Genomic DNA, 65,634 nt, shown 5'->3' with positions numbered 1-65,634 from the left:
ATGACATCACCGGCCGCGGGTGATCACGCTACATAGCTCGGCCTATCCGTGCCGCGGGGATTTTGGCGCGCTCAGTTGTAGTAACTTGCGACTGTCGTGATGGTACGTCATGTGATTTCTTTCTTAATATTTGAATCCCTTCATACTGATTATGTCGGGCAAAAAAAAGAAAGCGGTCGGAAGAACACGTACAATACGGATTCACATGTGTGACGGAACGCGATCGGAATCGACGTCCTAACGGCATGATTTGCAAAGACAAGATGAGCAATTCTAGTCCGGCACCGGCAAAACTAAGGGAAGGCTTCCTTCAGCTGCGTGGAGATGGGAGCTACAAGAACATAGCGCTTGCTGGATTCAAGGTGAAGGGAGCCAGATTCCATGAAAAGGCTACTCTGCCTGTTCTTTGTACCCATCAACGACACGATCCTCGATCCAATAAAGAAGGGTTCGGTGAATGCGCGTGTAAAACAGGTGGGGTTCAGTACCTCCAACAAGGTTAAGAACCACTGGTCTAAGACAAAGGAGCTGGTGGTGGATTTCAGGAAACAAAGGACCCACCTGAACCCGGTCACCATCAGGGGTAAGATAAGATAAGATCAACTTTATAAATCCTGAAGGAAATTGTAGTGCCAGATTTACAGAAAATATAACAGTAATAAATAATAAAAAGAAAAAGGCAGAATTAGAAATAAAAAAAAACTATAAAGTGTCTTAGCAGTGAAACTATAAAGTACCTTAGTAAACAAGTGATAAAACTATAAGTGTCTTAGTAACAAGTGAGGTAAGGAGTGCACAATAGTATGATAAAAGGAAAAATTGTAGTGTAGCTGTTATGAAATGAAATATTGCACAGAATATTATTGTACAGAAGTGGACATTGTGGACACCTATAAATACCTGGGTGTCCACTTGGACAATAAACTGGACTGGACATTGAACACCAATCAAGAAGGGTCAGAGCCGCCTGTTCTTCCTCAGGAGGCTCAGATCTTTCAACATCTGCAGGACCGTGCTGCGGATGTTCTACCACTCGGTGGTGTCCGGCGCCATCTTCTACGCTGGGAATCTTCAAAATTTTTGCAGTGAAGACCTTAAAACAGTTAAGATAATTTATATTTCATTGTATTTCTTATTACATTGCATTTGGCAGACGCTTTTATCCAAAGCGACTTACAATAGAGGACTGCAAATACACTTGCAAATACACGATGCACAGGAAATATACAGAACAGTAAGCTTGGGTTAACGAGTGTTTTTTTTTTTTTTATTAATGGACAGAGACACACAAATGTACACACACACACACACACACACACACACTGCATAGCCTAACTTGCTGCCAACCTGATCTGGGGCATCAGCGCAGTAAAAAGACCTGAAAGAGAAATGTTTTTACCTGTTTCTTGATTGCTGTTTCCTCCTTCCTACTATTATCTATTACTGTTATGTTTTTGCTTGAAACTCTGGCACAACAATTTCCTTCGGGATAAATAAAGTTGTTCTCATTCTCATACGCTTCGTCATATTTCCTCGTCCCGGCTTTCTGGTGACTTTCTTTTGTCTCGTTATCTTCGCCTTTTTTTTTTTGTCATCCCTGTTAAAAATGTTTTCATGTCGGCTCTTGAGGGTTTGTTTACTGCACTTCATATCGCCTGCTTGATGCAAAAAAAAAAAAAAAACAACAACCATGAAGAGCTGGCATCGCACAAGGGGGGACGCGCCCAAATATTTTGTGTACATCAAGACTGCCTTTTGTCACTGATTCTGTTCATTATTTTTGTGAAAAGATTTTCTAGACCAGGGGTCGGCGACCCGTAACACCCGAAGAGCCATTTGGACCCGGTTTCCTCGAAAAAGAAAACACTGGGAGACGCCTAAAATAAAGGTACCACTGTATAAATTGCTTTTTATTACCTTTACACTTTGTATAAACAAGTGTGTAGTGCGTTGCTTCTGAAATCCACAAAGTATTACGGAGAAAATTAAATTTTATTTATGTAACGAACTCATTTTGAGCTTTCAGAGCGTTTAGCGGAGCCTCGACCTGAATTTTAAAAATAAATCGGGAAAAAAAAAATCGCTGTGTCGATAAAAAATAAATATTTGCAAAACATCTTCATAAATATTTATTTTACCCGGTTTATGGGACTTCTGAATTTCTGCGCACAGCATCCGCAAATCGAGACTTTACCGGCTTCCGCGAGCGTAAATATAATTTTATTTAATATTTCAAGATCATCTTCCAACTTAGAACTAAAAGTAAAAAAAAAAAAAAAAAGGAATTTGAACAAATTAAATACACTTTAATCAAATATTTATCATTTTTTTTTTGGGTTGCTGGTGGCAAGGCTTCAGCTGGAGACGATGCCAAAGTTCCACCTGACATCGGAGTTCTTATGTCCCCGTATAGGGACAGTATAGGACCGCAGTTTTCCCGCCCCTGCTTCAGATGAATGTTTCCTATGTAACCTAATGTATAACAGCTGTTAGTCCACCCGCATATCATTTACTCGGTCGTAGCCAATGTGTCTTGTTGGCTCAAACTTAGATAACAAACCTCCATCGCACGAGAATACCGGCTAGCTACCCTGGACGGGGGCGTCAGGATGAAATTTGACGACATTCTTACAGAAATAAACGGATTTGGAAAATTTCAAATTCAGTTGGTTTTAATTCAGATTCTATCTCGTATCGTTCTGCCGTGTCACTTCTTGCTGAATAACTTCATGGCGGCCGTGCCCGAACACCGCTGTGACATCGGCGCCGCGGAGAACGGAAGCGCTTTCTGGAATTTAACGTCGGAGGAAAAACTGGCCGTTGGTATTCCGGCGGAAGGGGACGGGGCGCTGAGCTCTTGCCTGATGTTTTCGATGCCCCGTTATCAACGTCTCTCGGCCAAAAACGGAAGCGACGACGCGGTCGAGTGTCAGAACGGGTGGGTTTACGACAACGGCACATTTAAATCTACCCTGGCGACGGAGGTAAGTTTAATTCCAATTTCTCTTAAAATTTAATATAAAATAAAGAGCCGTACTCTTGTGATGCCAGAGAGGTGAGTAAGGTACAAGTGAGGAGCAAAGAGTGAGTTCCACTTTCACTACCTATTGTTAAAAACAAGTGTTTAAATGTACAAATTTGAATTTCGCTCTGGTTTCTTTTCAGTGGGATCTTGTGTGCAATAGGAAAGCGATGAATAAGGCGACAGCTACCATTTTCTTCATCGGTGTCATGGTTGGAGCCCCTTTGTTTGGGTTTCTCAGTGACAGGTACTGCTAGTCATCTATCATTATGTTTGCAGTAACTATTCATTTATATCACAGTAAGAAGTCTTGAGCATATTGACAAGCCAATCTCTTAATAAGCGGTTCTTAAATGTGTGTACTGGTAATTTATTTGTCCATTACTGTAATAAGATGGAATATACACGCAGATGATCTATCAATAAACCCCACACTAGACAAATAAAGATTAATTAATAACATCATTTTCAGAGCTTGCCTATTAAAGTTAGATTACATTACATTACATTCATTTCGCTTTTATCCAAAGCGACTTACAAGAAGTGCGATTCAGTCACCGAAGATCCGAAGTACCGGTAGTCGGAAGTCAGAAGTGACCACTCAACCAAATACATACATACATTTCATTTTTTGTTTTTGTTTTTTTTGGCGGGGGGGTCGGGGGCTAAGTACCATTAGTAGGGTAGTGCTTGGTGAAAAGGTATGTTTTCAGCTCACGCCAAAACATGGGGAAGCGACCTTGTCGTTCTGACCTTTTTCGGGAGTTCGTTCCACCGCTGTGGAGACCGAGAACAGCTGAGACCGGTTTGTTCGGCGACCGGGGGCTCTGAGCGATGGGATGGGCGGTTGCCCAGAAGTGGCAGATCGGAGGGGACGGGTGCGGGACATGTAGCTTGACCGTAACCCGGAGATAAGAAGGGGTTGCCCCGTTCACTGCCCGGTAGGCGAGCACCAGGGACTCGTACTTGAGGCGGGCGGCTACCGGGAGGTAGCCTGGTAGCCGCCCACTTGTGTGGGAGAATTCGGGACAGTTGCCGAACAAGCCCGAGAGGCCCGATGGTTACCGCTTGGGCAACGGCAAGAAGGGAGTTGCAGTAGTCCAAACAAGATAAAGGAAAGTCATCCATTTTACAAGACAGAATATGCAGTCACTTGACTCATTAAAATGTCAAATAAAGAAGTCCTAGAATAGTGCCAATAAAAAGGAGAGTGGGAAACCACAGTCTCATTCAAATCTTTGAGAAAATGAATGTAAGAGAAACATGAATACTCCAATTATATCTGATGTACCTTATTTTTGTTGCTCACCCAGGTTTGGCAGACGCCCGTTGCTGCTGGTGTCATACCTGGCCTCCATAAGCTTCGCCATCCTGAGCGCGTTCTCCACGTCTTACACCATGTTTACATTTATGCGTTTTTTTACCGGGATTTCTCTGGCGGGAATAAGTATCATCTCCGTCGTTTTAAGTCAGTGGAATCGAGACGGGAACGTTCACGATTGGCTCCAAGTTGCTTCGCCAGAATGAGAAAATTGCCAATTTCCAGATGTCGAATGGTTCGGACTAGAACACAGAACCTTCTCCGGCATCGTCATCAGCCTGGATTGGACGATCGGGAACTGGGCTCTGGTCGGAGTCGCATATTTCGTAAGAGAGTGGCGGTTGCTCATCCTGGCCGTGACCTCGCCTCTTATACCGGCTGTCATTGCTTGGAAGTAATAACATTTGATATTTTAGTCTACATTTTAGCCCAAATATTTCTTTTTAGACGTTGCTAAGATGCTGAGCTTTGGGTTGGTTTTTTTTTTGTTGTTTTTTTTTTCCCCAGGTCACTTCCAGAGTCCGCCAGATGGCTCTTGGCCAATGGGAAGGCAGACGCCGCCCATTACTACATCGGGAAATGTGCCGAGACAAACAACCGATCCGGGTGTATGAACGCCATTGTACGTTCAAGATACTCATTGGTTTGGTCCGCAAACAAATTCAGAAAATTTGATGATTTGATACGAATAAAATGTTTCGGTTTCTTTTTTTTTGCGTTGCAGGAAATGATGGAGTCTGTGGGGGAAAAAACGGAAAATAAAAAGTATGCTTTGGTGGATCTCTTCAGGACCCCAAGGATTAGGAAACTTTCTATATGCTTGGGGATGATATGGTGAGTTTATGAGGAAAATTGGGATGCCAACATAATATCAAAAAATTGGAAAAAAAAAAAAAAAACAACACCATTTTGAGGCATTATTTAAAAAACTCATACTTTTACGTACCATCCTGACAAAATCTGAATTTCAGTGCGTTTGAAGTTTTCAGTGTACAGTACTATAGTGCGGCTCTGACAAATTTTTTGTGATTTTTTTTTCCCAAAAGGTTGGAGAAGTCTCGTGTTTTAAGAAATATTCATCCGTTTTCTTTACAAAGACTGGAATTGCAAAGTTTGGAAAGGGAAAGGGAAACAGGAGTATTTTTTTAGGTATCAGTCATTGCATTTTGGGGACAAAAATTGAAACACAAATCTGAAAACTGTTTGGAGACAAAATCATCTGGATAGCATATTTTCAAAAGTAAAATAAATGTGCGATTTTTTTCACACCATTCTCAAGTTAACTATGAATTTTTTCATTACTTTCACAGCAATAATGATGACATCACTCATTATCAGTATGTTTTATATTGTTAGTATGAAAATGTTTTATATTTTTATGCCATAGCCGTTATTATTAGTTATTAAAACCTTACTCATTGTGCTCCCACGTGAATGCAATTTATCATGAATGGGAGTTTGATATCTAACCGCAAATACACAACATGTGCGTATCGCTCTTCCCACATTTTCTAGGTTTGGAGTCGCATTTACATATTATGGGATCAGTTTGAATATCACCGGCTTTGGGCTGGATCCGTACCTCACGCAGTTTATATTTGCATCCATCGAATTGCCAATGAAGATTGGCGTGTATTATTTCCTGGAAAACATTGGTAGAAAACCAGGTCTGACATCTACGCAGCTGTTGACAGGATTCTGTCTGTTTATTAATATATTTGTTCCTCAAGGTAATTTTTTTTTTTTTTTTTTGGGGGGTGGGGGTGGGGGGGGTGGATACTGGTGTTGACAGTTTTTCATCACGAGACGCATTTTAAGAATTTCTTTTAATCAAAAAATCCGATCGTTTCCTAGATAAATGGGTCATCCGCACCGTTGTGGCAGTCCTTGGAAAAGCCATGTCAGAAGCCGCATTCACCATTCAGTTCCTTTACACGACGGAACTGTACCCCACGGTTGTACGGTTCGTCTAAATAAGAGCCGAGAAGCGTCTCGTACCGACGATCTCCCGTCATGTTGCAAGTCCTTGTGCTACATGTTTTAATCGACCGTTATTTTTCTTCCCACAGACAAAACGGATTAGGCTACACCTCCCTAATTGCGCGGTTGGCTGTGTCCATCTCGCCTCTCATTACCCTTCTAGAAGACGTCTGGCTTCTCCTCCCTGCCCTAACTTACTGCTTGGTGGCGTTCGGGGCCGGTCTGGTGTCCTTACTCCTACCAGAAACGCTCCATGTCCATTTGCCGGAGTTCATCGAGGATATCGAGACACCGAAGCAAAGAGAAGACGGCCCCAAGTAGAAGCCGACCAGACCCAGACCACACCCGGGAGGTTGAGGTTATTTACAAATCTCCGCTGTGACGTCAGTTGGGGGGAGGTCTCTTGTTGCCAGTGGAGAAACGCTTCACCAAACGCTGCATGCCTTTTTTTTTTTTTTTTTTGCAAATTATTAAATATTTCCTTATTCAAAAATGTCATACTTGATAATAAAAAACAGATTTATTGACATGCCTTTATTATATTTACTTGTATTGAGAAAACAGCATAGTAATTTCCCTGGTTAAAAAAAAAAAGGTTCTGAAATTTACATGGAAAATTGGGAGAATTAAAAAAAAAAAGTGTTTTAATACGTCCAAGCAATGTGTTGCCTTTTCATCATTAAAAAAAAAAAATCCTCCATTGTGCTCTCTGTTATTCTCTCTGTCGAAAAAAAAAAAAAAAAAATCTGAGAAAAAAAGATTCCAGAAAATCACATTGTCTGATTTTTAAAGAATTTATTTGCAAATTATGGTGGAAAATAAGTATTTGGTCAAGAACAAAAGTTCATCTCATTACTTTGTCATTATAGGACAAAGGTCAAATGTTTTCTTAAAGTCGTCAAAAGGTTTTCACACACTGTTGGCGGTAAAAATCAGAAAATGTAATTATCTGTATTTTTTTTTCCCGTTCTGTCTCTCATAGTTCAAGAGTACCTATGACCAAAATTGGCCTCTATCACCTTTTTAAGTGGGAGAACTTGGACAATTCAGTGAATTTTAGGGATTTAGCGAATTTAACCTTGTTTATTTCAAACGTCTACTCTTTGACAGATTTGTACTTGATCCCTGAGGAGTGAGTTTGTTTTAAAATATACACAGTCCAATCAGAAGAAGATCTCTGATCTACCTGCTTGGGGTCTTGTGAGGAAACAGCATCTTTGAACTGTGTTGTTTCAATAATTCTTGTATTTCTCAAAAGTGAGACGCATTCTTAAAAAAAATTACATTTTAAGCACCCAGTACGTAAACACTCAAACAGTCGCGGTTGTAAATATGTTTAAAGAAGCAAAGTAACACAGATGGAGGATAGTATTGATTGGCCTGTGAAATAGTGACGTCCACTTCTGATTTTGGCAAAAAGGGGGCATGGAAAACAGAATTTTATCCAACCAAGTTTGTTGACTCTCCTAGCAACAACTCAGATTCCGACTGAACTAAAATATCTGTATTTTTAGCTATAGCAAAAAAAGATTTTCCTATGTGGAAACAAAGTTATAATGCTGATTAGTGTTTCCATCAAGGGTTGGGTACTGTAGATGGGGAGTTGTACCTCCGATCATGCATTGTGCACGTTGATTCATTTCGTATTCCCAACAAAGAGTCCTATCGGACCTATGGAGTCAACAAGGGGCACTGTCCTCCAGGTGTCTCTCGCCAGGTGCACCCAGATGCATTAACCTAATTTTTTCCTTTCCCAGGGTTCCTGGTGATCATCTTTTCCTGCCCTTTTCACAGTGAAGACAAAGACTCCAGATTTTTTTTTTTCTAATTGACCAATGCATCTTCTATGTAACTGAAAACACTGATTCTTGTGCCTAGTATAATACTTTTCAGACAAACTCGATTTGCCCTTTTTTCCATGTTGCACACTCGAGTGCTACACTTTACTGTTTACATTCAGCTCGCACTTTGCACATTCAACTCTGTATTTGACTGTTTGCGTCTCTTTCTGCATGTTTAATGTCATTGCATAGTAATCATTGACAATGTGCAATAGTTGGCAACTTATTGCCATTGTATGCAAGTTGACACCTAGTTGCCATTATACAATAGTCCCAAACTTGTTCCCATTGTATAATAGTTGCCAACTCATTGCCATTGTATAATAGTTGCCAACTCATTGCCATTGTATAATAGTTGCCAACTTGTTGCCATTGTATAATAGTTGCCAACTTGTTGCCAATGCACAACAGTCCCCGACTTGTTGTCATTGTACAATATTTGCCAACTCTTTGCCGTTATACAATACTCGCCAACTTGTTCCCATTGTACAATAATCCCCAACTCGTTGCCATTGTATAGTAGTTGCCAACTTTTGTTGCCACTGCACAATAGTCCCCAACTTTTTCCCATTGTACAATAATCCCCAACTCATTGCCATTATACAATACTAGCCAACTTGTGGCCATTGTACTATAGTTGCCAACTCATTGTCATTGTACAATACTCGGCAACTTGTTGCCATTGTACAATAATAGCCAACATGTTCCCATTATACAATATTCACCAACTTGTTGCCATTGTACTATAGTTGCCAACTTGTTGCCATTGTATAATAGTTGCCAACTTGTTGCCATTGGACAATAATAGCCAACCTGTTCCCATTATACAATAGTGACCAACTTGTCCCCATTGTACAATAGCCCCAAACTTGTTGCCATTGTACAATAATCGCCAACCCGTTGCCATTGTACAATAATCGCCAACTCGTTGCCATTGTGCAACAGCCACCAACTTGTTGCCATTGGGCAATAGTGGTCAAAGTGGTTTAACAGCCATGAACTGCCTGACTGTTTACTTGCCAGTTCTCTCTCCTTTTGAACCATGCTAATTTCCATCACATTTTTTTCTTTCACGGGTCCTTCATTGCTCATATTTATGAATTTTTCATGTCCTTTCTAATTGAGCAATGCCTCTTCCCCGTAACTGGCACCTTGTCAAACAAAGTGGCGCTAGCTGGAGACACGTTTCCTAACTCTACAATGCCTTCCTCTTATTGTCTAGTCTCCCCCGGCCTCTCCAGACATTGACCGGCCAAGACAAGTTAATAGGATTACACTTGGTTTTCTAACAACGTATAATTGTCTATTTGTGTTTTTATATAAAACATAGCGATATTGGGGCTGAATGGTAGTTGCTGGCAAATTTTGCCTTTTTTTCACATTTGTATCTGAGCGGCGCAAGTTGTCCCAAATTTTTAAGACTGCACGGGACTTACTAAGACGAGTGGAGCTGATACGAACTCATTGCTCTGTAACAGGGGTGGGCAAACTACGGCCCGCGGGCCACATCCGGCCCGTTGGTCTTTTAAATCCGGCCCGCCAAAGATCGGTGCAGAATTCACACTAAATGTAAATGATCGGACCAATGAATGTGGGAGCTCAAACAGGAGATTATTTCATTTTTGGAGCTACTTGAGAATTTTCCTGAGCTGAATGTCACAGATTAGCTTTTGTGATTTAGCCTTTTCTGTGGACATACAAGGAAGCTACAAGGGAAAAACCTGGTTTGTGCATGAAATGCAAGCGAACGTCAGAGCCTTCAAAACCAAGCTGGTTTTCTTTCAAAGCAAATGTCAGATGAGTCTGATATGTACTATTAACAAATGAATTTTATTTTATGTGTATCGTATCTCGTGCTCACCCGGCCCGTCTGTCAAATTTTAAAAGTCAACGCGGCCCCCGAGCCAAAAAGGTTTGCCCATCCCCGCTCTATAACCTTTGCTCTTGCAGTTCCCGCGGACAGCGGTCAGTGGCGGCTCGTGTACCCGAGACTTAATCTCCGGAAGTTCGTGCCGAGGGGAAACGGAGAACCGGAGAGAAACGATAAAGTGCAACCGGTTCATTGTCAAAGAATCAAAGTCCGTTGCGTTTTGAGACTTTAAAAAGCTCCCCTTGGGTTAAAATAATATCTTCACAGCCCGTGGTGTTTATGCTTATTGTGGCATCCATTCAAAATATTAATGATATTCGATAAAATACGCTTTCATACGAATCTAATTGTATTTTAGATGCGTTCACTTTTTCCCATCAGGAGCTTTGAACTGTATTAAAGCGACGCTTCATAAACCGGTTTCCATTACGGCACATCTCGTGTTTTAGACGTTCACACGTAGAACATTAACATGGATTTTCCGCAACGCCGTGGGATGAGGCGCTTTCGTAGCACTGTCTGCTTAGCGGCGAGGCTAATCAAATTCCAGACGTTAATCGAAGGCAATATCCGAAACGCTTACGTTAAATAATAGTCAATTCTAGCGCTTCCCGTATTACGTTGTTTTCGAGGCATAACGTTGGATTCTCTCATGCTCTTTCACTCTTTCGAGCAGTTTCGTCCCTTAGATTCTCCTTCGTTCCCACCCTTGTTTTCAGTTCACATATCCTAAAATTTCAAGTTTGATTCTGCGTTATTTAGACGACCCAAATTTTGAAAACGAATTTTTAAAAAAAAATCGATTTCTCGTCGAGAAAACGTCATTCATTTCGCGTATTTGTGAGGAGTTACGCTTAAATCGCAGGCTTAAACCGCATCTTATTGGTTAAGACACCAAACGAATCCATGTCTCCGTCGCCGTGCTCGTGATCTATTCAGCCCTATTCATGCTTTATCACAGTTGTATTTTCACAAAGGCACTCGTGCACTTTCCGTCACAGTCACAAAGACAAACTTATTTGGGTGGTTAAGTGAGGTAAAATATTCACTAAATCCGTCTCCAATCCAAGGGGCCGACGCCAGAGTCAGATGCAAAGGTTGCCTCGGCCGGTTTCGGAATAAGATTTTCTCTCTCCGCCGTCCGGTGTCGTCCTGCAAGCGGGTCTGGACTTTTTTTTTTTTTTTTTTTTTCTTTCCTAAAAGGATCTCGGCCACGATGAAGTTTGAGAACATCATCGCGGAATTGAACGGGCTCGGACGATTTCAGATAATGATCATCGTCATCGCCTTCCTCGGTCGCTTTACGTTGCCGTGCCACTTCATGCTGAATAACTTCGTAGCCGCCGTTCCCTCGCACCAGTGCTACATCAGCTCCCTGGACGACGGGGGAACTTTCGGGAATCTTTCCCTGGCGCAGAGGCACGTCGTCAGTATTCCGGTAGAAGAGAACGGGATGCCGAGCTCCTGTCGTATGTTTGCGGAGCCTCAGTATCGACTGCTGTTCAACTCTTCGTCCTCGCTCGCGCTTCCCACGGTTACCTGCAAGGACGGTTGGGTGTACGAAAACAGCACCTTCACATCCACGATAACTTCTGAGGTAAATGTATTTCTCCAAGTACCCATCCATTTAAGACGACTTAAAATCTCACGTAACATTTGGAGCTCTTATCATCTTGAACGTCATTTAATATTACATTACATTGCATTTGGCGACTTACAATAGAGGACATAGGGTCTGCAAATACACTTGCAAATACACAGGAAATGTACAAATGTACAAATGTTTTTTTTGACCGAGACGCACAAACGTACCCACACACACACACACTGCATAGCCTAATAAAAAAATAAAACTCTTGTCAGTAAAGTCGTATTCGTATCTGTTTCGAAGCAGTCGGATACAAACGCAACCGTCTCAATAGCGTACCGATGAAATCGTATTTTTTTGTACAGTGGGACCTGGTGTGCGATAAAAGAGGCAAAAATAAAGCAACCGCGACCATCTTCTTTCTCGGGGTGATGTTCGGAGCCGTGACCTTCGGAAGTCTGAGCTGCAGGTAAAAACCGCCGGGTCGCGGCCGACGAGAGCCGAAGACAGTCGCGAAGTGCGACTCAACGATCGCTTACCGATCTTCTGCAGGTTCGGACGAAGGATCATGCTCCTGGTGTCGTATCTGTCGGGTCTGCTGTTCGCCATCACCAGCGCTTTTTCCACCAGCTACGTGATGTTTGCGCTGCTGAGATTCTCCACCGGATTTTGCATCACCGGAATCGTCATCGTCTCGACGGTTCTCAGTAATTCGGAATTTTCATTTACGGGACAAGTCGTTTCTCCGGCGTCCGAGACGAACCCGTTGACCCTCGTGTCTTCGTGCGCAGGTGTGGAGTGGGTGGACATCGAGCACAGGAAGCTGGTGGGAGTGATCGACAGTTTATCCTGGACGTTTGGAAACACGGCATTGGCAGTTATAGCTTACTTTGTGAGAGATTGGCGGGGGCTGATCGTCTGTGTCAGCTCCCCTCTTATCTTGGCTATCTTCACCTGGAGGTAACTCTCGAACGTAGGCCTCGCAAAAAGAACCAACCTTTGTTAAACTGAGGCTTTTTTGGGGGGGGAAAAAAAAAAGTGCTGTTTACTCATTAATCATGCAAACCGCAAAACTTGTAACTTGGAATAAACAGACAGCGTCAGTCAAATTAATGCCAAAAAAGAAGCTAGATCAGGGACGAACTTGTTGACCCAAAGGCCACTATGGGTTCAAAAGTTTGACCAAGGTGGGACAAGTCTGCTTGAACTAATCAAGGGCCGCAATAAACCTCAGAAAAGTTGAAATTGGGGTGAAAAAATGTGTTTGTAAAGTGTATCTTTTTTATATCAGGCTATAAAACTTGCCTGTTTTATAGCCCGACTCTGTTACGTTTAGAACAAAAACAACTCTGACGTCTTGTTTAGCTCACCGGCTAATCCGAGCCATTGTGCCGCGTGATAAACTGATCTTTAGCCTTTGCTAATTCAAATGCTAGCAAAAAAAAAAAAAATAAAAAAATGCCTTGGTACTTGTTTGTCGATGAAAACACGTCTTTGCAGAGAATTAGCCATCAACCTCTTGCTACTATGCTAGCTGCTTGCTAGCGTAGTTGGCATGTTTGATTGCAAAGTGACAGTTGATATTGTTACCGTTTAAAAAAACGCAACCGTTTTTTCGGGATATCAGACTTATGGCCGTTAATCGGACTTCGGTGAAAAAATATTTTGTCGTGTCACACGTGCACCTTGTCGTCAGGTGGATGCCGGAATCAGCCCGATGGCTCATCGCCAATGGAAAGCTGGAGCAAGCTCAAGTTTATTTGCAAAAATGTGCCAAAATGAATAAAAGAGAAGAGTTAACGCACAAACTGACACCGGAGGTTTGCATATTTAAATGTTTCATTAGCGATTTTTTCCGCCAAGTGAAACGCTGATGGGCTAATGTCGCTATGAATTCTTGCAGGCGCTGTCCACCATCGTTGTGACCGACAGAAAACATCAAAACTATTCTTACCTGGATCTCATTCGTACGCCCAAAATGAGAAAACTGGCCCTGCGCACCGGCACCGTTTGGTGCGTATACCATACTTATATAATCCAAATAAAAATGAATATTTAAGGTGGACCCATCTGAGCATGTGTGCAAGAGCTTCTGTCGCACATCTCACTTTATTTCCATTCACTGATTCATTTATTATTATAATGTGCCCCGTATTTTTGCATTTTTTCCTACACCAAAGAGCGGCGTTCTAATTTTGTTGCATTTCTGAAATGCAGTGAAAATAAAGGCTATTCCAGTTAATTCTATTCCCTCCCTCTAGGTTTTGCGTGGCGACTGCGTTTTATGGCATCAGCTTCAACATCACTGGTTTCGGGCTCAATATCTATTTGACCCAGTTTGTTTACGCCATGATCGAGTTCCCGGCCAAACTATCAGTTTATTTCCTCCTGGATAAAATAGGCAGGAGATGCATCATGGTCGGAACTCTCATGATGGTTGCCATTTGCCTTGGAATTAATATCGCAATACCCAAAGGTGAGATTAAGATCAGATTTGAACCCACGTTGTTCAAACTACTTCAATGTTTTTGTTCAAAAATACACACTTCATCATGTTTCTTTCTCAGATATGTTCATTGTCAGAACAGTGGTAGCGGTTATTGGAAAAGGATTTTCCTCGGCATCCTTTGCGACCATTGTGCTCTACAGCTCCGAGCTTTACCCCACCGTGGTGAGGTAACTACGCGCACCTCCTGTCTCATCGCCATCCCATAATGTTTTGTGATTGAAAATCGCATTAATCCCGATAAGCCGTCAAATGGTCTGACTTTCGATATGTCATTTAAATCATTATAACAGGGGTCCCCAAACTTTTTCCTGGGAGGGCCAAATAACTTTTCCCGTCTCGGACGGGAAGCCAGTTTGTAACAAAAAGTGTGACGATCGCAGAGGTGTCTAAATGTAAACAATTATTATTTTCCAGAAAGCCACACGTATCCAAAAATGAACCCTTTCCGGGATCTTGACAGGAAAAAAAAAAAATCTGAAAAAAATAATAACATTATTCATGAATAATGTATTTGTCTCATCGCTTGATAGATGAGACAAACAGCCTTTTCTTTGAATTAAAAAAAAAAAAAAAATTGTCCACTGCAGGTTAAATACCCTGCATTCTGAATCTATTTATTCTCATACCTAATCTTTTCGCCATTATTCCATGTTATTTGACAGGGGTGTGTGTCCAGGATTTATTTTTTGATGGAGGGGTTTCAGATAAGCCACAGACTGCAGAAGGTTGGAACAGAAGGTTACGTCCCATGCATGTACAAGTCACGATTACGTGGCCAGCATGAAAAAAAAATAATAAAAGTGCATCTCTGGTATTGCTCAGGGGCCGGGAAAAATGTGGAGTAGTTTTCGGACCACTGGTTTACACTCTATTTGTCCACGATTTGGAAAATTAGTGAGTGGTACTTGTGGTAGAGATGCTCCACAGCAAAAGGTGCCAGAGGCAGCCAGAGGAGTTGGACTTGTATGCTCGAGTCTAGGGGTGGGCAAACTTTTTGGCTCAGGGGCCGCACATATATACATATCGGACCCGTCTGACATTTGCTTTGAAAATAAAACCAGGTCGGTTTTGAAGGCTGACGTTCGCTTTGATTTCATGCCCAAACCGATTTTTCCCCTGTAGCTTCAAGTCCGGCTCATTCCTGTGTGTCGGTATGTCCACAGGAAAGGCTAAATCACAAAGCTCAATCTGTGTCATTTGGCTCAGGAAAATTCTCAAGTAGCTCCAAAATTGAAATAATCTCCTGTTTGAGCTCCAACATTCATTGATCCGATCATTCAATGGATCCAATCTTTGGCGGGCCGGATTAAAAAGACCGACGGGCCGGATGTGGCCCGCGGGCCGTAGTTTGCCCACCCCTGTTCCAGTGAGAGGTGGTCAGGACCGGGTGACCGGGGTTAGTCCGGGATGGATGTAAAGCTCCGGCTTTCCTCCTCGTCGAGTCACAAGGCTCATATCTGCAACAGGCACAACAACTGGATTTGCAAAAGTAATTATTCGGACTTAAATTTTGAATCCATGTATTCGTGATTCACTGCGTTTTCATGCTTTGAACCATCCCGGATTGGAAATTGAAAAGTTGAATCCATAAAACCCTAAATGGGATTACCTTAGTTAGAACAATTTATTTCTGCATTCCTACTCCATCCATTGTAAAGAGCAGAGGAGTCTCAAGAGAAAATGTTTTTCAATATTTTCAGGCAGAACGGAATGGGCTACAATTCCTTCATGGCTCGACTAGGTGTGGCCGTGGCTCCGTTGATCCTTTTGCTGGACGATGTGTGGAAGGAGCTTCCCCAGGTCATCCTCTGCTCGGCGGCAGTGCTCGGGGGATTGGTTTCAAGAACTCTGATGGAGACACGCGACAGGTGCCTGCCAGAGACCATCGAGGACGTTGAAGAGCAAAAGTAACAAAATAGATCACGAGTTATCTGTTGGGATTGGTTTTACGTCAAGGTTTTATCATTGGAAATGGTCGAGACAGCTTCTTCTGACCGTCACCTGAACTCGCAACTGGATGTTTTGGTAGATTCTATGAAAGATGTGATCCAATAAACCTTTGAGATTGTTTGGTTGTCTTTTTTTTAAACAAATCAGTCCAGCAAAAAAAATAAGGCTTAACAGCCAATCTGGCCGAAATGAAAGCTACGTTGCTCGATCCGTAGCTACCAGGTTGCGTCGGTATGTTTTATTGAAGTGCCGAATGAAATAATTTCTTTAAAAAGAGCTCGCGACTTAACCGAGGCCTCTCAATGCACATCTATCCGGGAGGAGTTGACATGTAACAAAAGGTAATTGTCCAACTTTTCAAAGATCAGCTTTTTGTTATTTATTAAGTTGTAAAGGCAGCGTTGTGTCTGAGGTGGCCTCTGTTGAAAACATCTAGGTTATGTAAATCATAGAAATGAGGCTATCGGGATATTTTGCGGTCAGTCAGCTCAAATTACATAACGTAGTAGATACAGAGACGTTGGGAGAACAGCACTGAAGACAGTGTATAAAGTTCACGTTCAATTTAAAATCATTACTGGAATAAAAAAAAAAAAAGTATATCCATATTGAGATGTAATTCGTTACTTGACGGTGTCATACCGCTTATGCCAAAATCAAACCTCACTAGATTTTCAATTAAAAATGTTAAAGTGTATACACAGAATTTAAGTCAAAGCTCCTTTATTAAAGAAACAAAGCAAGCACATAAATCTTGACTCCACAATCCTCTAAAGGAAAGATTCATGACATGTTAGGATATTCCTTCCGAAAAATATTTATAGCCAGGTCTAATATTTTGCTGCTGATATTTAATCTGGCATCACACAGTTGAAGAGTCAACATTGATGGGGGGGGGGGAAGAGAGAGGGAAGAGGGCAGAAAAAAAAAAAAAAGTGAAAGGAAAACGAAATATAAAAAAAAAAAAAAAAAAAAAAAAAAAAATCAAAATGCTAAATTTTAAACATTAAGATACAATGATACAGAAAGATCTAAAACTATGGTATGCCGTTGTTTTCCAGGACACTTCTTGGCTACTGTTCAGTACTGGGAATACTCCTTACTCTCTAGTTTGGCAATGATTCGCTCCAGCTGTCTTTTTGCTTCACACTGTGGGAAGTTACTCATTTCATAGTACTGGGGAGCGATTTTCACCAGCCTGAAACACAAGGGACGGACAAGGGTTACAGCTCATCCCTCGTATGCTCGATTGTAACGTCCCCGCGCACTTACCACTCCGGTTTGATGTCTGTGCACGTGCGGATGTAGTTCTTGGTTGTGAGGACAAATTCATTGTAGAGCACCCATTCGGGTTTATGGTCCAGGACTGTGGAGGGATGAAGCTGGACCACTTGGTTGTCTTTGACTGTGAGGTAATGTCCCGTGCGTTCTAAATGAGCCACCTGAGCGGCGGGGAAAAAGACCAAAAAAAAAAAAAAGTTGGGGCTTCAACAAGCATCGAGCTGGGAAATATAACAGACGCATATCAGCGAGGCCGACATTTGTTTATAACCTGAAAGCGGGAGAGAGGCGTTGGTGCGTTTCCATTGTGAGACACCGAATAAAACAAATTTGAAAAAAAATAAAAAATTCAGAAATCACATTGTATGTTTTTTTGTTTTTACAATTTATTTGTACATTATTAGCTTATCAGCCAGATTTCTGACCCTCAAAGACCCGTTCCTCTGCTTTTAAAGAGTCCAACTACATTCTGCTCATCATTCTAATTGAGTAGTACTTATTTGAGGTTGCAGCAAACATGAGTAAAACACACAAGAGACCAAATTGTTGACCCTCACCAAGCTGGAAAGGGCTACAGAGCAATTGCCAAGCGGCTTATTGGAGCCATTCCCAGAAAATGGACGCGGCTAATGATGACCGTCAATATCCCTCGGACTGACTGGGTCCCGACAGAAGATCTCTCCTCGTGGGGTATCAGTGATGCTAAGAAAGGTGAAGAATCAGCCCGGATCTACACGGAAGGAGCTGATCTATGACCTGAAGGCAGCTGGGACCACCGTTTCCAAGGCTACTATCAGTGATACACTGAGACGTAATGGTTTAAAATCATGCATCGCGCTGAAGTCAGCTTAAGTCAGCCCATGTCAAGGCCTCTGAAGTTTGCCAGGGACCATCTGGATGATCCAGAGGACTCATGGGAGAAAGTTTTGGGGTCAGATGAGACCAAAATAGAACTTTTTAGTCTTAGCTCCATTTGCCGTGTTTGCAGGAAGAAGGATAAGTATCATCCCAATAATACCATACCTACAGCGAAGCATGGGGGTGGAAGCATCATGCTCTGGGGGGTGTTTTTCAGCAAAGGGGCCGGGACGACTGCACTGTTTTAACGTGAGGATGAACGGGACCATGTGTTTTGGCCGAAATATTGGGCCGAAACCTCCTTCCCTCAGTCAGAGCATTGAAGATAGGTTGTGGTCGGGTCTTCAAACATGACAATGACCCAAAGCGCACGTCCAGGAAAACCAAAGAGTGGCTCCGAAAGAAGCATATCAAGGTTCTGGAGTGGCCCAGCCAGTCTCCAGACCTAAATCCAATAGAAAATCTTTGAAGGGAGCTGAAACTCCGTGTTGCTAAGCGACAGCGCCGAAACCTGAGAGATCCACAGAAGATCAGTATGGAGGAGTGGCCTAAAAATACCTGCTGCAGTGTGAAGACCTACAAGAACCGTTTGACCTCTGTAATTGTTAACAAAGGCTTCTGTGCCAAGAATTAAAATAATTTGACTCAAGGGATAAAATTCTTGTTTGACCCTGGAATTTACAAATAAATTGTTAAAAAAAAAAAAAAAAAAAAAAAAAAATCATAAGGTGATTTTCTGGATTTTTGTTTTAGATCCCGTCACTCACAGTTGAAGAGTACCTATCATAAAAATTTCAGAAAATTACAATTGCAGTGTATCAAATACTTGTTCTCCCCACTGTATATATAGACATGTGTACACACACACACGCACGCACACGTAACATTTTGACAAAAATGTTTGCGTAAATGAAGGCCTAATTCAATATATGGCTTTTCAAAATCTTGGATGTAAAAAGACTGAATTTTAGGAAGGGGATGATATATACATAGAAAATGTAAATATGTAATTTAAACATAACGTAAACAGTCAACATTTTACATATCGGAGAACATGTTATCTACATGTGTAGATAACGCATGGACAGATTTAGACAGATGAAATAACAGTAATTTGTTTTCTCATATATAAATTTTTGTTAAAGGCTACATCACTGATCCAAACTTATTAAGTATTTGGAAGATCTTTTTAAAAAAAAAAAAAACAAAAGAAAGTTTTACAAGATGAAAATTAGAATTCCACTCTATGATATAAAAAAAAAAAAAAAAAAACAGTACTAAGGGGAAAACTTTGTATTAAAAAAAACACACACACACACACACACAATATGACATTATAGTAAGATGATACTCCATTATATGGATAAATTGTTCTGGCTCGCTGCAGAATCCCACGCGTGCATGTGTGTGTGTGTGTGTGTGTGTGTGTGTGTGTGTGTTCACCTGCATAAAGAAGCCAGTGCAGAGGGCTCTGCGGATGTTGATGTAGTAATCTCTGCTGGTAAACTCTGTGCTCCGGCGAGGGAGGTTGAACCTGTCCATAATCCTGGACAGCTGCTGCCGCACATTGTCGGCGGACATCAGCGAGCGGTAGTTGACAAAGTTGTCATAGCACCACTGGTTAGACTCGTGGTCTGGGAGTGGGGGGGGAGAAGGGAATTCTCGGTTAGGCGTCGGGGGGATCGGATGCGGACCGAATCCGGACTCGGATGGAGGGGGGCTGCTCACTTTGTTTGAAGGCGTGGTAAACGTTGAGCAGAGTCAAGTGGTCACCATCAATGTGGGCGAAACGCATCTTGGACTCGTCTGCTGCCTTCTTAGCCTCCGTGGGGCGGACAAAACACTGTGGGACTAAACAAGGTTGGTATGGGCCCCAACAAAGCCGCCCATAGGGATGAGTCAAACATTCACAGAAACATGGAGCAAAGCCTATGATGCTAGGGCACTCGACACAGCGTCGGACAGGGCAGGACCACAAGCGCTATCAAATCATTCCCAACTGGAATGGCTGCTAGATCGTAGAGAGGGGGGGGGGATGTCATTTAACCACATCTGTAAAACAAAAGTTTTCACACAACTACAAAGCGTTAGGGACATCAACAGTGTTTGACTTGATACTTTTCATGATATACTGACGAGGACATTTACTAGACAGATTATTCATCGACACAGGCTACTTGGAATTTCGTGCTTTTTTTTTTTTTTTTTTTCAAATAAAAATTCTTGAAAAATGTGATAGAGGTGAAAATATTGATGTGGTGCCTGCCCTATCCATTTTAACTGGGATCCAAAAATATCACAGCCTGTTAAAAAAGACCAACCTGTGCTCAAAATGTTTAAGCCTCAAAAATGCATTGATCAAAAAATAAAAATATCTAAGTGTGTGTTTAAACAGCTTTTAAATGAACAATTTGATGGAATTCTTTTTTGTATGTTATCTATAATTATGATAAGGGTAAGAAAGAAGATGTAATTCATATTCCTCAATTCTTTGACTAAGTTTTCAGTCATTTTTCTTATGCAGTAACTTAGAAAAATACATACTAAGGCCACCAAAATAAAATAAACTATACAATTAAAAAAAAGGTTCCCATGATTATACTTACTATCTATACAATGCATATTTGTTCTAAATATGAAATTAAAATAAGTGCAGATTTCAGCTTTTCAATGTCCAGATTTAAAATAAAAACACAGATGTCAATCATAGACAGATGAAATGAAGCAGCAGTGTTTACATGGCCGACGTGTGCACATGGTTTTATCTCTTATTCGCTAAAAGCTGAGAGTAACATTTGGATAATGTCTTTCAAATTCAAAAAGACTGACTCGTCACAAATGCACCATGCAAAGTATCGCAATACGGAAGAAAAAAATAAAAATAAAAAAAATCGAAATCAGCCTCCGGTCCTGACTAAGACTGACCGAAATGTGTGTGAGATACACTCATTCAGTGTTTTGCAAACACCACCAGCGCGTGGGTGCACATAGGGACCCACGGGGGTCTGAGCGGTACAGGAGGGAAGGGAGATGTTGGCCCAGTCCTGGGCATTACCTGACAGCATGGCAGTAATGGATAGGATCTCGTTTGAACAGTTGAACTCGCAGCTTGCGATAACCATCTTCGCCAGCTGGGGGTCAAGAGGGAATTCGGCCATCATGGAGCCCAGCTCCGTCAGGTCGCCGTCATCGTTGAGCGCAGCGAGGTAATTCAGCAGCTCCAGGGCCCTCATCAGTGTCTCGGGAGCTGGCGGTGGAGGGAAGGGGGGGGGGGGGTCAGCGGGTGGCGGCGGCGGGCCGGAGACTAGTTTTTACGGCTATCGGTGGCCTCACCTGGGGGGTCCATGAAGTCGAAGTGCACGAGGTCATCAATACCCAGCTTCTTTAACTGGAGCACAACGGATCCCAGGTTGGACCTCAGAATCTCAGGGTACGTGTTATCCTGGAAGGGCGCAGGGATTAAATACTCTGTTCTGAACAAAAACAAAATCAGAAGCCGCGCTCACTGACCTGCATCTCCGTTTTGTAGGCTTTTTCTGTGTAGAGGCGGAAGCATTTCCCTGGACGTGTTCGACCGGCTCGCCCCGCCCTCTGCTGGGCGGACGCCTTACTGATGGCTGTGACCAGCAAGGACTCCACTCTGATTCTGGGATTGTACACCTGGACACAAGTTGGAGAAACCACGCTTGAGGAACACAACTCGCCTAGATGCGTCCGCGTTTTCATAATTTTCATAAACGAAAAAAAAAAATATAGGAAAGCAGCAAAAAAAAAAAAAAAAAAAATTTTTTTTTTTTTAATTGAGCACCAATAGTGCCCTTTTGAACAAGTATCCCCAAAGGGTGCCATTTCTACTGACCCACAATTTTGTACACAGAACCCCCAAATACTGTTTTCCGGCATGCCACAACACAGCAAAGTACTGTTGTAAGGCTTTTCCATTCGACGGTCTCCTTTTTTTTTGGGGGGGTGCACATTGAGTGCCAACATCTGCCGCCGGAACGATCCAATCTGAATCCACCTCCAAACAATTTCATATTGCCTGAGGCGTGACATCACCATCTTGAAAGCACTACCGTATTTTCCACATTATAAGGCGCACCTAAAAACCTTTCATCTACTCAAAAACCGACTGTGCGCCTTATAATCAGGTGCGCCTTATATACGGACCAATTTTCCACAGCTACGGGAGGCAGTGGCCGACTCAATTTTCTCCCGTAGAAGTAGCGCGCGGTGTATGCTGGGATAAATGACTGCGTGAAGCGTGCATTTTCATTTCCATTTGTGTGTGTGTATAAAGACCCCAAAATGGCTCCTTTCAAGAGACACACTTACAACGCAGAATTTAAACTCAAGGCGATCAGTCGCGCAGTAGAACGTGCGAATAAAGCAGCAGCGAGAGAATTCAACATTAACGAATCAATGAGATGATCTGCGCCAAGTAAAGAAGACTGAACAGAGTTTCCAAGGGAACAAAGCAAGATGGCTACAGTTAGAGGAAAAAGTTGAACAGCGGGTTGTTGATCAGAGAGCAACAAGTAGAAGCGTCTCTACGGTCACTATTCGAATGAAGGCAACAGCGCTAGCTAGCGAACTTAACATCAATGAATTTACAGGCGGCCCTCCTTGGTGCTTTCGTTTTATAAAACGCTTTGAACTGTGACAAATGGAGTTGGAAATACATTGTTTTCAACCAAGGCGAAGCAAGAGCTACCTGTACGTACGGTACCGTATTGTGAATGCACTAACTTGTTTTGGGAGTGAACGGAGTTGTCAGAATATTGGTTTGACTGACTTATCTGACCGTTTTGTTGACATTCCCTTTAGCGCAGCTTCATCTAGTGGATGCATTACGCAACTCCAGCAACTAATGAAACTGCCATTCTATGCGCCTTACATATGAAAAAAGTTTTAGAATAGGCCATTCAATGAAGGTGTGCCTTATAATCCGGTGCGCCCTATAGTGCGGAAAATACGGTACATAAAAATTGGGAACTAATTACTCCCAATGTCTATACTATACATCCATTTTCTTTGTCTGGCTCTTGGTCAACAGTAGAATGTTAGTGACGTGATGTGTTTTTTTTTTTTTAACTTAACATGCCGTCTTGTTACAATGTAAATTCAGCTCAACCATCTATTGATCTTCCCCATCTGTTTTACTCGCTCTCTCTCTTCAATCTCTTGCTAAGAGGAAAAAGTAGTTCCTTTGAAACAATCGATAGACGGCTGACAAAATCAACTATTATTCTGTTTGAAATTCTCTAATCGCAAGTAACGTACAGCTCCAAGTAGACGCAAGTATCTCGGAGTCTTGAAGCTCTCAATTTAGCGGTCAATCTACAAGCTGAATGGATAGATGGACATGGATTGCTCACCTTTTGTTTGGCAAATCCAGGATCAATGACAAACACCACGCCGTCGATAGTCAGCGAGGTCTCGGCGATGTTTGTCGACACAACAACCTAAGCAGCAAACACAGCTTTCTATCAAATTCTTGTGATCGAGCAATGACCGAACAGTAACCTGTATTTTTTTTTCCTTTATTTGAACATACCTTTCTTCCAATAGCGCCGTTGGGTTTCCTCGGAGGCGGTGGCTCGAAGATCCTTTGCTGCTGCTGTGGTGGCAATGTGGAATACAGTGGAATGATTTTGATGTCTCCAACCTCGGGTCCGAGGTCGTCCACCTCCCGCTTGATCCTTTTGCACGCTTCGTCAATTTCCTAGAACAGAAAATCCGGGAAAAATTTCACCGCGTGTGGAAAAGGAAGACGCGGTATATCCGAGAAAATCGACGCGGGGCCGGTGATCCGAGCATGTCTCTCACCTCTTGGCCGGTGAGAAAGAGAAGGCAGTCGCCCTCGTCTTCTTCACACATGTGAATCTGGATGACCGTGCGGATCGCTGCCTCGAGGTAGTCCCGCTCTGGCTCCGGGGTGTAGAAGATCTCCACCGGGTGTGTACGCCCAGGGATGGTAAGCAGGGGGCAGTTGTCAAAGTACACCTGGAACTTCCCCGCGTCTAACGTCGCACTCATAACTATCACCTGCGGAGAGAGTGAACAGTTGTACCGCTGATTTACCTGTGAGCCTGCGCACAAGGAGGACACCCTAAATTGCTCAGACGTGTGAATGAAAAAGTGAGTACTCGTGTTGTGTCTCTCAATGTGGCACTGTGATTGACAGGTGCCCGGACTAATGACAGCAGGGATAGGCCCGCCCCCCGCCATCCTGAGAGCAGGATGAACAGTAATGATTATGAACTAATGTATCTCCTGATTTAAGTTTAGAAAAAAATCTGCACACCAAAAGTGCTCCAAAAATAAATATATTTTACAAGTAGTACAAAAAACGTATTCTCATATGACATAGATGCTTCCTCAGATGCTTAACAGATATGTGTTAACAAATATGTTATTGTGGCGTCATGTCTCTCTCTCACACACACACGCACACGCGCACGCACACGCACGCGCACGCACACGCACACGCACACGCACACACACACGCACACACACACACACACACACACACACACACACACACACACGTATACTTTTCTCCTTTCCCCTTCAGGGGTCGCCACTGTGAATCAACCTTCTCCATCTAAGCCTATTCTCTGTATATGCATTGGCGCGTGCACACACGCGTTAACATATTACATAAATATTACATAAAAAAATATTATGAAAGTGTTGGGATTTCCTGCTGATAGGAACGTGTTGATATTTTTTTCTCTCCAAAATTCGAAGTTTTCAGGTGTCATTTTACAATTTCATTTCAAGAAAATAATGTTTACACTGGCAAATAGTGTTGTCTCGTGGTCAAATGAGCAAATTGGCTGCTCAAGAGATATTCCCTCAAGATGCACACAGAGTTTTTCCACCCTATAACTTTAGCAGTCAAGCCACCCACCTTCAGGTCTGCTCTTTGACGCACCACCTCTTTCAATACCCCCATCAGGATGTCAGTGGCAAGTGTTCGCTCGTGGGCCTCATCCAGAATAATCACACCGTATCGCTCCAGCAACGGGTCATTCATGGCTTCTCTTAGTAACATACCATCTGTCATGTACCTGAAGATACAGCAGCCACGATCACGTTGTCAAGCCAGTCTGATTTGGACCGAAAGACGGAACTTGCCGAAGGCTGGTTACTTACTTCAGTATTGTCTTGGCGGAGCTACAGTCCTCAAATCGGATGGAGTAACCGACTTCCTGCCCAAGCATGACATCCATTTCGTCTGCCACTCTTTGAGCCACACTCATAGCCGCTACTCTCCTCGGCTGAGTACAGGCAACCGCCCGCTTAGGCCCGGGCAAACCCCTGACCATGTCGACACACCACTGAGGGATCTACAAGATTTCACAGTGAATTTAAGCGATGCTCTGCATCACATCAGCAGCTAATTGAAAACTGACACCTTTCATCTTATGATTCAATGCCGTTTGCTGCTTTTACCGACCTGTGTGGTCTTCCCGGAGCCGGTCTCTCCGACCAGGACGAAACTCTGTTGACGAGTGATGATGTCGTTGAAGCTTTCCTTGTACTCCCATACCGGCAGCTGTAACCTTTTTTTCAGGATCTCGTAGTAGCGCGGCGTGTGTGGCAGATTGGTGAATGGATTGATTTGCTGTTGCACAACCATCTGCTTCAGGGGCGGTAAGACCGGAGCGACCGGTGTGCTGTTGGATGATGCACTAGATGGCTTCGAGTCTCTGTCTCGGTCTCGGTCCCGTTCCCGATCCCGATCTCGGTCCCTGTCCCGCGAGCGATCCTCCCGATCTCTGTCCCGGTCCCTGTCTCTCCTGTCCACGACAAGAAAGCACGTGTTTATGGAATTTGGAGGGAAAGTGCAAAGAAACGAAAACCTTTCGCTTCATGGTTAGTGCATCATAATCTGAGTTGGGTCCACATTTTCAGAAGTTTTTTGTTCGAAGTGTTCTTGAAATCTTGGATTTCAGATAGTAGTAACCTAACTGCAAGTAACCGTGCAGTTGTGACTCCAACTAATGTCACTTAACACGAGGCCCTTATCCTTTAAGCAGAAAAATATACACCTTTTTTTGAATGCAAACATCAATAATAATTGTGTGTGTGAAATATCTGATTGGCTTTTTTTTGTTGATATCTTTATTCCTTCGTGTTACATAGGGCTTCTGATAACAACAATGAATGGGGCAATGAATTTAGTCCCCGTCCCCGACAAACGTGCTAGTTGACGGGCTTCGCCGGGTGCTGTTGAGTCAGTGAATCGATTATTTATGTTAAAAAGGACATAAAAAAACAAATGCGTGGGCTTTATTTTGCCGCGAATGTTAGCCAGCTAAATCCCCAAAGCTAAAGTTACGCCGAGCTTACGTTGGAGCAGTTAGCAACACGCTAAGTTACACACACGTGCCCCAGTTATGAATGTAGCTTCAACCGTCACGACTCGTAACACCAAACGTTAACTGGCGTTGCGAGTCTATAAATTAAATATCCAACGGTGTCTTTCTGAACAAATGCAGGCTTTTCTGTCCTGGTCGGGAGCTACAACATTTCAAGCTAAGGTTAGCTATAGTACACGGCTTGTCATTATGCATGTATGGTGGCTATTAGCCAACTAGCAATAGCTAATAGTTAGCCAGAACTTAGCTTACTGAATAAATGGGTAATGTTAGCAGCGCAGCTTCACCTACCCATCGGACCTCTTCTTACTGGAGTACTCGTCACCTAAATCCAAACGATGCCTTTTAGACATCTTTAGGAGAGAGCAAGGTGTATCTTCGAAACGGTGACCGCGAATACGGTTCTGCCGGGCTGAATGCAGCTAACTTGTTTCCTGATTGTGGCTTCTTCATGTTAAAGTTTATGGGTCCGTTTCAAATAGCAAATTGATGATTAGCGCCGCTAGCTGGTGTGGCGGAAGTAGGGCAGCAACTTGATGCAAAGATTTAATAAGTTCTCCTAAACAAACATTTCCATTATTCGTTTTTTTTTTCTTCACAAATCCATCATTTGTTGCTTTTCACCACAGTTTAAGGTTTGCCGACTGCATGACTGTAATTTGAGGATGTGGAAATTTCCCACATGCTAAATGTGCTAATCTTGTCCCGATGAATTGTCTCATATTAGAGCGTAGTCTGATATTTACAACATCTTCTGATGGCTGAATTGCTCCTCCTTTTTTGGATAGTTATAGTTGGATAAAAAATTATACATTCACTGACATGGTAGGGTTCTAAATGTAAGCCCTGTCTTTTTTTCCGATACTATTAGAGATAGGATCTGGACATTGAGTAGAAATCCTCCGTCTAAATAAGCAGTGTCGCGGTAATTCCTAGTATTACGAAAATTGACGTCACAGAACCAGTTGAGTGAACTGTGAATTTGTTTTTGTTTTTTACATTTTGTTCATTACCTATAATATTGCACTGTGAAGGGGGTAAAATGAAATCTAATGTCTTATGTGGTTGTGATGTCAGGAAAGTTTTACGAGGGGAAGTTATTTATTCAAGGTCATAATGAAAATGTAGTGAGATTAATTTCTGACCTGTGGAAAAGCAAACATACCATTGCTAAAACAATACAAAGAAAATATTTTGAGCCATATTTTGATCCTATCCTTTTTGTCCAAAACCAACAAATTGATACATTTACCATGTTAAATGTTAAGCAATGATATCATTGTTGTTGAAGACATAATGCGTGAAACAGTATTTTTAGCTCACTTCAAAAAGGCAATGGAAAGAATAGCAAACATGTGACTTTTTAACTCTCAAACATCTATCATCTTTTATGAATGATGCTCTTTTTAGATCCAGTGGGCTGCAAAGTTAACATTGAAGTCAGGTCCTCTTTACAGATGTCACCTGCCTCATGTTTGCATATTTAAATGTCCCAATTGAGACATCAGGACAATTGGAACTTTGAAAAAACATCCAGGTTTGGGCAAACACTTATATTTATATAACATTTGCTTAAATCATCCTGAAAATAAGTGTGGATTTCTGCTCCCCCCTTAGCTAGCAGCATCTATTTAAGTGAAATTTCAGAGACTAAAAGACTTATTTTCTCCATTACACAAGTGATAGTCAAAGAGAAAGAATAAACAGAATAAATATATGATGTGCAGAATTTGTTTAATGGAGACATTGGGTCAGTGCAAGTAACGCTGCTATGCAGAATGCCGTGCACAGTCTTTGGTTCATCTGGGCGACTGCTTTTTTTTCATTAGACAGTGGTTACAAAATCATTAAGTCAGCATTTGTGACCAGCAGTATGGCTTCATGCCTAGAAAGAGCACTACAGATGCAGTATTTGCTTTGAGAATGCTAAGAATGCAAAGGCCAGAGGGAGCTGTATTGTGTTTTTGTAGACCTAGCACAGGGTGACAGGGTGCCCAGAGAAGAGCTCTGGTATTGTTTAAGGAAATGTGGAGTGGCAGAGAAATAGGTTAGACTGGTGCAGGACATGTATGCTAACTGTGAGACAGTGGTGCGGTGTGCTGTGAGGTTAACAGAGAAGTTAAAGGTGGAGTTGGGACTCCATCAGGGATCGGCTCTGAGCCCGTTCTTGTTTGCAGTGGTGATGGCCAGGCTGACAGATGAGGTTAGACAAGAATCTCCATGGACCTTGATGTTTGCAGATGACATTGTGACCTGGAGTGAGAGCAGAAAACAAGTAGAGGAAAATCTAGAGAGGTGGGGGTATGCTCTGGAAAGGAGAGGAATGAAAGTTAGTCGCAGCAAGACAGTATATATGTGTGTGAATGAGAGGAACTCGGGGGGAGCGGTGAGGCTACAGGGAGTGGAGATCGAGAAGCTGGAGGATTTCAGGTTCTTGAGGTCAACAGTCCAGAGCAACGGTAAGTGTGGAAAAGAGGTGAAGAGACGGTTCTAGCAGGTTGGAATGGGTGGAGAACAGTGTCAGGGGTACTACGTGATAGAAGACTATCGGCCAGAATAAAAGAAAAGGTGTACAAGACTGTGGTGAGACCACAGGAAAAAGATTTTGACAAAAATTAACAATGACCTAGATGACTGAGAACCTCCACAAACTATTGTTGATCACCCAAACTGAGTTTATACTTTTCCAGCACCACCCTTTACTTGATGTAGGACATATCTGGCTCCGTGCAGTGGTATTTAAGAAGGCCCTGGTTCCATTCCAGCGGGCCTTTCTGTTTGAACATGCAGCAGGTTGTTTTGAGGCTCTAAGCTAACCAAGTGTCCAAATCATCCACTGGTGACACACTTGGTCACAATAATTTCTATTAGACAATGTGGTTTAGTTATTTATGTATTCCTAATCTTTCAACATGTATTCCATGTGAATTAGTATTTTGGGAGTGATCCTGGTGGTTCTGCTAGCGATCAGTGGACAAGGTGTCGCAATGATAATTTGTCTCCGCTAGAGGTCTCACTATTCAATGGCTCCATGTATGCAGTCTCAACACTCCACTGCCTGAGGATCTGCCCAGAGTATTTGACCATGTGCTCTTCTAACAGGATTATCCAAATGGAACGCTCAAAGTCCTCTTCCAGCTCCACAGTCTACCCAAAGAGTGCTTCAGAGCTCGGAGCGCTGCATATTCATCAGTATGTAAATTTGCGCAGAGGGTGTACTTCAGCTGGTTGCCACTTCAACCCACAGGGTGTAAACCACCCAAAATACCCTGAAAAATTTGATAACTTTACATCCCATGAAGGCAAAAAGTACTCAATTATAGAATCTAACGCCACGCTCTTCGGACCACTGTCTACCATCTGAAGAGCCACAGAAGTTCATGAAAATTCTGATTATTGTGGGACAGCCGGGGACTACTGGATCCTGCGCAATAGAAATGCCGGCTAGCAGATCAGCTGCTGCATCATTGGGATTTGTTACCCAGCGCTCTGGAATGAGTATCTGTAATCTCATTTGAGGTTTGGGAGACAATAAGCCAAAGGCTATGCCATATGCTGAAGTAATACTTCAATATTGTACCCATCATTGTGATACAATGTTCTTTCTTGATTATTAAATTTCCTCCAGTCACGTGTTTCAGCATAGCTAGTTTTGTTTAAGGTAAACTACCATGGTCTCTATCAGTTGTTTTTAGATTTTTCATTATGTTCAATCCAAATCCCGCTGAAAGCAATTCAAACATCTCGTTTCCCCCCCCCCCCCCCGTCTTTTTAAGCAAACATATCGCCAAGGACTTTGAACTCACATCAGCAGCTGCATTTACTGTATTCTGTATTTACAAGAATACCTTGGCCCTGTTGGGCATTCCAATTCTTCTTAGGCCAGCTCTCGCATTAGCCGTCTCCCCACAATAAAATGTTTTTTTTCATTATTGCACGGTATTATTGAGAAACCGGTGAGTGAGAGCGGACAGACAGACCCAATTTAGACCTAAGCCTTTCAGATTCAAGTGTTGACGGACTTGTGAGGAGATTTGTGACATAAGAATTTACAGCAGCAGCCAGGCTTGAAGAGGAAACCAGTCAATCCTTTTGAGAGAGATGAATATATATATGTATTTTTTTAACAAGAAGAAAATGTATATATATGTATATTTGATTTATTTCTAATTATTTTTGATCAACGTGGGCCAAACAACATGTGACAGAATGATAGTAGAGAGATACCATCAGGAAGAAGTTGGGAGGGCTACAACTCAACAGGAGATTATAGAGGCTATTTCAGCGATATCTGAGATCGCAAACTCACAAATGGACACAATGCCGGGCCCAGTGGACTATCAAGAAGCTGTCAGACAACACAGAACACTGGATCCATTGTAGGAAAGGCCCACAGACCTGGACCTGATCACCCTCGGTGGCTCCGCCTCGGGAGCAGGCATATGTGTGTGTGAGAAGCCAAAACCGCCAATGACATCAATGGACATTAGCTTTTTATTGCAGAAAATGTCAGAAACAGAGAATGACAATTGTATATATCTTGACGCATGCTTGTGTGGCGGGGATGCGGCGGTCTTCCGTTACCCTTCCGCCGTCGACGTTGCTACATTAGTGCAGTAATCCAGCGTCGGTTTGAACACATCAGAAACATCATCTGAGAGCGACTATTATTCTATTATTCTAGAGAGCTCTCCTCGGCTGGAACAGCTGAGACCCCCCCCTCACGCTCCGCCCAGGATTTCTAGCAAAGCCTCTGGACGCGCTTGCAAAACACTCAAAAACAGTGCACAGCCTCTTGCACAACTGACAGAAACTTTTTATTTTGTTTTCGCAATCTGACCTTTTCAACCAACTAACCATGCGTCATGACATGTAAGTAACCACTGCATCGGTTTCTTTGTGTAATAATGTGACATTAGAAATTAAACACCCGTGAGTTTGTTCACCGTGGACATTTTTAAGGTATTAGCCCAGATAAAAAGCATTACGAATAAAGTCAAATCAGTATTAACCACCAGCGCTTTTGGACTGCGGCTGTCAAAATCAGCATTAAAATGAAGTGGAGGTACGTAATTATATATTATTTCAAGTCTACGCTAATTCATGAATTTATTTATCTACATTTTTGACACTATTAGAAAGCATTTGGAGGTTGCACTTGAGCGATATCTCGAAATATTAACATCCTCTGCATTAGTGATTTATCACGGCTTTTATTCAAAGCCCGGTTTCAGTTGCGCTGCTGTGTTCTGGTGTTGGCAAAGAAAGCAGTAATAAAATACAAATTATGAATCTTCTGAGGTGGCATTGTTAAAGTACTGCGGTATACCAGCATCTTTTGTTTTAATATTTACTGCTGCGGTGCAATGAGGAAAGATGGTGGAGCTGTGGAAAAGTTCAACCTTTATTTCTAAAACACCAAAAAAAAAACTAACAATGGACTTCTGTGGAACACCCTGTATGGTCCAAGTCTTTTTGGAAGTATTTTGTTAGAAAGGAGATCTACTATTTTGTCTTTTAGCTGTGATTTGATAGCAAAATCATCAATTACTGTTATTAATATTTTTAAAATATCCACTTTCCCGGCGCATCCTTTATTTTTATACTGTTGGCAGCTTTAAGGTTATGACACAACAAAATACAACACCTCAGAATAAATTGCCAGGAGTTACAAGTCGTGATACAAAGTGAAAATGCGGTCAAAACAAGACGAATGCATGTGATGGTTCTGATACTTCTATTTTGTGAATTAGCTTTTCGGGAGCGACCCTGGTGGTTCTGCTGGCGGTCTGTCGACGAAGCGTCTCGGCTCACGACGACACCGCGGCTTCACCAGAGGTCTCGCTCTTCAACGGCACCATGTACGCGGCTTGTAAAATGAGACCCACCGCCTCACTGGCCGACGGTCTGCCCAAAGTGTACGGCCATGTGCTGTTCAAACAGGATTATCCCGACGGAAAACTCAAAGTTCATCTCCGGTTGCACGGTTTCCCCAAGGACGGCCCTTCCCAGCCCAGAGCGGTGCATATTCATCAGTACGGAGACGTGCACGGAGGGTGCGGAGCAACCGGTGGACACTTCAACCCGCACGACGTCAATCACCCGAACCACCCTGGAGATTTTGGCAACTTTACACCCAAAGAAGGAAAAATCAACGCGACGTTCGCCTCCGACGGCACTCTCTTCGGACCGACGTCCGTGATCGGACGGGCGGTCGTGGTCCACGAGAGCGCGGACGACCTCGGGCGAGGCGGGAACACTGGCAGCCTGCTGCACGGAAACGCAGGCCAGAGGCTCGGCTGCTGTGTAATCGGGATTTCCTCCCCCAAACATTGGAATACGTCCAATAAGTATATGAGGAGAAAATAATCCCACGCCGGTTTGGCTTCCCCCTTTAAATAGTTGACACAATCATTATATTCTTTGGCTGAAAGGGTGATATCGCACTGATTTAATCAAAGGTAAACTGCAACCACGAGCTGATAACATCGTGGTTTCCTGTTTAAATTGCCTGAAAATCGAAACCCTTTTTCGCCCTGAACGAAAAACCTTATAGATTTCGGGTCACAAATCAAAACACAAATGTAAAAAAAAAATGTGATACAAAGACAACAGGGGGGGGAGTTTTTACCTCCGCCGACCTGAAAAATCGAAGCAGGGACGTTCTTGCTGTGAAGTGGAAGCGCTAACCGTTGCATTCAAGGCTCATTTGTATGAAAATAGTGTTACAAGTATAATCAATGAGCGTCTTTTACAATGTACAATGAACTTGACCTATGACCTCCCCCTTGTGGAGTCTTTGTAGACATTTATGCAAAATTTAAAGAAAAATTGATTTTGTGATTAGAGGAACGCGTCGGACAGCCAAAGATGTATCAAAACTTACGGATAATTAGGACCGTCTATGAAAATTAATTCACTTGAATAAATAAGATTGTATACACATTCCAACAACGTGCACAAATCTCTGTGGGCTGTTAGCGAAAAGAGTGATGTCAAAACACACATGAAAATCAATCAACGGGGTCGGTAATACGTCCTACTGTTCGCTCGCTATTGACAATTGCTTTTAAACTGTTATTTTTGTTTTCAAAAACCCGAAAACCATATAAATAAAGCGTTTATCCCGAGCCGACGAATATTACAGTCATGCAACATTTTGTCCTTTTGCTATCCTGCGCGTGTCAGTGGCTGGTTTAACACGCCGCCGTCCCGGTGGACGTCTCTTTGCTGATGTGGTGAAATCAAAACCGGGAGGTTTTCTCTTAAAAATCCACAACGCGAGTGTATTTTTTTAGCTTGTTGGCATTTGGCTCATCGCGAAATAACCACTCGGAGCTGCCACGGCGGGTGATGAGTGTTTGAGGTACGAGGTGGTGGCCATTTGTCTTCGACCCCCCCGAGCTCCTCGATATCCCGACGCTCTGTGCATAAATTGGAGAGTCCCTGATATGTGTTAAAATATCGGCTGGCACAATATCTTCATGTTTTTGTCATAAACTGTGAGAGAAGCAAAAAAAAAAAAAAAAAAAAAGACCTTCCAGGCTACTTATTGGCTAGCAGGAGATACGGCACCCCTTAATTCAGCGACTAATGCTAATAGTTAGCATATAATTCATATATATCCTTGGCTTTTGTTGCATTTGGATCCATCTGAAAATAACCTTTTGCGCTAAACGCAGGAGCAAGAAGTCATTGTTATCTTACGGGATTTCAGACACTAGGTAAAAATATACGGATGTGAGGTTGAAGGTTGCGACGAATTGTAAATCGGTTGTCGATTTCCGTGTCAGGTAGTATGGAAGCAGAGAGTGCGGAAAATTCATTCTGTCGAATTTTCACAGAGGAGACCGTTCGTCTGGAGTCATCATTTATAAAACTATTGTTACAGCTACATGGCGCCACTCTGATATTTTTTTCATTATCAAAATAAATAGAATTGTTCTATATCAGTTCCCTTCAATTTGATCCCAGGGGACGTCATATTTCCCGTCCAACGCAAACATCTGTACCGGCTTCTGGTTCGATTGCACATTTTTCTCCTTCTTCCTCCTCGGCAGGAGCGGAGTCGATGTGGATATTCTCAATAACTAGACAATCTCTTTCATCGCCGTCCTCTCCCTCTCTCGTGAAGTTCTCTGAAAGTTGAACCGAGCAGCTGATATTCGACGGCGGGGCTCGTTCGAATCTCTCAGCCCGAGAGGGGTCGCTTATACCTGCCCCGTCTTCCGGCTGCGGACAGACGACGTCTAAATCCACGGTAATCGGCGATCGGCTGCCGTCGAGTTCATCGTCTGCCCGCGGCGATCCGGGTCGCCGGCCGGAGGTTGTCGAACTCTGCGGCTCGGCCGGTACGTTTTGGCGCCCTTCTCCCTCTGCAAGAAAAAAAAAAAAAATGGAGCATCAGCACAAGAAGGGATGCGTCAACATCAACAGACGCGTCATTCACCTCGTCGCATTTCGGGAGCCGCCGTCACAGCCTGCTGAGAGCTGCGAGAGCCGCGGGAGCTGCCGTCTTTTCCCCCTGTTGGGAATGAAAAGTCATTTCAAACACGTTCTCAAAGGAATCGATTGGAATGTAATTGAAAATTGATCAGTGATTCTGTAACAAAAAAATGTAGCTCTAGATTACTCAGGACTTTCCTGGCCGGAGGTTTTACCAAAATGGCTGCTAGCTTATACAGATTCCCACCAACTTCTATCTTTGAAAAAAAAAAAAAGCACAATATAAGATAAGATAAGATAAGATAAGATAAGAACAACTTTATTAATCCCGAAGGAAATTGTTGTGCCAGAGTTACAGAAAATATAACAGTAATAAATAATAAAAAGAAAAAGGCAGAATTAGGAATAAAAATAAACTATAAACTATAAAGTGTCTCAGTGAAACTATAAAGTGTCTTAGTAAACAAGTGATAAAACTATAAGTGTCTTAGTAACAAGTGAGGTAAGAGTGCACAATAGTATGATAAAAGGAAAAATTGTAGTGTAGCTGTTATGAAATGAAATATTGCACATTTCTGAATATTGCACAGTGAAATGAAATATTGCACAGTTTTTGTTTTTTTTCAGTTAAAGATAGGTTTTTATGGCGCATACACTCAGTGATGTGTGCAGGTTTTGAATCAGTGGTTTTAGAAGGAGGTGTTAAAAGAGGAACATACTTCCATATTTTCCCAGAGAAACATTATAAGTCAGGCCTCCAAGAAGCAAGAAGTGAAAGAGCAGGAGAAGAAAAAACAAGAAAAAAAATTATAGCGTTAAAACAAGAAATACTGATTGACAGAGTAGGTTTTTACTGTATGTCCACCTGGTAGGCTCCATAATCCCGACATCTCCAGCGTTTTTAACTTCCTCTCCAATTCGGCAACTCGATTTCCCAGAATCCTGGGGAAACAAAGTCCAGTGACCGACAAAAAAAAAAAAAAAAAAAAAGACAGACTTGCAAATTGTGGCCCTTGGAACAATATTTTGTAGCCCCCTGCCTGAATCTTTGTGTTAGTGTGTGTTTGTGTAACTTTGCAATGAATTTTTTGCTTCAAAATTTGAAAAAAAATTTTTGGGGGGAATGAAAAAGCATCTAGTGACATTGTTAAAACAATCTTTTTTTTCTCATTTCTATGCAAACCACAAAAATGATTGCAAAAAAAAAAAAAAAAAACGGGCAAAATTAAAAACGTTAATTTAATAACCTGAATAGCCACCATTAGCCTTGTAAATATTATTCCTCCAGCTACCAATCAATTTTTTAATATATTTTTGAGGCAAATTTTCCCACCACGACAAGATTTTCTCTTTCAACACGACAATATTTTTAGAAACTCATTTTTAGTATTAATTCGTCATGTATTTTTGAGTGGAACAGTTCATTACATATAAAGATTTTTATAATTGACCTGTTTATCTCCTTTACACTAAAACAAAGGAAAAAATTTGGACTTGGTGTGACTTCTAGGTAATGATTTTACCGGTCCGGTGACGTCAAATCAGGCCGTGACAAAATGAGTTTTACACCCCTGATCTAAGAGAAGAGAGATTCAAGTACTTATTGGTCTGGCGCTGGTGCTGAATCACCATGTTCTTCTCATGGATGGTTTCCAGCAGAGCTGTTGCAAGGGACTTGAGGTCGGAGATTGACTGGGGAGTCACCGGTAAGCTGCAACCGTTTTCTTCCGCTAACAACAGTTCCTTCACTGCACACACATCACGAGTCACTACAGACACGGAGGCTGCCGCGAATTTGCATCATTTCATTTTGTGTTTCTTACTGACCTTGTTTGGCCGACAGCACCCCGGTGAGCGCGCTGCTGGTGGGCTTCCCGTAAATTTTTGAGTTCTTCCTGCACTCCAGTGCACCCTGTGATTGGTCAAAACAAAAAAAGGTGATACTGGATACTTTCATACAAAACTCAGCAGGGTATATGTAAATATGGTTGCATCAGTGAAGAGATGAAAAGTGTCATTTACTTAGACTGGGATGTTGAAAAGTCATTAATACATGACATATGATTGGTCAAAAAAGGACCCCAAGAAATAAATATGATCATAGCAAAGAATAAATAAAAATGACAACTGTTCAGTTTTCTACAACCTTATTTATTCATTTTTGAATAAACGGTGAACTGAACATTGATAAATTCATTATTTGCTGAAAATCCTCATATTTCCAATAAACGCTTACTATAAGATTTGTTTCCTGCATTTTTTTTTCCAATTCTTGACAAAACGGTGATGCTGGATACAACAAAATCTACACATACTGTGACTGAAAGAAATAGATATGGTCACATTTATGAATAAATTACTGTGATTATAGTTAAAAAGTTAAATCCTTATCTATTTGTGTATCAATTCATTTATCATAAAAAACAGCAAATTGGAGCTCCTTCCAGATGTCAGTACCTTATGATTGCTTTCAACGATAAACGCATAATATAAAAAAAAGAATCAAAATACAGAGAAAAAGAAAAACAGACCGAATGTAGTTACCTTGTATTTTACTAGGTTTGTTTTCAGCAGGCTGACCTCTTCCTGAAACTGACTCAGCCTTTCATGCAAATACCTGAGCACAATAAAGAGAAACAAGAAATGTCATATCTTGGCTGTAACAACGGTTAAAAGATAACTTCAGTTAGTAACAGTTGGTCACTTTTGAGGGATAAAGTTAATAAGGCATATGAAAGCAACAGGAAGCTACACTGCGAGCAGAGGTTAGCATTTGTAAGCAGCAGTGCCAAGAGAGAATACCACAGTGCTAGGGATGCAGTATTAGCTTCTAGAACGCAGATTGAGCCGTGTTGTGACTCTGCAGATCGAGAAAAAGTATACAACAGGGTGCCAAGAGAGGAACTATGGCACTGTATGAGGAAGTCTGCAGTAGCAGAGAAGTATGTTAGACTGGTGCAAGACATGTATCAGAATTGTGAGACAGTAGTGAAGTGTGCCGTAGGCATGATAGAGGGGTTCAGGGTGGAGTTGGGACTAGATCAGGGATCAGCTTTGAGCCTTGTGCTTTTGTAGACCTGGAAAAAGCATACAACAGGGTGCCAAGAGAGGAACTCTGGTATTGTATGAGGAAATTTGGAGTGGCAGAGAAGTATGTAAGACTGGTGCAAGACATGTATGCTAGCTGTGAGACAGTGGTGCGGTGTGCTGTAGGGGTAACAGAAGTTCAAGGTGGAGGTGGGACTCCATCAGGGATCAGCTCTGAGCCCCTTCTTGTTTGCAGTAGTGAAGGACAGGCTCACAGATGAGGTTAGACAGAAATCTCCATGGACCATGATGTTTGTGGAGGTTCCAATCATCCAAGTCATGGTGAGCTCTTGTCAAAATCCCCGTTGCGGCAACTGGACTTGAATTTCCTCACTTGAAGATGTCTCACCCCTCATCCGAGAGGCTTCTTCAATTCTGAGAACTGAACATGGACTATGGACTTTGACGTATGCAGATGACATTGTGATCAGTAGTGGGAGCAGGGAGCTGTTGGAGGAAAATCTTGAGGTATGGAGGTATGCAGCATAGCCATGGCAAAAAAGAATACATGTGTGTGAATGATATCAGGATAAAGTTGAGGTGGGACAGCCAGGCAGGAGGCCTTGAGGAAGACCGAAAGAGGACATGAAGTCGGTCGATGTGAGAGAAGAGGATGCAAAAAATAGGTTTAGAGAGAGGAAGATGATTCGCTCTGACCACTTGCCGAAAAGAAAAAGTAGTAAAAGATGAAAGTAGATATGTTGCTGAAACAATATGTTGTTGTTGATGTCTGCTGTGTATTTATTTGTGGATTTTTTTTGTCTTGCTATCTTCAGCCTTTCTATTTATATTCATATTTATTTCCTTTTTTTTTTTGTGTGTTTTTTTGGGACATTATAACTGTTATGCTGCTGTGACAAAGGAATTTCCCCTAAGGGGATCAATCAAGTTTACCTTACCTTATCTTATCTTATCTTATCTTATCTTAGCTTAGCTTAGCTTAGCTTAGCTTAGCTTACCTTACCTTACCTTATGTACAGGGAAAGGGCTATTTAGCAAACGTATTAAAAATCTTGCACCAACCTGTTCTCCATGCAGAGCGCATCGATGTCCAAAACCCGGAGGTCATCGTTCCCCACGAGGTGGTTCATCTCCAGGTTGAGGCGATGAGCTTTCTGCTGAAAGACATCCCGCTCCGCTCGAACATCCTGGAGCTCGTCCGTCAGAGACTTCACGCTGTGTTCCAGCACTTCGTTCTGCAGCCACAGAGATGAAACCCTGTGAGCTTGATAAGTGTCAGAGAAGCTGCTTGCAAAGTGTCTTTTATTCTAATCAGGTTTGGCATGTTTTGTCAATCTAAAGTGGAATTTAAATGGGGTTCGATTATTTCTTCGCTGTTTTCACCTGTTCTCGGGCTCTCTCCAACTGTTTGACCAGATCCTCCCGTTCATGCGCTGGAAAATGTCGGGCCCCGACTTCCTCGTCGCCCAGCCTCTGTTTAGTGATGGTCATCCGTAGCAGCTGTTGTTAAAATAGACCACTGCATCATAAGTTCACTTTGAATTAAAAACATTTTAATACATACTAGAACGTGTGACATCATTTTGCAATAAAAAAAAATCTCTAGAGGATGTGTAATTTAATACTAGAAAGAATATTTGTGAGTTCAATACTGTACAAACACATACATTTCCAAAATTGAAAGCCTACTTTTGTGAGAAGAAATGTAAAATAGGCCAAACTAACAGATCCAATTGCAAACCCACTACATTTATCACAAACTTTTATTATCACTGTCCGCTCTGTGTGTGTAATAAACGGACTGAAGACTTTAAATACAAAATTAAAAAAAAAAACAAAAAAAACCCTCACTAACCCAAGCTTACTGTTCTGTATATTTCCTGTGCATCGTGTATTTGCAAGTGTATTCGCAGTCCCTATGTCCTCTATTGTAAGTCGCTTTGCAAATGCAATGTAATGTAATGTAATGTAAAATACAGATGAGATAAAATCATATCCAGCCGGTAGGAGTTATCTGTAAAAATCAGCAGATATATTGCAATTCTAATGATTAAATGATTCGATTAGAACAGCGGTACCTTGTTGTCACCCTGCGCCTCCAGCAGCCGCTGCTTCAGGTCTTTCACCTCCTCTGAGAGCTTGTTACTCTTCTCACCAGAATCTCTGAGCAGCTGGGCTAAATTCACCTGTTCAACAAGGGCCTTTTAATGCATTCATTCATTATAAAAACAGTTTATTCCGCACTAAGGGTCGCAATGTTGTTGGAACCTATCCCCGCTGTCATTGGGCTAGAGGTCATGCATCTGGGTGTCTTATATAGTGGATTTAAAAAAAAATGGGTGAGAAAAAAAGGTATTTTTTGCTTCAAAATTTGAAAACAAAAGGATTTTTTGATGAGGGGAAAAAACGTCTAGTGACATTGTTAAAACGATCTTTTCTTTTCTCATTCCTATAAAAAAACAACACAAAAATGACAGCAAAAAAAAACATAAAACAGGCAAAATTAAAAAGATTGATTAAATAACCAGAATAGCCACCATTAGCCTTGTAAACATTATACCTCCTCTTATACATGCTACCAATCAATTTTCTAATAAAATTCTCATGGCAAATTTTCCCACAATGACAAGATTTTCTCCTTTAACTCAATGATATTTTTAGGGTGTAATTTTATCAATTCGTTTTTAATATTCATTTTTAACATTAATGAGTTAATGAGTTTGACACCCCTGGGCTAGAGGATTATAATACAACCATTCAACCCTTCGATCACATGCCGTATATACCTTAAATTTCCGGACTACATGCCGGCTAATTTATGGATTTTTTTGGGGGGAGGGGCTAACAAGCATCATGCCACCCTAAACATTTAGCCTTATCACATCGGACCAATTAAATCAACGTGAAATTCTGAGGTTGTTCAATTCTGACATTAAAGAAGACGACTTTTATAGTTTTAGTACGCAGGAGGAAGACGAAGATAGCGATCAGCGGGGATAGGAAATGGATAGACTTTTCCTTGTGTTATTTTTCATTAATTTTTTCATCAGCCGTGTTATAGGCACTGTTCGGAAAAAGCCTTTCCAGTAACTATTTATGGATGTTACCGGCAGGTATTTAATTAAAAAAAGTTTCTGTGTAACCTCTTTCTGTGTAAATATCTCATATTCCGATGAGGAAATCTGCAGCCTCTAGACAAGTGCGATCTACAGGACTGTCTCAGAAAATTAGAATATTGTGATAAAGTTCTTTATCTTCTGTAATGCAATTTCAAAAACAAAAATGTCATACATTCTGGATTCATTACAAATCAACTGAAATATTGCAAGCCTTTTATTATTTTAATATTGCTGATTATAGCTTACATCTTAAGAAAACTCAAAAATCCTAGCCAGTTTGTAACAAAAAGGGTGACAATCGCAGATGTGTCTAAACGTAAACATACATTGTTTTCCAGAAAGCCACACGTAACCAAAAATGAACCCTTTCTGGGATCTTGACAGGAAAAAAAAAATTGGAAAATAAATAATAACATCATTAATGAATAATGTCTTTGTCTCGTCTCATGACAGATGAGACAAACAGTCTTTTCTTTGAATTTAACAAAAAAATAATCGTTCATACACTGTATGTTAAATACCCTGCATTCTGAATCTATTTTCTCTTACCTAATATTTTTGCCACTATTTTGTGTTATTTGACTGGTGTGTGTCAGATAAGGCACAGACTGCGGAAGGTTGGAATAGAAGGTTAGGTTACGTTCTATGCATGTACAAGTCACGATTACGTGGCCAGAATGGCAAAAAAAAAAAATTTATTGTCCAGGGGCAAAACGTGAAGGCAGGCCGTATCCGGCACCCGGGCCGTAGTTTGGGTACCACTGGTTTAAGAAGAAGCGTGGATTGAAACAAACAATACGGTCATTCACAATTGAGCAGTCCCTCATTTATGTAATGATTTAGGTTTGCGATGACGTGCTGCCGTTGCTTCTGTAAACGGACAACCGTGACTGAACATCACTTACCTGGTTTCGTTTCTCAGGAGGAAGAGACGGATCACCGTCCTGTAGAAGATGGGAAACAAGTGAATTACGACAGAAGACCTTTGGTTGACACGAATGTTAAATCTGCGTGCGTGTTCGTCTCACGATTAGTTCCCTGTACTTCTTTTTGAGGCCTTGGTGTCGCTCGCGGAGCTGGTTGGCCATCAGCTTGTACTGATCCCTTTCCTGCTGGCAGCTGTCGAGCTCCTTGGACAGAATCAGCAGGGCTTCCTTCTTGCTCTCCAGCTTCCGCTTGCAAATGACAAACTGCTCGCGGATACAGATATCACATGACGGAAATCACTTCAGAGGAAAAAAAAAAAAAAAAGCTGGACAAAAATGCAAAAACAACTCATTGTGAAAAGCCAATGTCGGCTTATCTGCTTTAGTTCTCTTCAATGTTGATGAATATGCTTTTTTTTTTGTTCAATAATTGTACACCAAGTGGACCCAAAAGTGGGATCATTGTGCAAAATAATTGAATCAATCAAATTTTCAGAGTAGTGAGGTGAGAATGTGCAGTGTGTTGAAATGTGATTTTATCTAAATTTTCATAAGTTAGCTTTAAGCTTTACACTAGCACAAGGATCACTTAGCTGTCATATCAGTGATGTTAAGATAAAGTGAATGACATTCATACTACTGTGATTTCAAAAACCGAATTGATACTCTGATTTTAATTGTATTTCAATATTTAAGAGAAGACTGACATTGTGAAAGATTTGTGTTTATCATTATATTGTCAACATGAAGAGGAAAAGATTATTTGGGTGCTCACCTCATTGATCATCCCCTGCCACTCACTCTCGCTCCTCTTGGTCGGATCCATCTCCCCAAAACCCGGACAGGCAGAGAATTTCCTACCGATTCGAGGCGAATCTCGGATTCTCCATCACATAAACCGCGTCGTCTTCGCCGGAGACTTTCAGGGACATTTGCCTGTGGATTAGCAGGACGAGGTAGGAGGAACACACAAACAGAGATGTTATCAATGTTGAAGAAAGATGGCTCTGAAAGGCAACCGCTAATCGTTCCGCAAACTAGCATTAGCCAAGGTCACATGGGTTACTATTAGCCAATGGGTTGAGGCTACCTGTCTCTGACGTCATATATATTGGACTCGATTAGAAGTCCAAAAAGGAATATCGGTTTATTTTCATGTAAAATATTTAGATGTCAACCACGACGATGTCGTCTGTCGTGACTGTTTATTTTGAAAAAAAAAAAATGTATTTTTTTTTTAAATGAAAATTGCGTTTCAGCAGATGGCAGCGTATTTTTACTAATACGAAATTCCTACACACCCACATCGCCTTTGACATTTAATTTTTTTTCTCTTTGACATTTGATGTTTTTTTTTCTTTGACATTTAATTTTGAACCGACCACTTAAATGTTACGCCTTTTTACTATCAGTAAGTATATCTTTTTCTTTTTAACATCTTTGGTATCTTCATACGTCAGAGGGGCGTCACGACGCAACATCTTTGGTATCCTCATACGTCAGAGGGGCGTCACGACGCAACAGACTTTTGTGACATTGGGCAGGAATCAGTGTCACCTTAACATGTGAGATACTTGTGTCTAGATTAGTGTTTCTTAACCTTTTTGGAGGTACTGAACCTCACCAGTTTCATGTGCGCGTTAACCGAACCCTTATTTATTGGAAGAATAGGAAAAATAAAATGTGATTTTTTTCAAATTCGAGACAGTTGACTTGTTTTATTAGTGCACAAAATGAACCGTGCGTCAATATCTCTTTAGCAAAATGTGATTTTCACACAAAAACATAATGCAAAGGAAGGAATAAGGAAGTGTTTACATAGTTTTGCCGGTGCTAGACTAGAATTGTTCAACTTGGCATTGCAAATCATGCAGTTAGGACATTCCGTTATATATTTGAATCCATATTCGCCTGACCACTTTCTTTTTTTGCTCTGCATAATTAAATTAGGGACAATTGTTTTTTTCCCCCCTTATTAGTATGAAGGGATTAAAATACCATGAAAGAAATCACACGACCTACCATAATGACAGTCACAAGTTGACTACTGAGAGCACTAAAATCCCTGCAACACATATATGTCAAGCTATGTAGCGTGATCACCTGTAGCCATCACGAATTATACTAGTCGGTTGTGTGTCTTGACCTCTTGATCACTTGTCTATATTTACTTTAAAAAAAAAATGTCATTAACTTTTTGTTCTTTTTCATGAATAAAACGCCCGGGTGACGGTAAAACGTTGTTTAATGTGCAATAGCTGTTTTTTGGCCACAGCCACAACAAAATACAACAATACAGCAAACTGTTCCCCTCAATTCCAGGTAAAAAAATCCTGAAGTCATTGCACCCCAAACTACAACCACATTATTCCCAGCAACCCCCAAAATCACACAGAAAACAAGCATCAACATGAACACCAACATTCATGACTTTGCTACACTAGTACAGTCTATGATGCAGCCAGACATCCTCTTAAATGTGTCGTCAATTTTATGATGTGGTCTGTGGTTTGGGAGATAATCTATAGGTAATAAAAAGAATATAAAAGTAATCCAAAATTGTTCTTTTATCAAAGAAACCGAGAGAAAACGAATTAAATCATTTGAATTATACAATACCTTTGTGTTTGATTGGCTTGATGGGCTTCTGAATTCCACGGAAAACGTATTTAATTAATTAACATGTTCAAATTTTTTTTTTTTGTGGACAGGATTATAAATATTCTTCAAGATGTGTCTACTCAGTTTTATTGACTGTGTTCTATGGCTGGACAGTCCTATTAGTGAATTAACGCATCCATCGTTTGAAAGCTTTATTCTCATCTCATTTTAAATAATCTTTTCAAACTACGCAAAACGTTTTGCACAACTAAAATAATCAAAGCCACAATTTTTTAATAAAAGAATGAAGCAAGGAGGGAGGTGTGCATTATTTAAATGTGCAAGAATTCTCAAACTGGTCGCAAAATATACAAATGACTTTGAAACATTTTTTCAATAAGCATCTTGGGAATGCAGTGGTGGGCCATCAGGACCTGCAGGCCTTCTCTGCTGGCCTAAAAAAATATTATAATCACAGACTGATTTTAATTATGGGGTAGGGTAGCTTTTTCCCTATCTTTGTTGCTTCTAGACATGTATTCTCATATGAAAGCATTTAGCCAATCACATTTCAGCCATTACTTGTTTCATATTTTCATATGAAAGCATTTAGCCCATCACATTTTGAGTTGTGACACTAAGGCCTTCTAGAAGGCTACGCTAACATCAGGGTGTCAGTTTTGATTGGATAGTCAGAGAGTGAACTAGCCAGAGTTAGCGGGATGCATCTGTAGCGCGCTGCATGAACACAAATATAGTTGTGTTGATGTAATAGCTAATTTGTCAACCCATGATGGCTGAAGCAGCCATTTTCAAGATGGACTTTTCAAGAAAACGTTAAGAAAAGTAATTTTTATAGCCATAAAAGAGTTATTGAGGAGTGGAGTGACAAATGGAGCACTACTGAAGGCCTAGGTGTGAAATGCACGGCCGGCCACTGTGGGAATGATATTGGCTTTGTTTAGACACCACTAACTGAGAGGAAATAATTTGACACTATTGCACATGAAAAATGTCAGTAGAAGAGAGGGACCGCACGGGTAGCAGCTTCATGCACACTAACCCCCTGAACGTCATGCTTGCTGCAGTAAGTTTTATACAATTTGCATAGGCATCAGGGGTGAATTATATTACATATTGTTTCACTGTTCAGGCACTATTTTCCTACAGTAGGTTTATATAAATATTGTGCAGTCCGGGCTAAGCCATTCATTTCTAACTCGTGGGTTTTCAGAGATTGACAGTGGGCTCTCCTTCAGATAATACTTGGAAGAGGCCTCTGGAAAAGTCCGCAGGAGATGAGTTGAAATTAGTTCATTCCAGAACAATGGCGTAAACAAGAGAGGAAATCAGAGGGAAAATGATCAATTTGTAATTAGAAGAAAAAAAAAAAAACAGCTTTAAAACAAAAGAATATGGAGCTGAAAATATGTCTATCTTTTTAAATGACAAGGTTAGATCAGTACAAATCAGGGAAAACATTAAATTCCCCCAAAAATAGAAAATATCTCTGACCAAATAACATTCATTCCCTCTCCGACCCCCCCGGATGAGCCCACCCCCGACTCCAAAAACCCCCTGGTCTAGCTGGTACATTCAGCTGTGTTTGGGATTAGTAAGAAAACTGCATCATGCAAATTTGAAATCGGCAGTCATGACAGATAGGACGGCGCCGGGAACAGCGGCGAACAACAAACGTTCGATCGCCTCGAGAAAATCTCAGCCTTTCATACAATTCGACGTTTGTTCTTTTCATATAACTGATGCTCAGACCTCGAGGGCAGAGACTCGATGAATTCAAAGTGTAATTTTCAGAACAGTCTTTTGACTTGCAACAAAACGATATTACTCCACCCCCGGGGCTTTGCTAACGTCGATATAAATCCAATATCCCCTTGATTATATTACATTTGGTATAAGCTGATTACATTTCAACAGTCGTAATTGATTTAGCATTGCCATTCGAAAATGTCTGCAATCTTAGGGATAGATACTGTAAAAGCAGCAGTCGCAGAAAACTGTAAGTATTTGATCATTACAAGCTTAGATCTACAATAATGTGCTCAAAAACTAGTGATTTGCCCTTAAAGCTTGGGGAGAAAATGAAGTTTCTCCTATCAGTGGTCATCACGGTAAAGGACCGTGGCGACTGGATATAGATGTTCTTGAACTTTTTAAAGTTTTTGACCTCTGCGTCCCAGAGGTAGATTTGCGTGAAGGAGTAGTCACTTCCCAGGGCGAGATAGTGTCTCTCCGTGAAGGTGAAAGGCTGGAGAACCATCGCCCCTCGAGAGGGCAGAGCCAGCACCTCCGTGAATTGTTTATTGGACCACTTGAGGACTTTGGAGTCACCGATGTAGCACGTCATGGCCAGATACAACTCGTTGTCCAGCCGGAATGCTTTGATAGCCACAACGTCGTCCATGTTTGGAATACTACCGTGGACAATGAACTTCAGGGTGCTCTTGTTCCAAAGGTAGATGACCGGCGCCTGAGAGCGACTGGCTAACAGGAGGTAGGACTTCCCGTCCACTTCGACGAACTCCGCATCCGTGTCTCGGAACCACTCGTGGAGAAACTGATAGGAGTAGAAACCGCTTTCATTGCGCCCGGGTTGGTCGGTCCACTTGTACAGAGTAGACAGGCCCGCCTTGGAGCTGTCCACAATCAAAAAGAACCAATCTCTGTCCATCTGGAAGACCTCGATGTCGTTCGGCTTGGAGATGTTGAGTACCTCGATGGACTGAAACTTGGTGAACTTGTTCTGTTGATCGTCGAACTTGTAGATGTGGGAGCCACTGAACAGCTGGGTGACAATTATCAGCACGTGGTTGTCAACCAGGACTGACTTGCACCCGACAACCGATTTACCTGGCAAGAAGAGCAAACTATTAACACTAAATAACACCATTATGGATTCTACCCTTGTTCCTCGTACGAGGGATCGTAGCCCTCCGGTATTGGCTTATCTGCAATGGCCCCCCTGTACTATGTTGAGACGAATTTAAAATAAAAGGCCAACTCCAAAAACTCCTAGAACCCTACCGCCCAGTCCAATCTCTACAGTTCCAGGATGCAGGGCTACCTGTCGTCCCTGGAGTCGCTAAAAGCAAAATAGGGGGTTCAGTGACCAAGCTCTTCTTTGATGGGATAACTTTCCAATCTCAATCCGCCGGACAGACAACCTCTCTTTGTTTAAGAATTGTCTTAAAACGTTTCTTTTTGAGAAAGCTTAGAGTTGGGGATAGGGTAGCCCCGAGTAGCCTCTATCTTTTTACCCCGACAGGTCAAGACAAAAGGCCCCCCAAATTTAGGTGGGATCTGCTTTCTCATGAGGGAATCAGGTTTTTTTCCAGACCTGCTCTTTGTGTTAAGCGCCATGAGGCAATTCCGTTGTGACTTGGCTCTATAGAAATATAATTTGAATTGAATCGGCAAGTTTCGAAGCCCCTGTTTTGAACGCTTAGGTCAGCGGCGGGTGATACCGTTAATTTAGACTTAATAATCTACATTTATAGCAATGTTAGTTCTTACTCACACAGGCGAAGGCTGTATATTTGTATGGTTATATTCAGATATGGTTCGGTTCCCTTTTCTCGTGACATGTTACGTTGTTGAAAAATTATTCAAGTGGACTCGGTCCTGGCTTTTTTAGATCTGACACATGGCCATTGGGGTTATTTCTGTGGTTTTAGCAAATATGATTTACGGCAAAGACTAGCTAGAAGGCTTCGGGCTTTAGTGATAATGCTGGATAGAATTACCATTCAGTTGTTGGCTGACGTTATCATTGGATTAGTGAAGTGAAAAATTCCTTATGGGAAATTAACAAAATAAACATCAGGTTTGTTGTATCGAACCTGTTATGTTGTCGAACTTTCTGAAATTCATTTCGATGTGGTCCCACTCCATCACCACACAGCTGTTGGTGTTAGGCGCAGCCAAGGCCACATAGATGTCCTCTTTGAAGGAGAAGATGTCTGCGGACATGGACTGAACAGGAATGGACTGATGCCGCACAAAGTCTGAGAGATAAAGGGGAAAACAGAAGGAGAAGTTTGAAAACAAAATAAAGATCTTCACCGTATGACATGTTATTACACTGCAAAACCATTTGAGTCTGTAGCATCTACTGTGAATACTGTATTGATAGATATCTATATTAGTTTGTGTATATCTATAAATATATATAGACACACACACACACACACACATATATATATATATGTTCATTCATTCAGTTATTATCTTTACTGCTTATCCTGCATATCCCAGCTGTCATTGGATGAGATGCATGGCATGCATATATATGTGTGTGTGTGTCTATGTATATGTATATTTAAATATGTGTGCATGAATGCATGAATGTTTATATGTTAATATATATATGTAAGTGTGTGTGTATACATATACGCATACAGTGTATGTGTGTCAGTGGCAGGACGTGTATTTCACACCTAGGCCTTCCAGTAGTGCTCCATTTGTCACTCCACTCCTCAGTAACTCTTTTATGGCTATACAAATTACTTTTCTTAACATTTTCTTGAAAAGCTTATCTTGAAAATGGCTCCTTCAGCCATCATGGGTTGACAAATTAGCTTTTACATCAACACAACTATATTTGTGTTCATACATCGCGCTGCAGATGCAGCCTGCAAGCTCTGGCTAGTACACTCTCTGACTATCCAATCAAAAGTGACACGCTGACGTTAGCATAGCCTTCTAGAAGGCCTTAGTGTCGCAACTCAAAATCGGATTGGTTGAAGCAACATTTTCATAGACACTTTTTTTTTTTTGCTCGAGCGCCACTGGATTGGATTCTGCAGGCCTCCAGGCAGATTTCTTTGACTTTGCCCCTACCTGGCAACAAGTAATGGCTGAAATGTGATTGGCTAAATGCTTCCATATGAAAATACATGTTTAGGAGCAACACAGCCAGGGAAAAAGCTAACCATGGACAAATTATAATTAAAATCAGTCTGCGATTATGATATTTTTTAGGCCAGCAGAGAAGGCATTGCAGGCCCTAACGGCCCACCACTGATGTATATACAGTATACAGACTGACACATACTGATGTACTGATCGTTTTACCTGTGGAGATACACTTGCCAGGCGGAAGGGGCAGGTCATTGAGCCGCTTGCCCTTCATGTCAGCGGGTCCTGCACAGAAGACATCTGATACTGTGGCATTTGTGTTTTTCAGCCATGTCATCAGCCACTTGTTCTCACAGCTGCACTGGAAGGAGTTTCCTCTCAGATCCCTAAGGTGTTACAGGGAAACCATGTCAGTAAATCTCCCATGAATTCCCAACCAATGTTGCACATTAACAAGGCCGTTTTTACTGTCGTCTCTGGGTATTTCTGATCAACGTCACCTAAAACACCTGTCATAATCACAAATATTCAAAATACTGAAACCAGCTGCATTGACAGGCATATATACTGACAAATCGTTGAACATTTTCTGCTGAATATTTCGGTATTCCAAATCACCAATCCTGCAATTTTTTAACATAGAAAACTAAAAGTTTAGTTAACTCTGTATTCATTACAGAATTTTTATTCCATAAAATTTAGCTGCGGGACAAATACAACGTATTCTCATCATCTCCTCTTGCAGTCCTTGGCGGTGCACGCAAGTGATCTGCTGACAATTGAGTTTATATATACAACTAAAACAATGCAGGTATGTGGGAATGGATGCAGGCGGTGATTTAAATGTGCGCATTGTGAGAGGTGTTGAATTGTGACCCGAACTCGTATCATTTACCTCTCCTGCGACCGTGCATGCTACTTTGATATCCATACCTAACACACTCACACCCATAGCAGCAGATGACACTTACTAAGATCCAGGGAAAGTATATACAGCGATCCCTCGCTATAACGCGGTTTGCTTTTCACGGTTTCGCTACTTCACGGATCTGCATCGTGCATTGTGTTATGCATTCTGATTGGCTAAAAAGTCATTCCGCCTTTTCTGCACCTGTGCGTCAATAACGTCGCAGTTTAATATGTACACGTATGTAAAACAGCTTGCCAAATTTACACGACGTACCTGCAAATTCTCTCGCAATTTCGAGTTTCTCTAAAACCCATAATGTTGACAAAACGCTCTGGACCGACAAAAGCACCTTGCAAGGCCCAAAAGGCAGCGTAAGATGCTATTTATCGCAGATAAAGTTAAACTTCTGGACATGCTAAGGGAAGGTAAAAGCTATAGGTCGGCATTACGGAATTCATGAATCTTCTGTTCGTTCCATAAAGAAGGAAGAAAAAAACACAAGGATGACAGCAGCAATGTATAATAGAGTATTTAATTGTATAATAATTTAAAAAAAAAAAAAAAGGTTTCTCCTTCACGGATTTTGCTTATCACGGGTTCTTTTTGGAACGTAAACCCCCCGTGAAAAACAAGGGTATACTGTATGTCGGTTTCCGGCAAAAAGAAGTGACTCAATTTAGACGGATACTATATTTGTGTGAGGTCTGTTATCCTTGAACTAAAAAGTAATAAATCTCAGTTTTTTTTTCCCCTGTAATGTTGTGTCAAAAACGATATATTTAAATGGTTTCATAGAATAAAATGGAATATATTCATTTAGTCTGATACTCCAGTTGCTTCCCACAGCCCACAAAACATGGAATACACTTTCTGAAGACCCTGATTTACCCAGACATGAACGAGAGATCGGATGGTTGCATGTCTCTAAATGACATTTAAATGAAAATATATGTGACCCTGTGATCGAATCCAGGGTTATCATCAATGGACGAATGAATAGAAAGATAAGATTCTGATTGAATACCAGGCTACGATGTATGACAAACATAATAGAACAGTTTTAAAGCAGAGATAAGAGAATGAATTGTACTCCTTCCTTCAAACAGGGAAAACAGGGAGGAATAAAGCAAACAGTTAGTGTGATGTTTTTTTTTTCAAGTGTGTGAAATAAAAGATGTGGTGCACCGTAGTTAAGTAGGCGATACTGAATATTTGTGCTGCACTACAATTTACTGCTGTCTTCTATCGTGCACAACCTGAGTCAGCTGCACCTTGTAATGCAGCATGAAAATACACACTCTCTCTCACACACACACACACACACATTGCTGATACTGCAGCTCCCCACTCACAGTTCCAGCAAGGAATCCAAGTCATAAAAGAGATTTCTAGGCAGAAACCTCATCTTGTTATTGGCAAGGGATCTAAAAGGGGGGGAGAAGGAAAAAAAAAAAAAAAAAAGCACATTTTTCAAAAAAAAGGCCTTGTACTAGAATGGCATTGTTTTGCTTTCTACTGGATCGGATTGAGGAAAACAGCTGGTACTTACAGATGAGTTAAATCTCGTAGGCCGCGAAGAGCATTTTTGGTGATGGTCTCTATTTTGTTTCCTTCAATAAACCTGTTGGGTGGAGAAAAAAAAAGGGACAAAATATCTGATATGGATAAACACACTACGTCAGGAAGTGCGACGATAGTTATTCTTCAATGATATTCATAGTTCCACCTACTAAGTTGCAGCTGTAAGTCATGAAAAATAAATCAGATATCTATAAATTATAATACTTACAAATATTCCAGATGCGGAAGTCCATAAAAAGCATCATCTTTGATTGTGGTCAATGAGTTTGCATTTAAAAGCCTGCAAATTGAGGATAGGCAGAATGACAGGGAAATCAGGCTGCATTAAATGAGTGTGTGTGTGTGTGTGTGTGTGTGTGTGTGTGTGTGTGTGTGTGTTGGGGGGGTTAACACACTCACAAAAGCTGAAGAGAAGGCATGAGTGCAAACATCCCCTCTGAGATCTCCGCAATAGATCCATTGACGACGCTCCTGTCGGGTTTTTATTTATTTTATTTTATTTTTTTTTTTACAGTTCAGCGTTACACAGGCCCAATGCAGCAACCGAACCCAATTTGAAAAATAAAAATAAACTGAATTTTACTCACAGTGAGTTGATGTCACTCGGCACAGTCCGCGGGATTTGGGAAGCGCCAACGCAGATGATGGTCTCCTTGGAACAGGAGCATCCTGAAGGGCATTTGAAATTCCTTTTGGATACACCGGCTCCGAAAAAGCACAAAAGCGCAAAGCAGACCAGCAGCAGCGACGAGGGAGTCATGTTACCCTTCCTACACCCCTTAAGCTTTAAAATAAAAATAAAAAAATGATCAAGAAACCGTGCAAAAAGGACCTTCTTGTTCCTTGCGTGATCCTGACGCTGACTGGCACGGCTGCAGGCTGCACCCCGGAAGCACGACGTCTCCAGGATTCACAAGTGGTCATTGTGGACCTGGGGAGGGGGGGGGGGGGTGTTAATAAATATTTTTTATTTAAATAAATTTCACGAAATAACCTTCTGATAATAATATTTCTGGGTTTAACAGAGTTCAGCACCATGGAGAACGACAGGGGCGGTGTTACAGATTTGGGATCCGCAGGCATTTTCATGTTGAAGTACAGGAAAACTTGGGGAGTTTCAACACTGAGAAGATTTTTTGTCGCTCCCTGTGGTGCAAAACGTTTTATTTTTTTTTTGTAATTAAGTGTAAGCATGTACTAGTTTACATGATTTATAAAAAGCAAAAATGTGCAGACTCAATATGAGTGTAATAGAAGTGTAACCTCAACCTCCAGAGCGCAAGGGGGCGCTGTTGGTTCCTCAAAGTATGACTTAAAATACAAAAAAATACATTTATTTTGCAAAAAAAAGTGAGAAATCATCTCCCCACTGTCATAACTTTTAATTTAGGGCAGGTCAATGTGAGATACGAAGCTGAAGATATGAGGTCACTATCAATCACTGATGACGCGACATAAGATAAGATAAGATAAGATAAGATAAGATAAGATAAGATAAACTTTATTGATCTCCATAGGGTGAAATTCCTTTGTCACAGCAGCATAACAGTTGTAATGTCAAAAAAAAAAAATCAAATAAATATAGATATAAATATAAATGCAGAAGATAGCAAGACAGCAGAATAAATAGACAGCAGATAAATAAACAGCAAAGTGCAGGTAGGAAAGTGGGGAGGAAAGAAAGAAGTGCATCATATCCCACAAGAGGGCAACCCGATAGACATAAATATACAGATATATATATATATATATTTGCCTTTTTAATTGCATGTCTTCTCAAACACAACTTGTTTTTTTAAATGCTAAGTTCCCTTTTTATTTCTCCTATGACTTATTTTACTGTTATAGAGTGCTGTGATGTGATTCTTAATCTGACTCTATGGCAACAGTGACTTTAAATGACTAACTCTTATATATCAAATATTAAAATTCTATTTCCCATGCATCATACTCTTACTGCGGCACCGTCTATGGAAGTGAATTATGACTTGTATCATTAAATCACTAGATGACTAAAAATACTACATATTAATAGTAACGCATAGTGAGAATACCTCTCTTCCAATATGACAGGCATGTGATTCATGAGACATGTGACCTAAAAAAAAAAAAAAAAAAAAAAAAGAAGATTCAAATTTAGCCCTCTATCTTTATTTCTTCATCCCACTGGATGACTTTCACAATACAAACTCCCCAGCAGATGGCGACAGTAGACTTAAATTTAGACGAAGTGACGAGGTAGAGATTCACTGACTACTTTTCATTATTTCTACAGGCCACAATCATCCTATCTTCAAGATAGTGCAAGTGTTTATGAAGTATAAATTATACTTTATATCTTGTCAAGTTTTTGGTCTTGTAGGAAATAGATCAGATGTGCCGATTCCATGCATCGTACCATAATGGTAACATTCCAGGCTGCCTAGAAACACTAAGAGCTTAGCTCAACAAAAATGTGTTAATTAGTTCTCTTTTAATTAAGCTGCTGACATTTGTCTAAAAAATAAAATAAAAAAAATAAAAAAAAGTTAAAGTGGTCAGTTTTCTACATTATATCTTTCTTCCTTTTTTATTGCAAAAAAAAACTTGACAATCTATTACTGTACTGTACTGTACTATACTGTGCTGTACTGTAGTGTTACTATTTATCTAACAACAAGATCCCAATAATAACATGCTAAAAGTTCTGACAAAATACAGTCATCAGTTCAGATATTCATTCATTCAATGAATCTCTTTCTGAAGCCAAGAAGACCCCTATGAAGCGGAAAAACATTGGACCAAGTCTTCTCTTGCCTGGACGTGGGTCACCAGGGCCCCTCCTGGACCAGGGTCTGGATGCAGGGTCCCTCTTCCCCTGGGCTAACCACCCACAGGAAGGGCCAAGGGGAGCGGGGGACCTTGGCGGTCCGATCCTCGGTTGCAGAAGCTGGCTCTTGGGACGTGGAAGAAGCTCGAGACGGTGCGCGAGCCTGAGAGATTCCAACTAGATGTAGTCAGACTCACCTCGACGTAGAGAATGGGGTCTGGAGCCAGGTCTCTCGAGAGGAGTTGCCCCTGGAGAGATGTGCCAAGCAAGTGTGGGCATATTGATTGCCCCCCGACTCGGCGCCTGTACGTTGGGGTTCAACCCGGTCGACGAGAGGGTAGACTCCCTCCGTCTCGTGGAGAGGGGATGGGTTCTGACTGTTGTTTGTGGCTATGCACCCAATAACAGCTTAGTTTACCCACCGGGGACCAGGGACTCCCTTGTCCAACTGGGAGACTTCAATGCTCATGAGGGCAATGACAGTGCGACTTGGAGGGGCGTGTTTGGGAGGAATGGCCCCCCTGATGTCAACCCAAAGGGCATCTTGTTATTGGACTTCTGTGTCCATTACAAACACCAATGTTCAGGCATAAAGGTGTCCATATGTGCACTTGGCATCAACATACCTTTGGCCACAGTTCTTTGATCAGCCTTGTGGTCGTGCCATCGATCTTGCAGCCGCATGTCCTGGACACTCGGGTGAAGATTGATCACCTTCTGGTGGTGAGCTGGCTCTGATGGTGGGGGAGGATGCCGGTCAGACCTGGCAGACCCAAACGTAGCATAGGAGTCTGCTGGGAACGTCTGGCTGAGTCCCCTGTCAGAAGGAGTTTCTACTTCCACGGCAGAGGTACAACCAAGTCCTGAGCGAGGCGGTGGACATTGAGTCCGAATGGGCCATGTTCCGTGCTTCCATTGTCGAGGCGGAAGACCAGACCAGTGGCCGTAAAGCAGTCGGCGGCTGTCATGGCTGCAACCCCCGAACCTGCTTGTGGACCCCAGCAGTGAGGTAGGCTGTCAAACTGAAGGAGTCCGTTTGGGCCTTTCAGGACTGTGGGGCTCCAGAGGCGCCTGACAGGTATTGGCAGGCCAAGCGGTACACGGCTTCGGTGGTTGCCGAGGCAAAAACTCGGGCATGGGAGGAGTTTGGGGAGACCATGGAGAACGACTTCCGGTGGGCGTCAGAGAGATTTTGGTCCACCATCTGGTGGCTCGGGGGGGGAAGCAGTGCTCCGTCAACACTGCGTTAAGTGGGAGCGGGGCGCTGCTGACCTCAAGATGTTGTAGATCGGTGGCAGGAATACTTCCAAGACCAAGTTGAAACACCTTCCAATGAGGAAGCAGAGTTGGGGGACTCTGGAGCGGACACACCTATTTTCCAGGGCTGAAGTTGCTGAAGCAGTCAAAAAGCTCTTCAGTAATGGGGCCCCAGGAGTGGATGAGGTCTGCCCTGGGTTCCTCAAGGGTCTGGAAGCTGTAGGGCTGTCCTAGCTGACACGCCTCTACAGCTTTGCGTGGATGTCGGGGACAGTGCCACTGGACTGGCACACCGGGGGAGGTGATCCCCCCTTTATAAAAAGGAGGATCAGAGGGTGTGCTCCAACTACACGGAGATCACACTCTTCAGCCTCCCTGGTGAGGTCAGTTCAGCGTTGCTGGAGAAGAGGGTTCACCGAGTCGTTGAACCTCGGATCCAGGAGGAGCAGTGTGGTTTTCATCCTGGTCGTGGAAGAGCAGACCAGCTCTACACCCTTGGCAGGGTCCTCGAGGGGGCATGGAAGTTTGCCCAACCAGGCTTTATGTGTTTTTTTGCATCTGGAGAAGGCATTCATCCGTGTCCCTCAGGCAATCCTGTGGAGGGTGCTCCGGGAGTATGGGATGCCAAACCCCATCATTCGGTCCTTGTATGATTGGTGTCGAAGCACGGTCCGCATCGCTGATTGTAAGTCAAGTGCGTTTCCGGTGAGAGTTGCACTCCACCAGAGCTCCCCTTTGTCACCCATTCTGGTCATAACTTCTACGGACAGAATATCCAAGTGCAACCAGGGCGTCGATGGGTTCCGGTTTGGTGGCCGCAGGATCAAGTCTCTGCTTTTTGGAGATGATGTAGTTCTGTTGTCTTCGTCAGGCCATGATCTCCAGCTCCCATTGGAACGGTTTGCAGCTGAGTGTGAAGCAGCCGGGATTAGGATCGGTACCTCCAAATCCGGGATCATGGTGCTCAACCGGAAACAGGTGGAATGCCCACTCCTGGGGAAAGAGGTCCTTCCCCCAAGTGGAGGAGTTCAAGTATGTCAGGGTCTTGTTCACAATTATGGAAAGGATGGAGCGGGAGATCGACTGGCAGATCAGTGCGGCGTCTGCAGTGATGCGGACTCTGTACCGGTCTGTTGTGATGAAGAGGGAGCTGAGCCAGAAAGTGAAGCTCTCAATTTATCAGTTGATCTACCTTCCCACCCTCACCTGTGGTCACATGTTGTGGGTAGTTATCAAAAGAACGAGTAATGCAATATTATTTATTTCGTATATATTTACATCTGCCCTTTCTCAAGTACTACATCCAGGGTTCTTGTAAGTTCTCTTATTATTTATTGTTTTTTGATCAGTATTTAATGTTTTTTTTGCATATGTGTAAATTTTGAGGGACTTCTTTGTTGTGATCAACGAATACATACCTTCCAGTTGGATGAATGCCCACTGAGCCACAGCCAAATAAGACAAGACAAGACAAGACAAGACAAGACAAGACAAGACAAGACAAGACAAGACAAGACAAGACAAGACAAGACAAGACATTACATTGCATTTGGCAGACACTTTTATCCAAAGCGACTTACAATAGAGGACATAGGGACTGCAACTACACTTGCAAATACACGATGCACAGGAAATATACAGAACAGTAAGCTTGGGTTAGTGAGGGTTTTTTTTTTTTTTGGACAGAGACACACAAACCTACACACACACACACACACTGCATAGCCTAACTTGCTGCCAACCTGATCTGGGGCATCAGCGCAGTAAAAAGTCCTGAAAGAGAAACGTTTTTACCTGTTTCTTGAAGGTTGAGAGAGATTATACTAGTCTTGTTGCTTCCGGAAGTTTGTTCCACCACTGAGGTAGTAGAACTGAGAACAGTTTTGCCTGAGATCGCTTAGAGCGAGCAAAAGGTACTGCTAATAGGTCTGAATTAGAGGAACGCAGCTCTCTGCCGGGAACATAAGGTCTTACCATTTCGGTCAGATATGCTGGACCTGTTCCCGAGGTGGTTTTGAAGGCCAGGGTCAGGGCCTTGTGCTTGATCCTGGCAGCTACTGGTAGCCAGTGCAACTGGATGAACAGAGGTGTAACATGAGCCCTTTTGGGTTGAGTGGATACCAACAGTGCTGCTGCATTCTGTACCATCTGCAGTGGTTTTATTGCACAAGACAAGACAAGACAAGACAAGACAAGACAAGACAAGACAAGACAAGACAAGATAGTAAATGTATGTATGTTACGGTTTGAAAGCGCTGTACACGAGATTACATTCAGCCACTCACACACATGCTCAAAGGGAGTTGCCAAGCAAGGCGGTAACTAGGCACTGAAGCTACTGGGAGTTCAGTGTCTAGCTAAGTAGGAACGCAGACAGTTTGTGCTTGGAATCAAACCACCGGCCTTCCAATTGAAGGGTCGCCCACTGAGCCACAACTAGATAAGATAAGATAAGATGCAGCTGTGCTTACAATTCCCAGGTTGTAAAGGGATCTCACCACCTCACTCTCTAGGATGTTGACAAGTGTTCGAGTGGAGTGTTTGTCCACATGAAAATGTCCCATCAGCTCTTATGGTTTGGCTGCATCAGTCCAGTATGTATCAGGTCCTCTTCTGTTCCTTCCTTTAAGCTGTTCCCTTCAGGAGTCGCCACAGTGAATCTATTCTCTATATTCTATGTCCTCTTTCACTACATCCATAAATCTCCTCTTGGGTCTTCCTCTGGACCTTCTGCCTGGCAGTCCAAACCCATCCTTTTACCCAAATTTTCACTATCCTTCTGTACATGTCCAAAGATTGTCAGTATGACTTTATCCCAAAACTTCTAACATGTCCTGTCCCTCTGACTCATTCCTGATCCTGTCCATTCTCGTCCCCCCTCAGAGAGAATCTCAACATCTTCGTCTCTGCTACAAATGTTCTCGCCACTATCTTGTACACATTTCCTTTCAGTGCCCCTGGCACTTGCTTGGATGTGTTTCTCCACCTCTTTGCCACTCTATCAATTTCTCTGGGTTGTTAACCCTACATTCTTAAAATACTTTATACCTTTTTTATCTCCACTTGTAGGGCGGCATAGAACAGAGGGTTAGAGCAGTTATCCTTGAAACCGAGCGTTCCTGGTTTGATTCCCAGCTCCTCCAAGCCTGTCAAAGTGCTGTTGAGCAAAACCCCACTAAACCCCCCCACAGCTCCCCAGGTGCTGTTTAGTAATTACCTCCTGCTCAGAAGGTACCCATCATAGTTCATTCATGATGGGTTTAATACAGGTCAATTGAATGTTTAACTGAATGTGACAACGGAGGTCTTTCCCTCCACTCCAGTAGTTCTTAACCTGGGTTTGATCGAGCCCCAGGGGTTCGATGAGTCAGTCTCAGGGGTTTGGCGGCGGTAAAGACACAGACCCTACTCGTATACTCTTGATGGCACGCCCTGCTTGGCCATCACTGGCTGCTGGTGACTACGCTACATAGTTTGGCCTGTCTGTGCTGCAGGGATTTGGTGTGCTCAGTAGTCAACTTATGACTGTTGTGATCACATGTTTGCTAGCAGTCCTTGTTGAGGATCCTGGACATAAAAACAAAGAAAAGGAACAGACTTTGTTGTGAAATGACATGAGAGTGGCACTTGCCAACATTTCTGAACTGGTCTCTTAAAGGCAACAGCAGAAGTCACGTTGATTTGCAGTAAGTATTATCATTATTATTAGGGGTGTAAATCAGAGCCATCATGACGATTCGATCCGATTCGATTTCTCAAGGCAACGATTCGATCGATTCCATTTTTTTTTCGATACTTAAAAATGCCCCACGATTCGATTCGATACGATTTTTTTTAACTACGATACGATTTTTTAATACGATTTTTTTTTAACTATTTTTAAATTTTGAATAGATCAACGGAAGCTGTAATATCATATAACTTCATATATATTCAATTAACTTCAATTCGACATTCTTTACATATCGCCACATCCTTTACCAGCTCTTTCTCGTTTTTGCGGAAGCCGAAATACTTCCACACGAACGATTTTAAACCTACAGGAGTGTGTAAGTCCACGTCCTTCTCAGCCATATCAATGTCCGCCTCCCGAATGTTTAAATGCGAGTGCTATGCCAAAGAGGGTGTGTCCGCTGAAAGACTGTGCTGAAAGAGGGTAAGGGAAGCGAAGTAGGTGGAGACAAAGTAGGTTACCGCCACCCGCAGCACGGAGTGAGAATTACGCCTCAGAGCAGACTTAAAAATAGACAGGTAAAATGCATACATGGATCGATACTCTTGCGGACGTGTCGATGCATCGGATCGTCAGCTGTTGGATCGATATATCGATATATATCGATTTTTTTTACACCGCTAATTACTATGTTCTTGTTTTTGTGTGAAAATCATGTTTTGCTGGTTTTGGTCTTTGAACACAGTAAGGTAGTGCACGGTTCATTCTGTGCACCGGAAAAAACATATACCTGTGTCTTGAATGTGAAAAAATCATATTTCATTTTTCCAATGAAGAAGGGTTTGGTGAATGCACATATGAAACTGGTGGGGTTCAGTATCTCCAACAAGGTTACGAACCACTGCTCCACTCCCTGTAGCTTCATGAGTCCTTCTCATTCACACAGATGTATTCTGTCTTGCAGCAGCTAACCTTCATTCCTCTCCTTTCGAGGGCATACCTCTACCTCTCTATATTTGCCAGCTGATCACCGGTGGAGTCCCACCTCCACCTTGAACTTCTCTGATACCCCCAAAGCACACCGCACCACTGTCTCAAAGCTAGCATACATGTCCTGCACCAGTCTAACATATTTCTCTGCCACTCCAGATTTCCTCATACAATACCAGAGTTCCTCTCTTGGCACCCTGTCGTATGCTGTTCTTGGTCTACAAAAACACAATGCAGCTCCCTCTGGCCTTCTCTGTACTTCTCTATTAGCATTCTCAACGCAAATACTGCATCTATAGTACTCTTTCAAGGCATGAAGCCATACTGCTGTTCACAAATGCTGACTTCCGCTGACTATTTTTCCCATAACTTCATTGTTATATCTCATTCACACAGATGTATTCTGTCTTGCTGCAGCTGACCTTCATTCCTCTCCTTTCAAGGGCATACCTCCACTTCTCTACATTTGCCTACACCTGCTCTCACTACAGATCAAAGTGTCATCTGCAAATATCATTCATTGAGTCCATTGAGATTCCTGTCTAAACTCATTTGTCAGTCCGTCTATCACCACAGCATACAACAAGGGGCTCAGAGCTGATCCCCGATAAACTCCCGTCACACCTGCGGCACACATCAATACTATCTTACAGTTCTCATACAATTCCTGCACCACTCTAACATATCTCCAGACTTCCTCATCAAATATGTGCAAAAAAAAAAAACAACTTCTGCAAGTGAAAGTGTGCATTGCACGGATTGTTCCTAGCAGGAGATAGGCAGTTCTGTGACGCTTGGTTGGCAACTGATGTCATCAAGCAATGTGATGTAATGGCCCTTTTCTCACGCGTACCAGGATACTTTGGAAAGACCAGCTGTTTTTTTTTTTGTTTATTCTGAGCACCGGAGAAAAGAAAAAGAATGCGAAAGCAACTGCGAGGAGTATAACATGACACTGACACGTTTTTTTTATGCTGGTCTTCTGACACTTACAAATTCCAAAAGAGCTTGCTTTTAATATTACTATTATTATTAGAAAGAGTCCTCATGCAAACAATGGGGTTACACCTAGCAAGTCCTGATGAGATGGTGACCTTTGCTGGAGGACCACTGGTCTGTGAGCAAGAGTGTAACAAAACACCCGATGCCAGAAATGAGCTACCGTACATGCTTGCCATCGCTAGCATAATTCATGACAGCTCTGCATCGAGCACCGCTGTTCCAAGTCCGCCGGTATCCTTGAAACTCTCGGGGCGCCTGCAAGAGGAAACCAGATGACGCCAAAACAAGTATCTCTTTGCTATTATTTTTCAAGGTAAACTTGAGATGCAATTGACAAACTGGAAATTCCTGCGTGGAAAAATATTTTGTTTGCTGACCAAAAAAAAAAAAAAAAATGCCAACAGCATCTGCTGAGCGTTTTTACTTTCAGATATAGGAGATGTTTGTCACTGGTAAAATTTGAGCATGGGGGTTTTATCTAATTGCGTTTTGTTCAAATTTAGAAAGATTATAACACTTAGCTAATGCAACGATTTCCATTTAATATGCATATTTACTAATCTTTTATTGGGGAAAATGTAAAGATGCTATTTTCAGTAGGTCACATGGTAGATACTGTTTACCTTTCACACACAAGGACAAATATAGAATTTGCATTTGTGGGAAATTATCATAATTTTTATAAACATACTTGTAAAGGAAACATTTTGGGGAGTAAAAGTAATTAAGATTCTAAAAGAGCAGATAATCCACAAACCCAAATTAAGTGTGCTGGTAGGAATTGATATATTCAGAATTAACCATTTTTTTCCCATTGAAATCTGAATGCAGCCCATTTTCAATGAACATTTAATTCAAAGAAATTTGATTATCATTGTAATTTATTGATAGCAAATCAAGTCAGTGTTCTGACTGTGAAAAAGTGTATTCTTAAAGCCTATGCAGTCATTACTGGCCACGTTTTAAACCACTCACGTCCCTCAAAGATAAAGCGTAACCCCATTGAATAGATGGAGCAACAATATAATAAATCAAACTGACTGACTGAAGTGATACTTAAGCGTAACTGAAATGCATTTAAAATCGACCAACTTTCTTACTCTGAAGTTTGTTCCCGGCTCACCTTTGACAGCCGGAGTAAATCAAAGATGTCCGAGGGTCTAAATATAGCTGTATATGTTACATAGGTTATTAAACTTGTCAAGGCTCATCTCTAATTTTATCACTGGCTTGAGATTTATATATAATTTGCTTGGGATGAGGGTTCGCATTCTCATATTTTGGGAATTTGCATTATTGATATAAATCAAATGGAAAAAAGCAACATATGGAAACTGATCTGAATACAAACAGGGTATGAGCTGTCATTATAACGCATTTGAGTCAAGTTTGGAAGAATTTTTTAACCTTGAATAGAATATTCAACTGAAAACTTTATATTCCCCTACATCATATTGTTCTGTATTTTCACTACTTTGAAGTGCATTGAATGAATTATGAATTATTCTGAAATATTGTTTTGGTACATTTAACAATAATGCATAATATAGATGCTAATGATGATGCTAATGCTAATAATGATCAACTATTATGATTATTATTATTATTATTAGCTTTATATGAAAGCAAGCTGGGAAATATATGAGAGAAAAATTGGAAGACAAAAGTACTGTATTGTCTGACTGAAATAGTATGGTGGTGGTTGTAAGAACAATAACAATAACAATAACAATCACAAAATTATAATGATCAAACTAATATTATTATTACTATTATTATTATCTTTGTATGAAAGCAAGCTGGGAAATATATGAGAGAAAAATTGGAAAATAAGAGTTCTGTATTGTTGGACTGAAAGAGAATGTATCTCACTTTTCTCAACAACAACAACAACAACAACAACAACAACAACAACAACAATAATGATAATAATAATACACTACTATAATAACAATAACAACAACAATAATATAATAATAATAGCAATAATAACAACAACAGCAACAGCAATAATGATAACAACAACAACAATAATAATAATAATAATAATAATAATAATAATAATAATAATAATAATAATAATAATAATAATAATGATAATAATGAGAAAAATAAGAAGAAATGTATTCACACAAAACTTTCCATAAAGGTCCTGTACAGGTGAGAAGGGAATGAACTTAGAAAAAAACTTTTCTCAGTTTTGAATCAGCCACAGCAAAGATTTTATAGATTTAATTCAATATTGGCATTATTTTGGCTTGAATACACAATAAAATTAGAATAATATCTGTCCTTAAGGAATTTTAATCTTTGGGATCTTTACAAGAGTATTCAGCAGCATTTTGAGAGACACATTTGGATGATATTCTCACAAATATATGAAATAGGAGGTTATAATAAACACACTGGACCATCGCTTATGCCTTCTTCATCACCAAATACCCAAAATATTTAAATATAAAGTGCTGGAAACAGTAGCGTTGTTTCTCATCCATTATTAGTGTTTGGGGCCTGGAGGCTTTTTAACATTTGAAAATATTGAAAATATATCCAATGTTACAATTTCTTGCCTTTTCAAAGAATATTTTCAGGGATCTTTGAGTAGGAAATGAATAAATTGCTAAAACAATGTTGAACAGCAATGAACAGCATGACTAGCATGAACAGTGAATGATAACAATATTTATCTTAAGTCAATTGTTACTTATTGATCTAATTCTTGAGTGAAATCTAAGAATAAGAATAATAAGAAAATAATAAGAAATAATAAGAAAAATAATAATTCTTATTCTTATTCTTAGAATAAGAATAAGAATAAGAATAAGAATAAGAATAAGAATAAGAATAAGAATAAGAATAAGAATAAGAATAAGAATAAGAATAACTTTATTTATCCCGAAGGAAATTGTTGTGCCAGAGTTTCAAGTAAAACATAACAATAATAATTAATTGTAGGAAATTGTATAAACAGTAAAAATAAGGGGGGGAGAATAAGAAATACAAATAAAACTATGAAGTGTCAAAGTGTAAAGTGTTTTAAGGTTTTAAGTGCAAAGATTTGAAGATTCCCTGCGGCTGAAGAAATCTGTTGCTGCAAAAATTGAAATAGAAATAAATGTATCATCTTTGTGGAAGGCTGGGTTTCATAGATACACAGAATTAAAATTAATATTAGGTGATAAAAAACGGCTTATGTCACTTTCGCGTGACGGTTTCATTATCAGAAAGATTTTAAAGTTTGAATTATTCTCTTTGACTGCAAAAAGAAGCCGTCAATGACTTGTTTTTTTGGGTCTTCACCCTTGCAAAACAGGGGTGAATAAGGCTTTTCGAAAACTTCAAAAACAGCTTATTTCAAGAGGCTACAAGCCGTTAACTCAGCCGAGAGTAAGAGTGGGATTTGAGGGTCGCGGAGGTTTTATTCCAGCCGCCGCTGTCCTTGATAATGTGTCCTCCACATGGAGCAACTGTTGGCCGGGGCCCCTCCCTGCCGCATACCACCAAACCTGGCTCCCCATCCAAAATCCACGCTTCCATTATTATTCTCTAATAACAAAATGGGGAAATTAATATCTCCGTCGATTAAAACATCGGCGTGTCGGCGATGCGGGATCGATAGAAAAAGCGACATCTCTAGACGGATGGATGGATGGATGGATGGATAGTAAATTCCTTTTCGGCGAGCGGCACCAGCTGCTGTTGTTTTTTCGCTCTATAAATGGTGGGCAGCTGTTTCGGCGAGAGGACACTGACGCAATTCTCTTATTCACAAATATTATTAGCGC

At 41.5% G+C, this 65,634-nt stretch overlaps 6 protein-coding genes across 11 annotated transcripts; 3 read left to right on the top strand and 3 right to left on the bottom strand.

Annotated features, from left to right (window-relative positions):
• Nucleotides 1-2,609: 2,609 nt before the first annotated feature.
• On the top strand, nt 2,610-6,644 carry LOC147228104 (solute carrier family 22 member 7-like). The gene is made up of 9 exons (XM_086156109.1): nt 2,610-2,984; nt 3,166-3,269; nt 4,336-4,490; nt 4,569-4,737; nt 4,851-4,965; nt 5,068-5,177; nt 5,859-6,073; nt 6,198-6,306; nt 6,413-6,644. Exons 1-9 carry the CDS (start codon nt 2,610-2,612, stop codon nt 6,642-6,644), a joined length of 1,584 nt encoding a protein of 527 aa, XP_086012235.1.
• A 4,606-nt stretch (nt 6,645-11,250) lies between these two features.
• LOC147228103 (solute carrier family 22 member 7-like) lies at nt 11,251-16,042 on the top strand. Its single transcript, XM_086156213.1, has 9 exons — nt 11,251-11,631; nt 11,988-12,091; nt 12,175-12,329; nt 12,414-12,582; nt 13,319-13,442; nt 13,526-13,635; nt 13,884-14,098; nt 14,190-14,298; nt 15,832-16,042. Exons 1-9 carry the CDS (start codon nt 11,251-11,253, stop codon nt 16,040-16,042), a joined length of 1,578 nt encoding a protein of 525 aa, XP_086012339.1.
• A 745-nt stretch (nt 16,043-16,787) lies between these two features.
• LOC147228102 (ATP-dependent RNA helicase DHX15) lies at nt 16,788-27,041 on the bottom strand. The gene is made up of 14 exons (XM_086156589.1): nt 26,902-27,041; nt 25,686-26,028; nt 25,382-25,575; nt 25,137-25,296; nt 24,050-24,268; nt 23,778-23,945; nt 23,599-23,685; nt 21,731-21,880; nt 21,554-21,662; nt 21,276-21,467; nt 19,949-20,071; nt 19,664-19,854; nt 17,354-17,523; nt 16,788-17,279 (listed from the first exon to the last, which is right to left on the bottom strand). The coding sequence occupies exons 1-14, from the start codon at nt 26,961-26,963 to the stop codon at nt 17,162-17,164; spliced, it is 2,286 nt and encodes a 761-aa protein (XP_086012715.1). The 5' UTR covers nt 26,964-27,041; the 3' UTR covers nt 16,788-17,161.
• A 4,052-nt stretch (nt 27,042-31,093) lies between these two features.
• Nucleotides 31,094-43,168, bottom strand: LOC147228100 (coiled-coil domain-containing protein 149-like). Of its 4 annotated transcripts, none has more exons than XM_086156296.1 (13): nt 42,924-43,168; nt 42,251-42,448; nt 42,128-42,166; nt 40,182-40,289; nt 39,487-39,603; nt 39,166-39,338; nt 37,600-37,672; nt 36,883-36,967; nt 36,656-36,803; nt 35,921-35,997; nt 35,775-35,810; nt 35,060-35,134; nt 31,094-34,985 (listed from the first exon to the last, which is right to left on the bottom strand). In XM_086156296.1, exons 2-13 carry the CDS (start codon nt 42,308-42,310, stop codon nt 34,591-34,593), a joined length of 1,386 nt encoding a protein of 461 aa, XP_086012422.1. In that variant the 5' UTR covers nt 42,311-42,448; nt 42,924-43,168; the 3' UTR covers nt 31,094-34,590. The 4 variants fall into 4 exon arrangements, with proteins under 4 accessions (XP_086012422.1, XP_086012420.1, XP_086012421.1 ...); XM_086156294.1 differs by having other exon boundaries at nt 42,251-42,412; XM_086156295.1 differs by lacking the exon at nt 35,775-35,810 and having other exon boundaries at nt 42,251-42,412.
• On the top strand, nt 31,326-33,561 carry LOC147228101 (extracellular superoxide dismutase [Cu-Zn]-like). 2 transcript variants are annotated; one of them, XM_086156298.1, is made up of 2 exons: nt 31,326-31,482; nt 32,364-33,561. In XM_086156298.1, exons 1-2 carry the CDS (start codon nt 31,469-31,471, stop codon nt 32,977-32,979), a joined length of 630 nt encoding a protein of 209 aa, XP_086012424.1. In that variant the 5' UTR covers nt 31,326-31,468; the 3' UTR covers nt 32,980-33,561. The 2 variants fall into 2 exon arrangements, with proteins under 2 accessions (XP_086012424.1, XP_086012425.1); XM_086156299.1 differs by lacking the exon at nt 31,326-31,482 and adding an exon at nt 31,507-31,675.
• A 3,162-nt stretch (nt 43,169-46,330) lies between the features above and the next one.
• Nucleotides 46,331-52,879, bottom strand: LOC147228099 (leucine-rich repeat LGI family member 2-like). Of its 2 annotated transcripts, XM_086156644.1 has the most exons (8): nt 52,706-52,879; nt 52,518-52,589; nt 52,327-52,398; nt 52,087-52,158; nt 51,890-51,961; nt 49,844-50,013; nt 48,610-48,774; nt 46,331-47,620 (listed from the first exon to the last, which is right to left on the bottom strand). In XM_086156644.1, exons 1-8 carry the CDS (start codon nt 52,876-52,878, stop codon nt 46,785-46,787), a joined length of 1,632 nt encoding a protein of 543 aa, XP_086012770.1. In that variant the 5' UTR covers nt 52,879; the 3' UTR covers nt 46,331-46,784. The 2 variants fall into 2 exon arrangements, with proteins under 2 accessions (XP_086012770.1, XP_086012771.1); XM_086156645.1 differs by lacking the exon at nt 51,890-51,961.
• Between the last annotated feature and the right edge of the window lie 12,755 nt (nt 52,880-65,634).

Source organism: Fistularia commersonii, chromosome 12 (assembly GCF_037954325.1).
Source record: "Fistularia commersonii isolate RoL2024-O1a breed Wild chromosome 12, RoL_Fcom_v1.0, whole genome shotgun sequence".
Taxonomy (NCBI): Eukaryota; Metazoa; Chordata; class Actinopteri; order Syngnathiformes; family Fistulariidae; genus Fistularia; species Fistularia commersonii.
This window is presented reverse-complemented; position numbering and strand designations above follow the sequence as displayed.

Coding starts and splice junctions, on each gene's coding strand:
- LOC147228104 (XM_086156109.1), top strand. CDS start 2,610: ATGAAATTTGACGACATTCTTACAGAAATAAACGGATTTGGAAAATTT. Junction 6,074..6,197: donor TAATATATTTGTTCCTCAAG/GTAATTTTTTTT, acceptor ATCGTTTCCTAG/ATAAATGGGTCATCCGCACC. Junction 6,307..6,412: donor CTGTACCCCACGGTTGTACG/GTTCGTCTAAAT, acceptor TTCTTCCCACAG/ACAAAACGGATTAGGCTACA.
- LOC147228103 (XM_086156213.1), top strand. CDS start 11,251: ATGAAGTTTGAGAACATCATCGCGGAATTGAACGGGCTCGGACGATTT. Junction 12,330..12,413: donor CATCGTCTCGACGGTTCTCA/GTAATTCGGAAT, acceptor CTTCGTGCGCAG/GTGTGGAGTGGGTGGACATC. Junction 12,583..13,318: donor TTGGCTATCTTCACCTGGAG/GTAACTCTCGAA, acceptor CCTTGTCGTCAG/GTGGATGCCGGAATCAGCCC.
- LOC147228102 (XM_086156589.1), bottom strand. CDS start 26,963: ATGTCTAAAAGGCATCGTTTGGATTTAGGTGACGAGTACTCCAGTAAG. Junction 23,946..24,049: donor TCTTTCTCACCGGCCAAGAG/GTGAGAGACATG, acceptor TTTCTGTTCTAG/GAAATTGACGAAGCGTGCAA. Junction 17,280..17,353: donor ACAGACATCAAACCGGAGTG/GTAAGTGCGCGG, acceptor CTTGTGTTTCAG/GCTGGTGAAAATCGCTCCCC.
- LOC147228100 (XM_086156294.1), bottom strand. CDS start 42,974: ATGGATCCGACCAAGAGGAGCGAGAGTGAGTGGCAGGGGATGATCAAT. Junction 39,604..40,181: donor AGGCGCAGGGTGACAACAAG/GTACCGCTGTTC, acceptor TTTTAACAACAG/CTGCTACGGATGACCATCAC. Junction 35,998..36,655: donor CACCAGCGCCAGACCAATAA/GTACTTGAATCT, acceptor TTGTTTCCCCAG/GATTCTGGGAAATCGAGTTG.
- LOC147228099 (XM_086156644.1), bottom strand. CDS start 52,878: ATGACTCCCTCGTCGCTGCTGCTGGTCTGCTTTGCGCTTTTGTGCTTT. Junction 52,399..52,517: donor ATGCCTTCTCTTCAGCTTTT/GTGAGTGTGTTA, acceptor CTCAATTTGCAG/GCTTTTAAATGCAAACTCAT. Junction 50,014..51,889: donor TTGGATTCCTTGCTGGAACT/GTGAGTGGGGAG, acceptor GTAACACCTTAG/GGATCTGAGAGGAAACTCCT.